This window comes from Gymnoscopelus microlampas (genome assembly GCF_963454915.1).
Source record: "Gymnoscopelus microlampas genome assembly, chromosome: 20".
In the NCBI taxonomy this organism is placed as follows: Eukaryota; Metazoa; Chordata; class Actinopteri; order Myctophiformes; family Myctophidae; genus Gymnoscopelus; species Gymnoscopelus microlampas.
Window position 1 is genome coordinate 46,991,325 of NC_139957.1, and position 54,727 is coordinate 47,046,051.

Consider the following 54,727-nt stretch of genomic DNA (forward strand, 5'->3'; position numbering starts at 1 on the left):
TTGCGGTTAATTGCGCGGATTGTGGACGTTTTTGGGCGTTTTTTTGTTACTTTATTTCGGGTTTAAGCTTAGGGTTAGGGTTAAGTTAGGCTTATGTTATTTAATTCTTATTTTTGCATGATTTTACCGATTTTTTTATCAAAAAATTAATTATAAAAAAATACATTTTCTTTTTTTTCTTCTCCCCAAAATAAACTGAGGGGGCACAATTTGAAACTGAGGGGGCCATGCCCCCTCAGGCCCCCCCGTGGCGCCGGGCCTGAACTGCTGCTAATATTAGCAGGATACACTGCTACTTATCGTGTCATTTAGTTACAAGACAGCAGTGTTGGGAAAGTTCACTTAAAATATGAACTAGTTCAAAGTTCAGTTCATAATTCAAAATTTTGAACTAAAGTTCATGGTTCAAAAAATGAACTAGTTCAGTTCTTTTTCGTTCTTTTTTTTCAATATATATTAGTGCGATTAATCGCATATTAATCGCATATTTTTTATTGGCTCAAACTTGAATGATGAACTGAAAAGCAGTGCATTGTATTGTATATGGAGCAGGATGCATCCAAATATATTATTTATTATTATTACTATACTTTTATTATGTATCCAATTCATTATAAAACCAATGTTATTTATTTAACTTTCTTATACATTATATCCTCTCTGGTGTACATACACAAAGCACCCTATATTTATTATTTCCTGTGGTGTAAAGTAACTAAGCACATTTATTCAAGTACTGTACTTTATTTGTAATTATTTCAAAACTTGAGTTACTAGTTACTTTGTAGATTTTACAAATACATGAATCACTTCAGCCCTATTTAAGTTTTGGCTATTGGAAAATAGCCGATCTACAAGCTCACAACAGGTCACGGTGCGACTCAGTGAGCTTGTAGATCTGCTATTTTCTAAAGATTTTCATTCATCTTGGGGGCGGGCTGGGGGCTTGTCAAAGTGAGTGTATGACACTGTTAACATCAAAAGCCAGGTGCAGAAGTCCACTTTTAATGGCAAAATAAAGTCGGGTCGGACGTCCAGACTACAATATTTACGTTCATTCAGAGGTTCGGGGGCCGGGGCTACCGTCCTAAAGTCGGCTGTTAGGCTACGGTGCTACGACGCATCAGCCACGTTGTTGTTGTGACATGATCCCAAACTCATTTTGCCGTTCCGCGGTGTTTACTTATAAATTCAGCCCAGCTTCAAGTTAATTTTGTCGGCAGTGAAGCCAAGGAAACAACACCGATACTTTGGAAGAGACACAAGTCAACTTCCAAATGCTTGTGGCCGGGAAATGAGCTTCGCAGAGCGGATAAGGTGTCAGCTCTTCGCCCTGGCCGAGTGGCCGTAACTGTCTGTGCTGCTCGGACTCCGCGCTGCGCATATGAATGTTAGACACAGCCTTGCTTTTCTCTTTTTTGGCTGATGGTGCGTTCAAGACGCCTCGGAAACACAGAATAGGATGAAATACAACATGACAAACCGATGTAACCATGGAAATTTGGGACACTCTTGAACGAAGTTGAACGAAGAGAGAACGCCGCTCACAAACGCCAGAATGAACGCGTTCACGATAACGTTCATCTATCGGATATACAGTACGTTCGGTTCACGTTCGCCCAAAATATGAACGAGTTCATGAACGATCGTTCATTGAACGCGTTCAGGCACAACACTGCAAGACAGGCGACTATGAGAGACACTCACCAGCTGTGCTGCTGTTGCCTGGATCGGAGGACAGGATCTTGCTCCACCTCTCCCTGTCCGTAGTGGTCGGAGCCCAGTAACTCCGCAGACTCCCCTTCGCATCGGTGGCCAGTCACAGACATAATCTCCCTACTCTCCAGACCAGCGTGAGAGAGACGTTGCACAGCTGTGCTCCTCAAGCTGTGATTTGTGTACTTCCTTGAAAGGCCGACTGCCTGGCTGATTTGGGGTAACATTTTCCCAAGGGAATTGTGCCCCATGGGCTCACGAGAGTACCACACTGCTTGACTGTTCAGTAGCTGTTGGTCTTTCTTTAGTGGGTGAAGGTAGAACGCTTTAGTGTCAGGAGGGCAAAGGGATACATACTTTTTAAAACTGACAACGGGGCAGTTAGGGTTATCAGGCTCTGCAAAGATACATCCCCTGTCATTTTCTTTACATGGATCTCTGGCATCTTTATGGTTCTTGGTCTCAGCGTTGTGAGCGAGAGAAATATACTCACAGCCATTCTCATCATGTTTTAGAATAAAGGAGTCTCTTGTCAAGTGTCTATTTCCCTCTCTGCCTCGCCTTGCCAGATGCAGTTGTACATCAAACCATACTTTACGGACCAGTCCGCTCGCTGTGTCCGCAGACAGCACCTCTGAGCGCCTGATGAGATGTACATCTGTGGCTGAGATAGGGGGGTGGTGTTGGCTCACGTCTTTACCAGTTTTTCGAATGTTTTTAATGGCAGATGAAAACACTCCGTTGCTGGATTTGAAGGTAACACAATTCATTATGTCAAGCTTTGAGAAGTGGCGACATATCCCAGATCTAAGTGCCATGTAACTGGCAACTGAGTAGGTTTTCTATTCATATCTATTTTGTACAGATGCATAAAACGAACGCAGCACCGGATTCAGGTTTTCAGCTCCATACGTGTCAAAGACATTTTCTTTTCCACTAACAGTCACTAAACACGCTCATAGCCCATTCCGTGCTTTTTTTTGTGTTTATTTCATGTCGGTCTTCTTCAATTTTGTTGATTTCTCTGTCGTTGAGTTGTCTGTGTCTTTTAGTGTCTCTGGTGTTGCCTGGCTTTGTGTGCGTTTTCTTCTCTTCTCGTTTTCTCTTCTTTACTGGTGACAGTTCATTCATTAACCACGACCCAAAAGTTAAATTTTCTCCATTATGTTAAAATTAGCATTAAACAAGTCGTCCATTGCTTGTTGTATGGAGAAGCGTAACGCTTTTTGCCACAGTGAAATATCTGATGTAAACAAACAAAGTTACCGGCCGGGACCTCTTGATGCGGAAGTGCGGAGTGATATGAGCCAGGTGCTCTGAGGCTTTGATTAAACAGCGGTCCGTTATACGTAGAGCTCATAGGTCATTATCCAGAAATAATGACCGATGACTGACCAATCAGAATCGAGCATTCAACCAAGCCGTGTAATAATGGTAAATAACTGTTGTTGTTAATGCAGAGTTTTTAGTTTTTAGCAGGAAAGTAACATTGCTTTATTTGCTCTATAGGTATGATGTAATGTTTTAAGTGTCATTTATTCTGCCATGTGACCAGGACGCTGTGTCTGGAATGGAATGACAATAAACTCCTTGAACCTTGTCGTTGAGCTTGTAGATCGGCTTTTTCCCCCCCGTCTAGAAATGTCCAAAACGACATTCCATTCAGCCTCACAGCCCTCATGGCTCTGCTCTCACCAGTGGTGGAAAGAGTACTCACATTTATTACTTAAGTAAAAGTATCAATCAACTGGCATTGCAGAAATACTTTAAGTTACAAGTAAAAGTCTGGAATTCAAATTTGACTTGAGTAAAAGTACAAAAGTATTGGTATTTGAAAATAGCAGATCTACAAGCTCACAACGCGTCCAGATGCGACGCGTTGTGAGCTTGTAGATCGGCTAAATTGTACTTGAGTAAATGTACTTAGTTACTTTACACCACTGGCCTCATTCCTGGCATTTCAGCCCCAGAGAACATACTGTAGACTCCATAGACTCCAGCTCAGCCCGCAACCTTTGACCTCCAGCCTTGGTGAGCATGCAGATGCACTTAGGGGCCGGACCACAATACCAGACCACGCCCACACCCTGAGGGTTTGTCTCTCTCACTCCATGTACTTAAAGTACCAAAAGTAAAAGTACTCATTATGCAGAATGTCCCATTTCAAGTTCTCAAATGTATACATTTCTTCATATAGCAGATATACAAGCTCACAATATACTGTAGCAGATCTACAAGCTCACAATGCGTGGCACAAAATTGTATGTCAGTACAGTACTTAAGTAAATGTACTTAGTTACTTTCCACTACTGTTACACACACACACACACACACACACACACACACACACACACACACACACACACACACACACACACACACACACACACACACCCCCAACCACCGTACATACATACACTCACTCACCCACTCACTCTCTCTCACACACACACACACACACACACACACACACACACACACACACACACACACACACACACACACACACACACACACACACACACACACACACACACACACACAGTTTTAAATGAATTCCTATCATTTCAGCTCCAGAAAACACAGAAAACCTGTTTTTAAATGTCAGGTGTTTGACAGGCAGCTCACTTTATGTTAATGACTTCCTTAAAGCTTAAGGCATAGATTTAGAGAGACAGCGCACCACTCTGGCCGCTCCGCCGGTCGGGTCAGGCCTCTCCAGCCAGGGACCCCCGGGGACCCCCCGGGGAGGCCTCGACCCGGCCCGTGGAGCCCCGAACCTGGGTACTCGCTCCGGTCCGGGGGACACCCGGCTCTCCAGGCGGTCCCGTGGACCCACTCTTAAGCACCCCTCCTGCATTGAGCCGTATAAGGATCACTTAGGATGTTTTTGAGCTGGATTTTAAAGTTCACATTTAGAGTGTAACTAGCTTGTGTTTGTTTACCATTGGCACTGAATTAATTTGTGTCTCCATTACTTTTACACTTTACAGATGCCTGTGTAGTTCAGTGGTGTAAAGTAACTAAGTACTTTTACTCCACAGCAATTATTTGAAAACTTTAGTTACTTTGTAGATTTTGATTATTATTACAAAACATACATTAACCCCTTCAGCCCTATATACATTTAGGCTATTTGAAAATAGCAGATCTACAAGCTCACAATGCGTCGCGATGCGACTCTGTTAAAGCCCATAGATTTAGAGAGATAGCGCACACTGCCACGTTTCAACACAATATGTATTGATGGTCGTTTAAATCAGGTGTGATTCAGACAGGATGACCTCATCACTAAATACATCTCAGACAGGTACAGACGTCCAATCAGAAACCAATATGTGATGATCAAAACGTCACGTGAAGCTCTAATCGTCATTGAGTCCATTGGGTGTCATAGTGTTGAGTGTGTATATCCACTGCATTTCTCTCTGGGACAGTTTCTTTAGAATATCTCCTCCTCTGATGGGCATTACAATTTTCTCATTCCCACAGAATTTTAATGAAGAGGGTGAACAATGATTTGCTTCAGCATAATGTTTTGCAATTGCATAATCCATATTTCCTGTACGGATTGCAGTTTTGTGCTCTGATATTCTTTGTTTGAGGGGTTGTTTAGTTTGTCCTACGTATGCTAGACCACAGGGACATAACAGCATGTAAATCACATGTGTCGATTTGCAGTTGATAAATTCACGGATAGGAATCTTCCTTCCAGTGTGGGGATGATTGAATGATTTCTTTCTTGTCACAGATACCACATCTATACATTCCAGTTGTTGTCAGCCATGTGGTCTTCTTTTGAACCATATTTTTGTACATGACTAACTTTGATTGTGGGTGCTCTCCTAAATGCAACAAGGGGTGGGGATTTGCAGAGGTCTTTCACAGATGGCTCTGTTTGGAGCACATGCCAGTGTCTGTTGAGTATCTTTTTGATTTGTGAAGCACAGTGGTTATATTCAGTACGGAAACAAGCCCGACTTGGATTTTTAGTTTTTGGTGCATTAGATAAGAGATCAGAGCGGGAGGTGTTATTGGTACATTGTATGGCTTTCTGAATAGAATTGGAAGAATAGCCCCCGTCCTTAAACCGAGTACGCATAACGGTTTGTTTGGAGTGAAAGTCATCAAGATCTGAACAGTTACGTTTAAGCCTCAAAAATGGACCTACTGGGATGTTGTCCTTTAGGTGTCCAGGATGGTTACTGGTGGTAGCATGCAAAATCGTATTGCGTTCCATGTCTTTTCTGAAAATAGATGTGTGAATCATTCCAGTTTCATCCTTGGATATAGTTAGATCCAAATAGTTAATCTTGTCAATGCTCTGTTCACAAGTGAATTTCAGGAAACTTGAGTTGTTGAGATATAATACAAAGTCCATTAGTCCATAATATAACATATATACAGTGTGTGATTAAATAGGCGTATTATATAATATAACATATATCCAGTGTGTGATTAAATAGGCGTATTATATAATATAACATATATACAGTGTGTGATTAAATAGGCGTAACCTACTCTCATCTAAAATCACAAGGATCCCCATCAACCCTCTGAAAGCATTCATTGATTAACGTTAAATAACTCTTTACTCTTTAACTTCATTAATAACTAAATGTTCATGCGACGTTGGTTGGTGGAGAATGACAACAGCAAAGCTTTAGAGGTTTGTGATATTTGTGGGGCGGCAGTGGCTCAGGGGTAGAGTGGCCTGGAAACCGCAAGGTTCCTAGTTCGATCCCGGGTTCCCCCAGAGTCAGTGTAGAAGTGTCTTTGAGCAAGACACTGAACCCTTAAATGTTCCTGATGAGCAGGTTGGTGCCTTGCATGGTTTCCTCCGCCATCGGTGTGTGAAGGCCGTCAGCTGACCATCTTCAACACCCAGGCCACGGTCAGCATCGGGGGCGGGGGGCAGTGACCGCAGTGACCGCTGTTGTAGTACAGACCGGACAGCTGGCCCGGTCTGTACTACAACGGCCTGAAGGTTCTCAACATGGCCCAGTGACTAACCCTAATCCCCACCCACCGTACAGGTACACACACACACACACACACACACACACACACACACACACACACACACACACACACACACACACACACACACACACACACACAGAGCGATGTATGCAGTTTGGTTTTAAAAGGAAACATGGTACCGATATGTGTATATATGCTTTGAAAGACATTTTAGCAAATTATAGAAGTCACAATTCCACCATGTTTTTGTGTTTTATAGATGCTTCTCGAGCATTTGACAGATTGAATCACTTCAAATTATTTGATAAGATGTGCCAAAGAGGGGTACCCATGTACATTATAAGGATACTTGCCTTTTGGTATGCTCATCAGACTATGCAGGTGAAGTGGGGTAATACTGTGTCTGAACATTTCTATGTAAATAATGGGGTGAAGCAAGGGGGGATTTTATCTCCCCTACTGTTTAATTTATACATGGACGATTTATCAAGGAATCTGAACCTGTGTAAAACTGGTTGTGTCATAGGGGACTCTGTTGTCAACCACCTTATGTATGCGGATGATTTAATTATCTTTTCTCCGTACAGTGCAGGCTTACAACAGCTTCTGAGGGTGTGTTCGCAGTATGGCATTGAATTCAATATTAAGTATAATGCCAAAAAGAGTAGCATCATGATTGTACGAAGTAAAGAGGATAGAAGGGCTGTATTCCCTAATTTTATTCTCAGTAGCAACATACTATCTGTGTGCAGGGAGATTAAGTACCTTGGTCACTATATCTCTGATGATCTTACAGATGACAAAGACATCAATAGACAAAGATCCAAATTATATGCTCAGGCAAATATACTAATGAGGAAATTTCACAAATGTTCTGTACATGTCAAGGTATCACTTTTTAAAGCTTTCTGTACACCTTTGTATACGGCTCACCTATGGAGTAATTACAAGGTTAGCAGCATGCAAAAACTCAAAGTAGCATATAATGATGCTCTACGGTTGCTGGTGAGGGTACCAAGATGGCACAGTGCCAGTCAGCTGTTTGTTAACTTGGGGGTACCTACCTGTCAAGCCCTACTAAGAAACTTAATGTACAAATTCATATGTCGTCTTGAAGAGTCTGACAATCATGTTATCAAGATTTTAATTAATCCTATCATGAGCTCCACTAGGTTCTCGTCCATGATATGGAAACATTGGCGAAACAGCCTCTACAGACTGTGAGCAGCTGTAGAAGGACTGTCTTATTGTTTTATATGTTTTATGTTTTGTTTTGTTTTATATCGTTGCTTTTATCTGAGTTTTAGCAAAGAGCAACTGTCATATGTATTGTTTTATGGACTCTGAGTCTGAAATAAAGATTGAATTGAAAAATGTAGGGTTCAGTGACTTGCCCAAGGACACTTCCACATGTGGTCAGGAGGAGGAGCCGGGATTCGAACCGCCGACCCATGGATCACTGGAGGACCTGCTCTACCTCCTGAGCCACAGCCGCCTCAGGTCTTAGTGACCTTTTATGGTTTTAAATCAAACGTCACATGAAAACAACTGCAGAGAAAACGTACCGTTTAGGACAGGGCTCTTCAACAGGGGGTCCGGGACCCGTAGGGGGGTCCTCAGAGTTACTACATCAACCACTTGAACCCTAGCATCCTTATTCTGATCGTGTAAAGTATAACTTCTACACTTATAGTACATAGAGTCATATTAAAGAATTTGACCAAAATAACTAATAACTACGTAAACGCCAAAATGAGGCTTAAAAACACTGGGAATGAGATGAGCTTCTACATGAATCCTTCTCTGAGTGATATATTGCCAGATATACATAATTTTAAAACTTTTAAAATGAATGATTATCTATAGATAGTATATTGTTAAAATGTTCATAAGACCAGAAATCAAGCCTCTAGTGGGGCTCGACTCATTAGTGTTTTAATGCTCCAAAAATACACTAATTACTCATGTTTTGGCTGGAAGCCCACAGTTGGATGTACTGTGTATAGAGCAGTGGCCCTCAGCATAATCATATGTGATCTGGGGCCCCCCCAACATAATCATATTTGAACTGCGGACCCCCCACCCTGACAAGCACTTGGAATTGTAGTGAGTTGACGCATTACATTTAGTCTGACTCGGTTCCACAGATACATATTGTGAAAATAGCAGATCTACAAACACCATGCTAGCAACATTATATAAGTTTATATAGTATAGTTGGTTGATTACTTTTGATGCTGTAATGCCCTTCTTTCTTTTATTTCTTTTTTTATAGGTATATTAGGTATTAAAAGTCTTTAAATTGTCACTTCATAACTTGTGTCTCCATAACTTTAACAGTTTACAGATGCACTGCAAAGTACTTTTACTCCACTACAATTATTTGAAAACTTCAGTTACTGTAGTTACTTTGTAGATTTTGATTATTATTACAAAACATACATTAACCACTTCAACCCTATATACATTTAGGCTATTTGAAAATAGCAGATCTACAAGCTCCCAATGCATCGCGATAAGACGCATTGGGAGCTTGTAGATCTGCTATTTTCAAAAGATGTTTACATTTGAAAACTTGTGAAATGGAACATTTTTTTGCATAATGAGTACTTTCTAATTTTGGTACTTTAAGTATATTTTGATACCAATACTTTTGTACTTTTACTCAAGTTAATTTTGAATTCCAGACTTTGGCTACTTGTAACAGAGTATTTCTACGTTGCAGTATTGATACTTTTACTCAAGTAAAACATTGGAGTACTTTTTTTCCACCACTGCTGTAGTTATTAAAGTAGACATCAGATGTTGGAAGTATTCTACATCACATTGTCCCTTGGGTCGGCTGTATAGCTTAGAGCCCCCCCCCCCCCCCCCCCCCGTCCTGTACATGTCAAAGTGTCAATGAGCAAGACACTTAACCCATAGGCTACTCCCCCCCCCCCCCCCCCCCAGTATTCATGATGCATGAGCAGGTATCAGCTGGGTGAAGCTGAAACTGAAGCCACTATTTCTAGTTTTTAAAACCCTGCCAAACGATGATGTTGCTAGGCAGGTTTCTGAAGTTTCCACAGCCCTCCTATGAAACACAGTGAGTAGCATTTTATCATTAGTGAGGACCAATTATATGAAGATAAGATATAATATTATATTATAATGAGCGTTAGTGAGGACCAATTATATGAAGATAAGATATAATATAATATTATAATGAGCGTTAGTGAGGACCAATTATATGAAGATAAGGTTGAAAAGTCGTCCTTTTAACTGGTTGAACCATTTCATCCACTGGAGTCCCCCAGGGGCCAATACTAGCCCTCCTCCTTTTTTCCTCCTTTTTTTTGTCACAATACAGCGTACTGCATTGTGACACGTTATGAACTTGCAGATCTAAAAGCTCACAGCGTGCTGCATTGTGACACATTGGCCACAGTTACATGGACACTCATGTATTCATTCAGAATGAATTCATTCCGAATGAACTCATTCTGAATAGAGGAATCTGATCCACTCACCTGTTTACATGGGACCTGAATAAAAGTATTCCTCGTTTACACGACCAAAGCATTCATTCAGAATATAACTTTTGACATGCGCAAAGTGGTTCCCGCCTACGCCCGGGCATGGACCAGGGGCCACTACCCGGAGCAGAGCTTCCCCTGGTGGGCATGGGAGGAGGCAATAGCCCCCTTGTGCCTCCGCGGCGGCGGAGGTCTATCGGTCGTAGGCAGGCCGGTAAGCAACGCACCGACTCCTGGCCAGGCAGCGTTGTATGCGGTGCAAGCCTGTGTTCCTTTGTCATCCCCCCCGGGGGAAACTCGGGGAAAAAATCTCGGGGGAAACAAGTTAACAACGCAACACTGACTACAAAACTGAAAAACGTTAATAAAAACAATATGCAAGTATAATCAATCAATCAATTATTCAGCAGTGGTTTCTTCATGTTGTAGTTTAATGGTTCAAGCTGCTCTCATACTCAGAGCCCCTTTTATGTCTGGTGAGTACAGGTGATGGCCCAGAGACCCCCACCCCTGGCACTCCTGGCACCCCATGAAGATAAAGGCAAACATTTGCATCACTATAGTATAGGCGACGTCGCTCTGCTGTTTGGATACGGTAGTGATTAGCTGCCTGCCCGCGTGAATGGACGAGGTCCGACGGCCACTATTCTCTTTGGATTTTTTTCACTGCCTGTTTTTCAGTCTTTTACTTTATTTTCTAGGGGAGGCTAGATTTTAGTTGGGCAGGCGGCCGCCTGCCCTGCCTCTATGGTGGGTACGCCACTGATGTAGGTACCGTACGATGATGTCATCGCGCATTCGCACATGGTCATTATAATAATAAATGGAGAGAGAGAGAGAGAGAGCGCAACACTACAGTCTATGATCAATGCGTTTCTGCGTTTACGTGTGGATAGGGATTTAAAAAAAAAATCTTTGTCATGTGGCCAGGGATTCTTTTTTAAAAGCTGAGGACTAAAATACCTGTTTAGAAAAAGATCCCAGCAATCCTCAGAGCGTCCGTTCTCCTGGACAAGTCTGGGCTTAACCATTACAGGCTTATTAAATGACGCTATTAGAATCATTAATTTTATCCCGCAGGAGCGAGCGCTTCTCAGCACCAACCGTGGCTGAATTAGAGATTTGATAGGTCATTTTTGGACAATTCTGACAGCCCTACTAAGCACAGACATGCGCAAAGGAATGCATGTATTCCAAACGGACAGGAGCGTTTGGAATAAAGTGTTTACATGGTCAATTCCGATTGATTTAACCCGATTCAAACGGTCTATACCACCCCTCCTATTCCGAATGAAAATGCATTCGGGTCAGACTGGAATGGAATATTCTATTCCAATTGGGGTGTTTACATGAGCAAATCTATTCGGAATGAATTCATCCATTCATCCATTCCGAATAGAAGTGTATTCATTCCGAATACAACTGTCCATGTAACTGTGGCCAGTGTGAGCTTGTAGATCTGTTATTTTCTCCAACCCTTGGTCCCAGAATAGGGCCACTGGGGTTCATTTGGTTCAAGGCTGTTGTTTGGTTTCATTAGTTTAGTCTTTACTGTCACACCTTAACCCTTTCAGACCTGAGGGCCATTCCACAAATACCTTCTAAATCAATTGTTCTCACTCTTTCAAAATGTTGCTAAAATATAGCAGATCTACAAGCTCACAGCGCGTCACGTTGTGCCACGCTGTGAGCTTGTACGTCTGCTGTTTTTGAATAGCCAACAATAAAATCTAAAATGGTAGCATTTCTTTCTACTCAGTCTGTGTCTCAGAGGATGGCTGTGGACACTTCAGAAACCCATCTACCACCAGTGACATCATCGATGGGGAATCCAATCTAATAGAAACTGCAGGCTTTCTATTCCTGGAAAGTTGCAATGCAATAAAATAAGCCATTGTTCTCGTGTTAATAAAAATCTAAATATAAAAATTGAAATCTTGTTGGGGAAAAAAATTCTCCCTAACGATGATGTCACTGGTAGACATGACTGTCCACAGCCCTCCTATGAGACACAGACCGAGTAGGAAAAAATGGTACTATTTTATCATAAGCATTAGTGAGGACCAATTATATGAAGATAGGTTGAAAATGGGTGAAGTCGTCCTTTAACGGCCCCCATGAAGGACGGGGCCACCACTGGCCACGGCCCACCCCTCCTCGCCCCAAGGAGGGGTTTTGACCTGTTAAACAGGTTATATGTGCATCATGTGATACCTGGCTGCTTTGGCCACACCTCACTGTTGTTTTAAACCAATCGCAATCTCAACTTAGTATATTGTATTTTATTGACAGCTACTGTGACCCTTTTGAGAGATACAATTTAAAGGACAGTTTCCACTTGTTAACTCCTAGACCATCCTGGAGCATCCTGGAGCATCCTGGACCATCCTACAGCATCCTACAGCATCCTACAGCATCCTACAGCAGAGCTTGAGCTACAACCCTCTTCAGACTGACTGCAGCCACAAACCAACAGGTAATTAACCCTTCATATCCTATATGGAGACAATGGAGGTTGTTGAGTTGGCTCTTTACTTATTGGGAAATATGTTCTGGACAGCAGTGGTGGAAAAAGTCCTCAAATGTTTTACTTAAGTAAAAGTATCAATACTGCAATTTAGAAATACTCTGTAACAAGTAAAAGTTCAGAATTCAAAATGTACTTGAGTAAAAGTACCAAAAACAGAAAGTACTCATTATGCAGAATGTCCCATTTCAATTCTCAAATGTATACAAATATTTTAAAAATAGCCGATCTACAAGCTCACAATGCGTCGCATTGCGACTCATTGTGAGCTTGTAGATCGGCTATTTTCAAATGGCTGAAATGTATATAGGGCTGAAGTGGTTAATGTATGTTTTGTAATAATAATCCAAATCTACAAAGTAACTAGTAACTAAAGTTTTCAAATAATTGTAGTGGAGTAAAAGTACACTATTTGCCTCTGAGATGTAGTGGAGTAGAAGTAAAAGTACTGAACATTAGAAATACTCAAGTAAAGTAAAAATACAAAACATGTTTACTCAAGTACAGTAGGCTACTTGAGTAAATGTACTTAGTTACTTTACACCACTGCTGGACAGTGATAGTTCCATTTTACTGTCCAATACACACTGAGACACACTCTGTGTGTGTGTGTGTGTGTGTGTGTGTGTGTGTGTGTGTGTGTGTGTGTGTGTGTGTGTGTGTGTGTGTTAGAGATTAGGGTTGTGTAGTTACCTTGTCATGATGTAACTCCAAAGGTGGACAAGAAATCAGAAATAATTGCTCCATTGATTAGAAATTGATAATTCTAAATATGCTCCTCATTGACTTACATTGTACGGTGAAACAGCTCTCAAAGTCACTCTTTTAGTATGTAAACGAATCAACTTTATTTGTGTTCGTTTATGTGCTGAAAGAGTGACTTTGAGATCTGTTTCACCGTACAATGTAAGTCAATGAGGAGCATATTTTGAATAAAACAATCCTAATCACTGGAGCAATTATTTTTTATTTCTTGTCCATCTTTGGAGTTACATCACGGCAAGGTAACTATACAACCCAAACCTCTACCAAAGTGGTCCAAAAATTCGAACTAACCCTTTAATCCAGGGGTCTTCAACAGGGGGTCCGGGACCCCTAGGGGGTCCTCAGAGCTACTTTAGGGGGTCCGCCAAATCTTTGTGTGATAGGATTTCGTTTTTTACATTAACCACTTGAACCCTAGAATTCCTTTTCTGAGGGGCGCAGCACGAGGCGTTGAGAGCTTGTAGATCGGCTATTTTTGGCAAAGAGGCTATAGGTGTAGAGGGAAAAAAGAGCAGACTAAGTAAGAAAAAATGTTTAATCTGAAACACAATTTTATACAATATAGAGTATGGGGTCCCTGCTTCATCTCTCTCTCAGCTAGGGGGTCCTTGGCCTGAAAACGTTGAAGACCCCTGCTTTAATCCACTAAATAACTGTAGCAATAGTTGACTAAGGATATAATTATTATGATATTTAACCCATTAAGACCGGGAGTGTCATTTTAGATTTTAGCTTTATATATATATATATATATATATATATATATATATATATATATATATATATATATATATATATATATATATATATATAATATATATATATATATATATATATATATATATATATATATATATAAATATGCCGCCCCCTCAGCCAAAAGTACTGAGGGGGTGGAGCCAAAAGTACACCGTGCGTATGTCACTGATCACATGACCTCAATCAATTACCCTTTTCTAGGCAACATAGAAGGGGGGGGGGGGGCTTTTTTCTTATTTCCACACAACAGCTCTAAGGTGTATTAAAGACATAGATCAATGTTGAAAATGAGTGGTCTTCCCCTTTAAATGTTGCAGCTGGTAAAAGTTAATTGGTTGATGTGTTGCTGGGTAGATTTAGATATAATAAAACATAATTGTTTATCACTTAAAGGAGCAGTACACTGATCTCTAATACCAACACTTTCATCTAGTTTACATTTGTTGACCAGATTGTCAATATAATCCTAACCCTAGTTTCTGTTTTATAGCTTAGTTTCTATTTGGTTTTCATCAACATTAACCAATTCATCAGTGAAAAAAACTACTAGACAAAAATTGTTATCACAGTTTTAGTCAATACAATTAACACAAGGGAGGGGAGGGGAGGGGAGAGGGGAGGGGTACAACACCCCAGGCTTATTTTGTAGTTTGTTTTCCAGTTCAGGTTAAAAACTACAGCAGATTAAAAACATGAGGTCAATCTCTAGCATCCTCAACTGACTATGTGTTTCCTTCTATGGACAGGTTGTGTGTCACTGTGAGAGCCATGAGGACCGTTCCATTCCTACTCTGAGACACTTCAGACGTCTTCTTAGAGCACAGCAACACAACACAGGTAAGTCTTTGGACCTGGATTTATAATTATATTAAACCTGGGTCGTTTATCGCTGAAAACTGTGGGTGAATTTGGGGAGTTGAGTGATTTTTAACTACTTATTGGAGGCTGAATGGTTAGAGAGCCCACCTGGGGAGCAGGAGTCTCCAGTTGTCCCAGGTTTGACTCCAGGCCTGGACAGCAGTGTGTCAAATATGATTGGTTGAAGTGTCCTTGAGCAAGTGTGATGCATGTCTGTTTTATTTAGTGACGTTGCATGTTAGCTGACTGTGGTCGAGGGAGACTAGTGATCATTTGACACAGGTCAGCCCTACTTTCCCACCGGGTCGTAGTGACACGCCCCCTTCTGTGACTCACAGAACAGCTTCTCCCTGACCGGCTGTTCTCTGTGGTGGAAAATAATGCTCTGTGCTGGCATTGCCTGGGCGGGGGGGGGGGGGGGGGGGGGGCATCATTTACCATTCTGTCCCTATCGGTACATAACTTGAAGGGAGAGTCGGTTCTGGAGGACTTCACAACGTTCCCCTAACGTCTCGCTCGGCGGTGCCTCTCGTTGCTCACGTCCGCCAGAAACGGCGCCTCCGACGTTGTGACAGTTTTTTGGCTTAATATGAGGGGCTGTTAGTCTGTTCTCACCTAATCTGAGTTCCCAGAAGTTTTCGCCAGCTCTGGCGAGGAACTTCTGGGCCACAGCCCTGGTATTTGTGGGCGGGATGTACGTCACGCTCTGAATCTGAGCGGACACGCCTCTTACCGGTCTGAGAGCTGTGCAACTCGTCTAAAAAGTCCGACGAGAGGCAAACAGCAGTACACAACAATGGCGGCCGAAATTTCTCAAGGGGAAATTGCTTCCCGTCGATCCTATTTAGATGCATCACCCACTGCATGTGGATCCCGCCCCCTTTTCTTCATTGGCTGTTGATTTGAATCACAACGCAGTGGCCGCGCCCCTGCTGTCCAAGCTCCGACGCTAACCCTCCCAGACTAGTTCTCACCAAACAGGCCGAGTGGTCCGCCTTGCTGGGGGCGACACAAACTTAACCTTAACTTAACCTTAACGTTAATCCTAACAAAATAATTATTGTATGAAAAATAAGCACAAAGCAGCGTGAAGGATTAGATCCTGAGGCACATGGATTGATAAGCTAATGCTTAACGTTGATGCCACAGCGCCATCTAGTGTTCCAGGGGTTTTGGGAGTCATTTAAAGCGGTCCGCCCATGTGAGAGACACTTCTGTGTGCGTCACTTAAGGGGGCGTCGCCAAGTCACTGATTGAATTGATTGAATATTTTATTAGGCAAACAGTTTAAACATCACAATTACATTTATAATACTTTGTCTAAAAGGTCCGTCCAAAAAAGTCCTTGCGGTCTTGTTTCCATTGGGGTCCTTGGTATTCAATTCATAGACATGAATTAGCAACAGAATAGTTCAAATATTAAAACAGAAATACAGAGAAATTAACTATATTATATGTACAAACAAAACAACAATGAGTTTTTAAAGCCGTTTTAAATGAGCCCACTACTATGACCTGGTGGCAAAGGCTGGTGCGCGTTCCTCCCACCCCCCTAAAGCAAAGCAAAGTTTGTTGTTTACCCAGGGTGTCGGACTAAGCACGAAGCTTGTTTCCAGCCGGACCCTGCATGGAAGCCTTGCTCAAGGGCTATTCAGCGGTGATTCATGATCGATGTGATGAATTGGGGAATCGAACTAGGGACCTTCCCGTATCAAGGCCGCCCCTCTAACCACTAGGCCACCGCTGCCTCTGCCCTCTGTGTCTGTGTGGTGTGTGTGTGTGTGTGTGTGTGTGTGTGTGTGTGTGTGTGTGTGTGTGTGTGTGTGTGTGTGTGTGTGTGTGTGTGTGTGTGTGTGTGTGTGTGTGTGTGTGTGTGTGTGTGTGTGTGTGTGTGTGTGTGTGTGTGTGTGTGTGTGTGTGTGTGTGTGTGTGTGTACACACACACAGCATACCTATACTCTAGAGCCCTGCAGGCTAAACTACAATTATTTGAACACTTTAGTTACTTTGTAGATTTTGATTATTATTACAAAACATACACTAACCACTTCAGCCCTATATACATTTCGGCCATTTGAAAATAGCAGATCTACAAGATCACAATGTGAGCCTGTAGATCGGCTATTTTCTAAAGATTATTGTTTGTAGCTGCCCCAGGTCCTACAAATGTCCACGCCTCATACAGATGTCCTTTCTGGTATTTATTCCATCAAAACTCTCCAAACTCCTCCAAACAGACACCGTGAAAACTATAAAGGAAATAAACATACATTTGTTCAGTTGAGTTCATAATCAGATAAACAGAGTCCTCTGATTAGTGAGGCCACACAGGTGCATCCAATTAGTGACATTTTACATTAAAAAGTCTTCCAAACAAAGTTTAACTTGTAAATTACAACACACACAACAATACATCACAGATCAATGAAAGGCACATATAATAAGCATTTACCGTGTGCGTCTCTTGAACCTTGTGCACAACTTTGGCAATATTATTATTATGTCTCTGTGACTGTCTTAAACCCATTAAGACCTGGAACCCATCTGTGTCACTTTTTCATTTGAGCTAGAAAGCATTATTTTACACTTTGGCTATTCAAAAATAGCAGATATACAAGCTCATAGCGCGGCACCAAGTGCCGCGCTATGAGCTTGTATATCTGCTATTTTTGAAAAATCGTGACAGTCTGAATATACATATATTATATATATATTGTTTTAAAGCAAACATTAACTCAAATCTTTGCTTCTGGGGGTCCCTGGAACAACATATTTTGAGATGGGGGTCGGAGGCCAAATACATATCATTTTTGGGGTCCTTGATATGAAAAAGTTTGAGCACCATTGATATAGAAACATACGTTTTTTTTTTAAACAGTTGTGATTTAGAAGACATTTGTAGAATGGGCTTCAGGTCTTAATGGGTTAAACTTGACTCTGGATCAACTCAGCTTGCTTCTGACTTGATTGACAGCTTCACTCTGACCATGTGACTCTCTGCCCAATTTACCGTAAACCCTCTAAGCAACGGGCACAGCATTTTGACCTTAAATCTTGTACTATATAAACCTCTTTAATATATTTATTGTAACTTTTAGTACTATTTATTCATAATGAAATGAATCTTTTAACCCAGTGTGTACATGAACTTTACATAAACAAAAAATTGTTATGTTAATAACTACCTAATAGTTTCATAAAACTACAACTCAAGTACTTTTTAGTGATGTTTGTGTTGTTGACTTCTTGTGGGTTTGCTTTTATCAGAGCACAGCTGAGAGTGCAGCTGCTGCGCACACCAGTGAAAGAGCACGCTCAAATCTAGTTCATTAATAATAATAATAAATACATAAAAAGGTGTCAGGCTTCAGGCTGGCCTCGAGCTGTTAAATTGCGTCACCTATGGGGCCAGGGGCCGAGCTATAGGTTATAACGGGTTTGTATAGGAAAGGGGCGTGTCAGATAAAATGAATGTCAAATATCTAAATACTGAATCAAGACACTTAAAAACTGTCTGAGGTGAAACACAAAAGCCTGAGTAGACGTTAAAATGACTCCAAACATCACCCTATAGCTATACAAGCAGATCTACAAGCTCACAACGCCTCGCACTGCAAGGCGTTGTGAGCTTGTAGATCTGCTATTTTTGGCTAATGTTCCCCATCACACAAAGATATGGTGGACCCCTTGTAGTAACTCTGAGGACCCCCTAGGGGTCCCGAACCCCCATATAGGGAGGGCCGCCACTGGGCGGAGCACAATGGTCATAGTTGGTGGAGTGAAGAGAAGCTTAAAGGGATATTTCACTTTTTAACATGTTTGGGGTCATTGGAGGCTAGAAGGTTTACCTTATTAATATAATGGGGTCTGTGAGCCCGGCCCTGGGCCCCATGATCAAATACAGAGTGTGTGTGTGTGTGTGTGTGTGTGTGTGTGTGTGTGTGTGTGTGTGTGTGTGTGTGTGTGTGTGTGTGTGTGTGTGTGTGTGTGTGTGTGTGTGTGTGTGTGTGTGTGTGTGTGTGTGTGTCTGTGTCTGTGTGTGTGTGTGTGTGTGTGCATGATTGATTATGGAGCTGTCGGTGCCAACCATTTTGTACACATTTCCACTAAAATATGTAGTTTTACATTGCATGATAACTATTATATATATTTTTTTTAATACTTTATTGCAGGTTCGTACATTACATTACATGTTATTGATTTCATTTATCTTAACTCTTTAAGTTCTTTACTTGTTTAATTCACCCTGCATCATTTTTTTTTAAATTACATATACCAACAAAGATGTATACAATAACTATCATATTTCAGTATAATATTTAATATTTCTGTGCATTAAGAACCCTGCTCACCATTCAGCCTGACTAGTCCTTAAAGGATCAGCCTGTGATGTCACTGTTTCATAGACAGTTCATCCATTGGTTAATAGTTCCATGCTGTATGTGTGTGGTGACTTCATTCACTCTACCTTCATGGTGTGTGAGAACATAGTAATAATATAATATAACAAATATGATGTAATCAAATCAACCTTACCGTTTGTATTCACCGCTCGCAGTGGTGTAAAGTAACTGAGTACATGTACTCAAGTACTATACTTAAGCACAATTTTGAGGTACTTTACTTTACTGGAGTATGATTGTCTATTTACTTTTACTTCTACTCCACTACATCTCAGAGGCAAATATTGTACTTTTACTCCACTACAATTATTTGAAAACTGTAGTTACTAGTTACTTGCAGATATAAATTATTACATAATAAAACATACATTAACCACTTTAGCCCTATTTTATACATAGGTTATTTGAAAATAGCCGATCTACAAGCTTACATAGATCTGCTATTTCAAAACATTTTAGTACTTCCTCTTTTGGTACTTCAAGTACATTTTGATACCAATACTTTTATACTTTTTTACTCAAGACAATTTTGAATTCCTGACTTGTACTCGTAACTTCTACATTGCAGTATTGATACTTTTAAACATTTGAGTACTTTTTCCACCACTGACCGCTTGCTATCTTTGACTGCGGTGTGTCGTGGTACCCCCCCCCCCCCCCCCGCCCCCCCCCCCCCCCCCCACGTCAGGGTTCCATGTGGATGTGCCCTTACAGGTCTGTAACTCTGAGAGTGTTCAAATGGAACCAAATGGACCCGTACGGGTCCATTTGGTTCCATTTGAACACTCTCAGAGTCATTTGAACACTCTCAGAGTTATGGAGCAGCTTGAAATGAAACAGAACAGTGTGAGAACTGATACAGACAGTATATGATATATAATTCCTGATATATACATCTATAAAATCGCTCTATATTCACTGTAACCATACATGTGTTTGGATGTTTGTTTACAGTTCTTTCTATTTGTTTTTATCTTCTTTCTTTTAGGAAGAAAAGAGGAACAGTAAAGCTGCAGAGATGGCCTCACATTCAGGTTAACCAGTCAATGATTGATGAGATAATATGATCCTGAATATTTACCATTTTAAATTAATTTGAGATAATTAATGAATATTCATCTTGTATTTCCAGGCCCCAGTAAAACACCCTCAGAGATGAGAATTACACTTCTGGGATATAAATATTCAGGGAAGAGTTCCTCAGGAAACACCATCCTGGGTTTAGAGCAGCTTAGTTTAGAGAGAACAGGTCAGTGTGAGAAGAGACAGGGAGACGTAGGAGGGAGACAGGTCACTGTGGTCGACACTCCAGGATGGTTTTATAATCAGTCTCTAAAGCAAACATCTGAGCTGATCAAACAGGAGATAGTTCTCAGTGCATCTCTGTGTCCTCCAGGACCAGATGCTCTCCTCCTGGTTATAAGACCAGACGAACCACGTACAGCTGATGAGTATAAAAACATGGAGGAACATGTTCAGCTTCTCAGTCAGACAGTGTGGAGTCACACTATGATACTGTTCACCAGGGGAGACCGTCTAGGAGGTAAATCGATTGAGCAGCACATTAAGAGTGAAGGTGTGGGCCTACAGAGGCTTGTAGAGTTATGTGGGAACAGATACCATGTCTTCAACAATAAGAACAGGGATGATGACACTCAGGTCACACAGCTGTTGGACAAGATACAGGAGGTGGCAGGAGAAAAGGGAGGCTGTTTTGAGATAGACAGAAGAGTGTTAGAGGAGACTGTGGAGAAAAGGAGAACACAGGATGAGGGAGCAGCACGACGACAGATGAAGGTGAAGGAACAACGAGAGAGCATCAGGTCAAAGATGGGTATGTAATTATTTACATATAAATCACATCTGTCACTAACACACTTCTCAGGTACGCAGACACAGCTTTTAACCCCTTAAGACCTGGAACGCATCTGTGTCACTTTAGATTTCTTTGGCTATTCAAAAATAGCAGATCTGCAAGCTCATAGCGCGGCACCGAGTGCCGCGCTACGAGCTTGTAGATCTGCTATTTTTGAAGGGTTAACCCATTAAGACCGGGAACGCATCTGTGTAACCACTTAAACCATTATTATATACTTTGGGCTATTCAAAAATAGCAGATATACAAGTTCATAGCGCGGCACCGAGTGCCATGAGCTTGTAGATCTGCTTCTTTTTTTTTTAATCGTGGGAAATTTGTGCAAATCTTTGAATGTATTTATTTCTAAAGCGAACATTTGTAAATCTTTGCTTCTGCTGGGGGTCCCTGGAACAAATTATTTTCAGATGGGGGTCCGCAGCCAAATACATATTATTTTGGGAGGTCCTTGACATGAACAAGTTTGATAACATTTAGAAGACATTTGTAGAATCCCCCAGAAGCAAATATTTGAATTTAAAAAAGCGGCACTCGGTGCCGCGCTATGAGCTTGTAGATCTGCTATTTTTGAATATAGCCCAAAGAAATCTAAAATGACACAGATGCGTTCCCGGATTCAATGGGTTAACCCCTTAAGACCTGGAACCGAGTGCCGCGATACGAGCTTGTAGATCTGCTATTTATGAAAAATCGCCATTATTTTTTGCAAATCTTTGAATATATATATATATTTTTAAGCAAACATTTGTAAAACAAATCTGTGCTTCTGGGGGGTCCCTGGAACCAAATATTTTGAGATGGGGGTCCGCGGCCAAATACATATCATCTTGGGGGTCCTTGACATGAAAAAGTGTGAGAACCACTGCTGTAGCAACATAGGTTTTTTCTAAAAATTGATTTAGAAGACATTTTGTAGAATCGGCCTCAGGTCTTAATGAGTTAACCCATTAAAACTGGAAAGCATTTGTGTCATTTTAGATTTTAGATATATAAAGCAACAAATCATTTTAACCCCTTTATCCATATTAATTAACCCATTAAGACCGGGGACGCATCTTTACATTTCTTTGGCTATTCAAAAATAACAGATATACAAGCTGGTTGCGCGGCACCGAGTGCCGCGCTACAAGCTTGTAGATCTGCTATTTCTTTGGAAAATCGTGAAAATATGTGCAAACCTTTAAATATATATTCTTTAAAGCGAATATTTGTAAAATATTTTGTTCCAGGGACCCCCTATAGCAAAGATTTGAGTTACAAATGTTCGCTTTAAAATATATACCTATATTCAAAGATTTTCACGAAGCTCATAGTGTGGCAATGAGTGCCGCGCTATGAGCATGTATATCTGCTATTTTAGATATACAAGCTCATGAGCTTGTAGATCTGCTATTTTTGAATAACCAAAGAAAAATAGCAGAAATGCAAGCTCATACAAGCTCATAGCGCGGCACCGAGTGCCGCGCTATGAGCTTGTAGATCTGCTATTTTTGAATAGCCAAAGACATCTAAAATGACAGAGATGCATCCCCGGATTGAATGGGTTAAAAGTAGTTAAATTACACAGGTGTGGTTGATAAGGATATCTGTCTAATTGTTCCCTGTTCACACAGACACACACTGACCACTAACCAATCAAAGACATCCATCCATAATAAATGTAAATAAATAATGATAACAATTAAATAAAAAATTAATGAATAACAAAAATAAAAAACACAATATTCAAAATAACAGAAGGAAGGCATAGTATAATAGTTATCACTGCTGGCGGACGTCCAAATCCGTTCCTTTGTTATTATCATTTTAAAAACATTTTAAAATTGTGAAAATATCCGATCTACAAGCACACAACGTGTTGAATTGCAACATGTTTTGAGCTTGTAGATCTGCTATTTTCACTACTTTTGTTTGACAGTCTTGTATGAGAAGTAGGGCGTTCATTTAGAAAAAAAACTGGATATTGAAACATGGAGATAGAAGGTTTCTGCCTGACAACATGATATACAATGTGTTTTATTTATTAAGGGAAGAAGTGCATTATGAATTAAATGCTTGAGCCCTATTTCAAATATAGTGGAAAAAACTGATCTATAAGCTCAAACGTGCCGTTATGTGGCACATTGTGAACTTGTAGATCTGTTTTTTTGTTTTGTCTTTTGAAATGTAAACATTTGAAAACAGCAACAGAAACATGCATTGATATTAAAGACACTGCATTTAAAAATGTATCAATGAATTTGTACATCTGAACTATGAGTGAGAGACAACTCTGTTATTACTGTAGTTTACTGTAAGTCACTGCTTCATGTCAAGGACCCCCATACTGATATGGATTTGACCACAGACCCCCAATTGAAAACATGTTTTGCCAGGGACCCCCTTAAGAGAAGATTTGTCATGATTTTTCTAAAACAGCAGATCTACAAGCTCACAATGTGTCGCATCGTGACACACTGTGAGCTTGTAGATCGGCTATTTTGAATACGTTTAAAATAACGGCTTAAGTGTTTAAACTGTTCCTCATTTTGCTGGGGACCTCTTGGACCCCCCTGAAGGACCCCTGGGGGTCCCCAGACCCCACTTTGAGAAGCACAGCAGTAAGTGATATACTGTAGGTCTATTGGGTGAATACACACTCAACAGGAATGGAATGGTTCTCAAAACACACAATGGTTTTATTTGTATCATTTTCATTTAACCCCTCTATACTTTGTCTCATGACACATAGTGAAAATAACTGATCTACACGTTGTGAGCTTGTAGATCTGCTTTTTTTCCAGCATATTTGAAATAGGGCTTAAGTATTTAAAGGAGTAATTCACCCAAAACAATGACTTATTTTCTATCAATTACAATTACACCCCATGAAGCCTTGAGTTCATGCGATGTTTACGTTTTTGTCTCATTCCTGAGACAATAATGTGATGATCGGTGCAGTCTCGGGTAGGCAGTGGTGTAAAGTAACTAAGTACATTTACTAAAGTACTGTACTTAAGTACATTTTGAGGTATGTTTTACTTTACTGGAGGATTTCCAATTATCTATACTTTTACTTCTACTCCACTACATCTCAGAGGCAAATATTGTACTTTTACTCCACTACAATTATTTTTGAAACTTTAGTTACTTTGCACATATAAATTATTACATTATAAAACATACATTAACCACTTTAACCCTATTTTATACATAGGCTATTTGAAAATAGCAGATCTACAAGCTCTCAATGCGTTCCATTGCGACGCGTTGTGAGCTTGTAGATCTGCTATTTTCAAACATTTTAGTACTTTTACTTTTGGAATTTTTAAGTACATTTGGATACCAATACTTTTGTACTTTTACTCAAGTAAATGTTGAATTCTGGACTTTTACTTGTAACAGAGTACTTCTACAATGCAGTATTGATCCTTTTACTTAAGTAAAAACTTTACAATTGCCGGTAGGAGACTTAATTGACCTGTATTTGAGACTCTGCCGGTCATCAAATTGTCTCAGGAATGAGACAAAAATATAAAGATCTCCATGAATTCCAGGCTTCATGGGGTGTGTAATTGATTGAAAATTAAGTCATTTTTTCGGTGAACTATTCCTTTAATTCATAATGTAACTTTTCCCTTCCTAGAAATGTAGTGGAGTCAAAAGTACAATATTTGTCTTTGAAATGTAGTGGAGTAAAATTCATAAGTATCCAAAACATGTTAATACTCAAGTTAAGTACAGATACAATTATATTGTTTTACTTAAGTACAGTACTTTACTCAGTAATTGTACTTTGTTACTGTCAATCATGTACACGCACACACACGCACACACACACACACACACACACACACACACACACACACACACACACACACACACACACACACACACACACACACACACACACACACACACACACACACACACACACAGATACACAGATACATGTTTAACCCCATTAAGACCTGAAGCCGATTCTACAAAATGTCTTCTAAATCCCAACAGTTTTCTGAAAAACGTATGTTTCTATATCAGTGGTGCTCAAACGTTTTCACATCAAGGACCCCAACAATTATATGTATTTGGCCTCAGACCCCTATCTCAAAATCTCAAGAGTTAAAAATGTTTGCTTGAAAACAATACATATTCAAAGATTTTTCACATATTTTCACGATTTTTCGAAAATAGCAGATCTACAAGCTCATAGCGCGGCACTCGGTGCCGCGCTATGAGCTTGTAGATCTGCTATTTTTTAATAGCCAAAGTGTAAAATAATGCTTTTTTAGCTCAAATCAAAACGTGACACACATGCGTTCCAGGTCTTAAAGGGTTAATGTGTTCTTTCTTATATTTCAGGTGATGACCTCCATCTGTCAGAGATGAGAATTATACTTCTGGGATATAAAGTGTCAGGGAAGAGTTTATCAGGAAACACCATCCTGGGTTCAGAGCAGTTTAGTTTAGAGAGAACAGGTCAGTGTGAGAAGAGACAGGGAGACGTAGGAGGACGACAGGTCACTGTGGTCAACACTCCAGGATGGTGGAAGGTACACCCTCTAAATGAAACACCTGAGCCCATCAAACAGCAGATAGCTCTCAGTGCATCTCTGTGTCCTCCTGGACCAGATGCTCTCCTCCTGGTTATGAGAGCAGACGAGTCATATACAGCTGATCAGTGTAAAAACATAGAGGAACACATGCAGGTTCTCAGTCAGAGAGTGTGGAGTCACACTATGATAGTGTTCACACATGGAGACTGTCTAGATGGTAAATCCATTGAGCATTGGATTGAGTGTGTAGGAGAGGGCCTACAGAGGCTTGTAGAGTTATGTGGGAACAGATACCATGTCTTCAACAATATGAACAGGGGTGATGACACTCAGGTCACAGAGCTGTTGTTGAAGATAGAGGAGATGGAACACTATGGAACAGGACGTCCAGCAACACCTGACAGTGAGTATTTAACTGTTTGTCTTCTATTGAACATAATGCTAACATGCTAACGATTGTATGGGTTAAAATTCAGGCCACATGATGTAGAAGCCACTAGTGGACAAAGTACTCAACTGCAGTATACTTGAGTCAAAGTAAATATACTCCTGGTCAAATATTACACTACAAGTGAAAGTTGCTCTGTCAAATTTGTACTTTCCCCCCAAAAGAAATACCAGAAATCTTCAAAAAATGTAAAAAATATTGAAAATAGCAGATTTACAAGCTTGTAGATCTGCTATTTTCACTATATTTGACATTTGGCTTAAAGGAGTAGTTCAGTAATTCTATCAACCACTCACCCCATGAAGCCTTGAATTCATGGACTTTATTTGTTGTCACATTCCTGAGACAATCATTAGATTACTGTCTCCTACCGGCTAATGTATCCGGTAGGAGACACAAAGGAGACTCTTTGTACCACATATACACACGGTCATCAAATGATTGTCTCAGGAATGAGACAAAAACTAAAAAATCTCCATGAATTCAAGGCTTATGGGGTGAGTTAATTGATAGAAAACCAGTCATTTTCTGGGTGAACTACTCCTTTAAGTTGATATTTCATAACGCACTTCTTCCCTTCCTAGAAATGAAATCAGATCCGTAGACCGACCCGTCACCCGTGATTATATCAAAATACAAACCAGACCCGCCCCCCCTGTCAAATAATGGACCCGTTGTCCGCTCCGTTACTCGCTCGTATTCACCGCTCGCAGTGGTGTAACTAACAGTTACTCAAGTACTGTACTTAAGTACAATTTTGAGGTATATTTACTTTACTGGAGTATTTTCAATTGTCTATATACTTTTACTTCTATTCCACTACATCTCAGAGGAAAATGTTGTACTTTTACTCCACTACAATTATTTGAAAACTTTAGTTACTAGTAACTTTGCAGTTATGAATTATTACATTATTAAATATGCATTAACCACTTTAGTCCTATTTTATACCTAGCTATTACCTAGCCTCTACCTACACTGTATAGCCGATCTACAAGCTCACATACTGTAGATCTTCACTTTTCAAACATTTTAGAACTTTTACTTTTGGTACTTGAAGTACATTTTGATACCAATACTTTTGTATGTTTTAATGAAACATCTCTTAAAGGCACAGTACTGGTAATGTTTTTAGCATTGCAACCATTGCTTTACCTTAGCAACCACCAATTTGACCTTAGCAACCTTAGATGTTCCCATAGTAACCACATATCTGACCCTAGCAACTTTCTATAGACCATAACAAACCGACTATTAGACAACAGCAATCTACTATTAGCAACAGTCATACCCCAGCAACTACTTGTTTAACAGAGAAGTGTGGAGTCCTCAACGTCACCAAAATCACAGAAAATGGAAAGAAAGTCAAGAAGAACTGGACGACGTCCTTGACCTTTCTGCACGGCTCTTCTCTGCTCTTCGCAAAGGGCCAGGAGACTGGAACCAGATGGAAGTTTGGCCGTAACCAGTCCAAGCCACTGTGGACCTGCGAGTTCACTGTGGACCTGCGAGGAGGATCCGTGGACTGGGCCTCCAAGGACAAGTCTAGCAAGAAACATGTCATCGAGCTGAAGACCCGTCAGGGGACAGAGCTGTTAATCCAGTCAGAGTTCGACAGCGCGGTGAACGACTGGTACCGAGCCCTGACAGAGACCATCAGCCCACATGCCAGGGAGTCAGATGAGGCCATCGAGGAGGACCTGCCTGGGTCACCAGGGGCCGAGAAACAGGACAAGGAGAAGAGCATGATTGGAGGCAAGTAGACATTTATTGGCGTGGGACACACCAGACTCAGACATAATGTATTTTAAAAAGGTCTCGAAAAGGGGTGTGGCCTAATGGCTTAATACCTACAAAATGTCAAAGTTGAAGCCCCACCATACAGTTTCACCCACATGTTTAAAAAATGTGTACGCACCTGTATCATGTCCTGACTTACAAAAAAAGTATCTTGGAGCCATGACCTAAACCCCAACAGGAAGTCAGTTTTGTGGGGTCTTAGTGTATTTTATGCCATTTTCACAGGTTACACTTCTCCTAGGAGAACAAGAGACAAGAATAATGATATTTCTATTTCCTTCAAGACTACAATATTGCAGTGAATACATTTGAAAGAGAGATAAGAAAATATATGACTAATTGAGGATATTAAAATGTCTGTGGTTCATCTTAACTTACATACTGTTCTATTCATATGTTCTATAAAAGAGACATCACTGTTCCTGGGTGTGACACCAACAACCACCATCAAAGACAGCAAGGATCAAGACCAGAAAGTGACCCAGGACCAGCAGGACCAGAGCGACCAAGTAGAGAAACTCACAGCTCTACTGAAGGAGAGAGAGAGCGAACTGCAGAACACCATCACAGCGATGGAGGACAGCAAGAGAGAGCAACTAAAACTGACCCAGGAACAGAGGGACCAAGCAGAGAAGCTCACAGTTCAAATGAAAGAAAGAGAAGCCACCATCAAAGAGATGAAGGACAGTAAGAGCCAGGAACAGAAACGGATCCAGGAACAGCAGAGCCTGAGCAACCAAGTGCAGAAGCTCACAGATCAAATGAAAGAAAAAGAAGACACCATCAAAGAGATGGAGGACAGCAAGAGAGAGCAACTAAAACTGACCCAGGAACAGAGGGACCAAGCAGAGAAGCTCTCAGTTCAAATGAAAGAAAAAGAAGACACCATCAAAGAGATGAAGGACAGTAAGACCCGGGAACAGAAACTGATCCAGGAACAACAGGACCAGAGGGACCACGCAGAGAAGCTCACAGTTCAAATGGAAGAAATGAAGAGTGAACTGGAGAAGCTCAGCCAGAGACAGATGGAGGCAGATGAGAAACGTGAGTGAAAACATGTTACTCTTTCAAACGTGTGATCACGATACTACTTCTATTAATTATGATGATGAATTCAGTTACTCTGTTGCTCTGTTGATTATAAATTGATAATCCAGCAATAGTGTCCTCGTTGACTTACATTTTACGATAAAACAGGGCTCTCAAAGTCACTATTTTAACACTTAAAGGATGGCAAATAAAACAGATTCTGCCAATGTATAACGTCACAAAACCCAGTATGTTTTTAGTTTTAGTTTAGTTTTTCAGAAAAAAATCAACTTCATGTTGATTTAGCTATTTATATTAGGAAGGAAGACCCGGACCTTTCTTGTCAACAGGAAGTTGACATTTTAAAAAAAGTTAAGGGTTTTTGATGCTATATATTGGCAGAATATGCCTGGTTGGCCTTGCTTTATGTGCTAAAAATAAAAGTGACTTTGAGAGCTGTTTCACTGTACAATGTTAGTCAATGAGGAGACTATTTTTGGATGATCAATTTCAAAACAGAGATATCTCACCAGTTGGACTAGTTCCATCATGACAATGTGACTATACAACCCAAAGCTCTACCAAAGTATCATTGCGCTTTAATATATTATCTTGGTTATTTTATAATTACACCACTAATGATGAAACAAATCCCCTTCAAGGTGCTTCTGCAACTCCACAACATCTGACCCAGATCGTCACAGGAGCAGAGCAAATGCTGAAGTCTGCTAGGATGAAGTTCATTCAAAGAATCTCAGAGCCCGTCCTGAATGAGCTGCTGGACGAACTTCTGGATAAAGACATCATCACTGATGAAGAATCGGATACAGCCATGGGGAAACATCTCAGGCAAGACAAAGCACGGCAAGTCATCGACATGGTGCGGAGAAAGGGAGACAAGGCCAGTTCATTCATGATTGACGTGATTTATAAGCTGGATCGTAACCTTAGTGATGCGCTGCAGCTGAGGCAGCCACCTACAGCTTAGCCTGACATGCTAACTGTGTGGAAACAATGATGTTTCCAGAGCTTTCACACTTATGCAACTATTTTCAGTGATGAGGTGAGAGCAGAGAAGGTTAAATAGACCATCGAAGATAGATAGACAACACTGTTATAAGCCTGTAAGAAAACAGAAATGGGAACAAATCCACAGTGAAGTAAAGCATTTGAATGATATGTAACATGAAAATATTGTAAAAGCTACTATAATGTAATGTAACCTTAATGTATTATCAGGGATTTGAACCGTGGTTTCCTGCACAAGTGCAGATTATTATTTTATGTTATTTTAACTGAGCCAATAGAGCCTGCCTGCTTGCTCAGGGGAGTCCTCAGAGTTACTCCCATAAGGGTCCATTTGGAACCCCCTCAGGGACCCCCCCGAGGGTCCCAGGACCCCACTTTGAGAACCACTGCCCTACACTCTTAGAATCAGGAACACAGACCATTGTTCATGATGATTCTCTTCATGGATTCACTCTGTTTGACACCATGAAACTCAGGGAGTTTGTTTTGTTTTGTAGATCTTTTATTATTCCGTTTTTTAAACAGTAAATGATACGATGCAGTGATCTGATGCTGTTGTTGGATTCTTAATGTGTTTATTTGTATCTTATATGATTTACTTTGTGTTTCTTTACCTGGAAGTGAAGCATGTCACTGCAGAATCTATTTCAAAATACTACTGTTGGTTTATAAAGTTTTAAATGGTTTAAATACTACTGTTGGTTTATAAAGTTTTGAGGCCTAAATACATTGTGATCTTGTGTGATATCATGAACCATCCAGAGCTCTCAGGTCATCTAAAGATCTGCTTTTTGTCACTAGAATCACAGCTAAACGTAGAGAAGCAGCATTTAGTTTGTATGCTTCACATATCTGGAACAAACTGCCAGAAAACTGTAGGTTCTGCTGACACTCCTAGTTATTCTAAATCACAGATAAAAACCTTTCTGTTTGATGCTAGCCTGGGACCACACCAATCTGCCAGTGCAACAAAAAAAAAGCCCTCTGTGATTTGGGTCTAGCCCCGCTCCGTTGTGAATCCATTTCCTGCTCCCGAAGTCTGGGGTGACCAATCAGGGCCCAGTATTCAAATATGGGAGACTGTAATTGGCAGTTGGTTGTAGGTCTAACCAATTGTGTTCAGAGCCATTATTTTGATCCCGCCTCTTGGAAATGAAACATCCTCATAGAAGCACCAGACTCGTATCCATGCAGTGATATAGTCTGGTCACGCAAGGCTAGTTTGATGCTGCCTTTGATTGAGGTGTTTTCTCTCTCTTCTGCACTGTATACTTTTATTATGTCATAATGTCCTTTAATAATGTGTTTCTTTGCTTGATGTTTGTGAAAATGTGTGTTACAAATAAAAAGGCCTTTCCAAGCTCTTGTAATGTTGTGGGTTTATGTGAATAGACTTTATATGACATACAGTAACAGTAACAGTGCATTTTTATTAGAGCTTTCTAGAATGTCTGCTTTAACTTTATTTAGTTTACAAATAAAGGAAGATAACTTGATTGGTTGAATATTTTATTAGGCAGAAAATGTAAACGGCACAATTACATTTATAATACTTTGTCTAAAAGGTCCGTCCAAAAAAAGTCCTTGCGGTCTTAATTGTTTCCATTGGGAAATGGAATCCTAACAGTATGTTTCAAGGGACGGTCGGTGACTTTAGCTTGAACTTCCTGTTGTGTTGGGCTGCCATCAGTGTTGGGCAGTAGCAGCTACTTTAACTTGAACCAAGTAGCGTTTTCTGTAGTGTAGCTATTTTTAGACCCAAGTAGTTGATGTAGCATTCAACAAACGCTACATGTATAAAATGTACTGCTAAATAAAGATTTGTGAAGAAAAAAAAATCCCCGGAGAAAATCCATGATGATTGGTTGGATTATATGATGACGACTCACGATTGGTAAGGTTAGGGGGCAAAACATTACGGGTAGGCCAATCAGAGGCAGGATAGGGCGGGTCATGCCGCTCCAAACCATGATGAACAATCTAAACACAGACCACATGCAGTTAGCAGTCCGTCCTCTAGATATGTTATAACTCTATGGAAGTGACACGACTAGCAGACGAGGAGGGGAGAACACTCTAAGAATGGCAGAGGGATTCACTGCCAAAGATGTTTCCAGTGATGAAGATGACGACCAGGAAGTCAAAAATAATGATGCGTCTCCATGGGCGTATCTGGACAAAGATGCTTTTAACAGATAGATAAATCCTATGTGTTTAGGTGTTTACTGTGTAATCCTAAAACCAAGCTGCTCTCAACTTCCCAGACGTCTAACACACATGTAAGAACACACATTCATGTGAGCTGATGAAAAGCTTTACATAACTATTGTCAACTGTTCCCAAACAGCTCATAACGCCCCATTGAGAGGCATTGGATATTTTATAAATAAATACATATTTTCCTAGGCACAGGAAAATGGTCAAACTGTTAGTCTTGACTGATTGACTGAATACTTTATTGACAGTTTTTCAGAACAAAAGCACAGGAAAGTACAGTTCAATACATGGTCTGTAAGAGGATTTTAAACCCAAGAAGCCTATGGCTTGTTTCCATTGGGGTCCTTAATTTGCACTCAATTCATCCAAATATGTAATGACACACACACACACACACACACACACACACACACACACACACACACACACACACACACACACACGTGGTGGTGAGGAGCGTTGAGAGCAGTGAGAGTGAAATTCAGAAGGATACAAGAGCAAATGAAAATAAAAGGAAAAATCAAGTCAAGTGATGGAAATCTTTACATTTTTATCCCTCGATTTTGTAACCCTTTTTTTCACCCGGTGCCAATTTGCTAAGTGATCCTGGGCACTACACTCCCCCCACCAGCCTAGGGAGGCCAGGGCCGAGCTCATGCCTCCTTCAATGCATGAGAGCCAACTGACGTTATTTCAACCAGTTCCTTTCCCCTCCATCAGGCGCCCCGGCTGACCAGGGGGAGGCAGTATAGAGACCAGAATTACTACATGTTTTTTGGTGAGGGTATTAACTACCTTAGGAGACACGGGGAGAACACGCAAACTCCACACAGAAAGGTCCTTCTTTCGCCAACCCCACCTAGGGTATGGGCGCTGGTGACGCGGAGGAGAAGACACACCCCCCAGCGCCCACAGCGTCCCGGGCGGGAATCGAACCCAGGACCTTATTGCTGTGAGGCGACAGCGCTACCGACTGCTCCACCGTGCCCCAACTGTGTGGAGTGAGTGATGGAAATCTAGTATGAATGTATGCAGTAGGAATGAAAATAGGACGAGATCAACACAGTGTGGGAAGGTTTTTTGTATTAATGACCAGAGAGGTTAAATGGACCAGGATTACTAGAATCAGTGTCATTGTAGTTATTGAATGTAGATCAGAGAGTCACATGTTAAACGCTGTGTTGAACATTATGAAGTATGACGTTCACAGGGTGGAATGTTTTACAGGGCAGGTTAATATCAGAATACTGATATATTATTGATTCCAAACATGCAAACATGACCCGCTTTAATTACTCCAGTCTATATTAGTAGCTTAATGACTAGTATTAACATTCTATTGTCTTTTTTATGTGCAATGTTTTTGTATTTAAGTTCATAAAGTTAACATAAGTATAACTAAATGCATTTGAAATAAAAAATAATTAAAAAAAACTTTTCAGGATTCCATTTCAAAAGTAGCAACAAAAAAAAACTGCGACGCGCTTAGAGCTTGTAGATCGGCTATTTTTGTTATTTTTGTGTGACAGAATGGCCCCACAGTATCTGTAATGTGTTCCTCTGGAGTGAGTGTGTAAATATAGTGGCCTCTACAGTACATCATCAAAGTTGCATCACCTCTGATGTAAGGGCATCAAAGTGTCCTAGAAGGATAAAGGAAGACAATGTGAAGAGAATGAGAGAAAACAAGGGAGTGTCATACAGGATGTAGAAGAAGTGAAGAGAATGAGAGAAAACAAGGGAGTGTCATACAGGATGTAGAAGAAGTGAAGAGAATGAGAGAAAACAAGGGAGTGTCATACAGGATGTAGAAGAAGTGAAGAGAATGAGAGAAAACAAGGGAGTGTCATACAGGATGTAGAAGAAGTGAAGAGAATGAGAGAAAACAAGGGAGTGTCATACAGGATGTAGAAGAAGTGAAGAGAATGAGAGAAAACAAGGGAGTGTCATACAGGATGTAGAAGAAGTGAAGAGAATGAGAGAAAACAAGGGAGTGTCATACAGGATGTAGAAGAAGTGAAGAGAATGAGAGAAAACAAGGGAGTGTCATACAGGATGTAGAAGAAGTGAAGAGAATGAGAGAAAACAAGGGAGTGTCATACAGGATGTAGAAGAAGTGAAGAGAATGCAGGGAAACAATGAAAGGGCAACAAAACACAAAATGGAGGAAAAAGCAAATTGAGAAGAAGGGCAAAACGTATGTATGGACAAAAGAACGTTCCTGGTGTTGATCGCCATGGCGATTAACTGTGCTGTTGAGATGCAAGGACAATCCTAAAGGATTGAGATGGTGATGGACGCGGCCAGGAGACTTCTGGACATAGAGCAGTGGTTCATGTCAAGGACCCCCAAAATGATGTGTATTTGACCGCAGACCCCCATCTCAAATATTTTGTTCCAGGGACCCCCAGAAGCGAAGATTTCAGTTACAAATGTTCACTTAAAAATATATATATATTCAAAGGTTTGCACACATTTTCAAGATTTTTCAGAAATAGCAGATCTACAAGCTCATAGTGCCGCGCTATGAGCTTGTAGATCTGCTATTTTTGAATAGCCAAAGTAGAAAAGGTTAAAATGATTGTGATGCTATATTAACACATTTTGCCGGGGACCCCCTGGAACCCCCCCAAGGACCCCTGGGGGTCCCCGGACCCCACTTTGAGAACCAATGACATAGAGGACATACATGGAGAGGACCTTGATTGGTTTGCACCAATCAGAACACTGGGTCTGGGTAGAATGACTATATCAGGAGGAGGGGATTACTTTGTGTGTTTTTGTGTTAATAGTCTGATATATAATACTACAGCAGGGATAATTTGTACAGCAGGTGGCGGTATACACCCTCGAGGCAGTAATCCGCCATGAAACTAAGAGAAGAAGATGAAGAAGGTCACATGTCCTCTGCTCTACCAATCGGATTCAGGTGTGTCAGTAATCCCGCCCCCCTTTCCTCCTTTTAAAAATGTTTGTGTGGAAAACAGCATCAGAGTCTCTGTGAGTAGAGTTAAGATCATTCACTCATTCATTTACATGTACTTAATGCACTCAGTAGTAAACAGCATCAGAGTCTCTGTGAGTAGAGTTAAGATCATTCACTCATTCATTCACATGTACTTAATGCACTCAGTAGTAAACAGCATCAGAGTCTCTGTGAGTAGAGTTAAGATCATTCACTCATTCATTTACATGTACTTAATGCACTCAGTAGTAAACAGCAGCTACTAGAGATTACATACAATCATCTATTATAATGAATGTAATGTAACGTCACACATTTCAATGTCTTTAATGAACATTGTTCATACACTTCAGTCTGTCATGTCACCAGTGGTGGAAAAAGTACTCATATCCTTTACTTAGGTAAAAGTACCAATACTGCAATGTAAAAAATACTCTGTTACAAGTAAAGGTCCAGAATAAAAACAATACTTGAGTAAAAGTACAAAAGTATTGGCATCAAAATAGTACCAAAAGTACCAAAAGTAAAAGTACTAAATATTTGAAAATAGCAGATCTACAAGCTCGCGACGCGTTGTGAGCTTGTAGATCTGCTATTTTCAAATAGCCTAGGTATAAAATAGGGCAGATAGTGGTTAATGTAGGTTTCGTTATATCATAGTTTATATCTGAAAAGTAACTAGTAACTAAAGTTTTCAAGTCAATGTATTCGAGTCAAAGTGCAATATTTGCCTCTGAGATGTAGCGGAGTAGAAGTAAAAGTACTGGAAATTAGAAATACTCAAGTAAAGTACAAACACCTCAAAATTGTACTCAAGTACGGTACTTAAGTAAATGTACTTAGTTACTTTCCATCACTGTCATGTCACCAACACCTGAGACACAGTATGGCTCCACAGGAAGCACCTTCTCCTCCAAATAGATCCACTGGCTATCATGGAGGAGATAGAGCAGTATTTATCAAGCTGCTGTGTCTTATATTACATTTGAACAACCAGACAATTCTCTGACCACCAGCCTGTGTGAACATCATGGCCCCCAAGCTGCCACTCATAATGAGCTGACACACGTATAGAGCCTACAATGGCTTGCTCTAATGGCTGCTGTTTCACTGCTTTAGTAAGGAAAGCTTCCTTTGAACTTTACAACACACACACACACACACACACACACACACACACACACACACACACACACACACACACACACACACACACACACACACACACACACACACACACATTTTAATCATTTATTTATGTCCACATAAGAGAGATACAATACAAGGACACAAATATTACAAGGTGCTGTCAAAAACGTACAGTCAGCAAATCATGGACAAATACCCCCACACCTTTCAGGGGTACAAATAACGGCGTCTTCGCCATATTTGGCGGCTACCGATAGTAGAACAGATTCCACAGAATTTTGCAAGCCGTTTAGCTGCTTTTTTTTGGCATCCCAAGATTGTTGGAAGCCTCTTACAACCAACCTATGTACATGTCCACTTCCTATTTCACCTGTTTAATCTGTATCCTGATTGAGTTCTCTATCCTGATTGGATAAAATTGGAAATTAAACTGAAACTGAAACAAAAACGCATTTTCTGTTTAATAAAGAGCTGGAGAGACAAGGAGACTCCTTTTACTGAACAAACACTCTCACAATATAGAGCTATTTAACACTTATTTTAACCAAAGAAAATCACTTACCCTACCTTTAATGTATGTTTCACTGCCGCTGTGCAGGTTATATGTTTATGATTCATTAATTTAACACTGCAGTTTATATGTTTATGATTAATATATGTTTCACTGCCGCTGTGCAGGTTATATGTTTATGATTAATGTATGTTTCACTGCCGCTGTGCAGGTTATATGTTTATGATTAATGTATGTTTCACTGCCGCTGTGCAGGTTATATGTTTATGATTAATGTATGTTTCACTGCCTCTGTGCAGGTTATATGTTTATGATTAATGTATGTTTCACTGCCGCTGTGCAGTTATAAAGTCTACTATTTGGAACAGGAGCCTAACAAGTTAGTTTAGTTGTGAAACTGTCGCTGTGCAGTTTATATGTTATGATCAATGTATCAGTTTATATGTTATGATCAATGTATCAGTTTATATGTTATGATCAATGTATCAGTTTATATGTTATGATCAATGTATCAGTTTATCAGTTATGATCAATGTATCAGTTTATATGTTATGATCAATGTATCAGTTTATCAGTTATGATCAATGTATCAGTTTATATGTTATGATCAATGTATCAGTTTATCAGTCATTATGTCTATTAATGCAGGAGTTACAACAGTAGCTGGTTTGGTTCGTAATAGAACATGTTTGTCTGGAATCTGCTTATTGTTTATTGTTTTGCATGTGTAGGCGGGTGCAGTTATGGTTTGACCCAAAACTAATTGCAACAAAAGGTTTTTCAATGGATTAATGTAGTATTAGGTGTACTTAATAACATATCAAAAGTTTACCAAAATCGGACCACTAGAAAGGTAAGATTGTCAAGATGGCCGCCGCCAGTTCCTTAAAAAGACCATTACTCCTTCATTATTCATCCTAGACAAGTAATGTTGGTGCCTAAACCCTTGTTTTGGTAATCTTGAAATGTAATTAGCATATATAAATTATAGTCCAATTATTACAAGTTCAATTATAAAGGAATTGGTTATAAGCATGGTTATAAGCACATATATATATATATATATATATAACAATGTAATTGGACATGTCTCCCTTTTCTACATAATGCCCAGGATTGGTGAATTGGTAATTCACATTCTGTTGAAGCTTTCAGGAGATTTCTTTTCATACCAAAAAGGAATCAATTCATTATTACTGGGTGGTACTGTGACATTTGTAAAAAAATAAATAAAAAAAACATGGCTGTAAGTGATGTTACACAAATCTTGGAAGAAATTCCTTACCGAGAAGTTTCTTCACTATTTTGTTTGTAAAGGTGAAATTAAATAATAATCCTGGTCCAATAGGGCAGTGGTTCCCAAACTCTCACTCAACAGTAAACAAACCAACATACAGTATAAGTGTACAGGGTATCTGCACCTTTCTAAAGTTACAATTTAACGACTCTTAAGACCTTTTTAATAGCAAATTGGCCACATTCTCAAATATTACAGTGGAGAAATGGCCCATATGGGCCTGGAGAGGATGTGCAAGTCAGCACAGAGCTATCACAACATTTAGTGTCTACTGTCTTGGGTAGGGGTGGTAGAGGAGTGTGGCCGGATAGGGTTCAGATTTGCTTGTCACAGACATCTTATTCCTGAGATTGTAGTAGTTGTGTGGGGTTTTAGTGCAAAATTAATTTCACATGTCTTTTATTTTGTGATTGGTACTGCTGGCAATAACCTTGAACTTTGATCTTTTTTTCTGGATCATTTTAACTTTAAAATTTGATTTGAGGGGAGAGGACGCTCTGAGCCATAATGATAAGTCACTGGGGGCCCCTTAGTGGTTCATGTTGTGGTTTATGGGTTCATGGTTTGGTGTGTTTACATTTGTTTGCACTGATTATTGTTATATTCAATACAAACATGAGATTTATTGTAATCAATATAATATCAATAATATAGATGTATTAACCTGAAACTAATCAATATAATATCAATAGAAACATGCAGGGAGATCAGAGTGGTGGTGTAGTTTTACAGTGGGTCCACTAGATGGCGCACGGTGACCACATTAAACAGTGATGATGTCTTTATGTAGTCTAGCTCAGGGGTCCTCAATGTGTTTCAGGCCAGGGACCCCTTAGCTGAGACAGACATGGAGCAGGGACCCCCACTACATATTGTATAAAATGTTGTTGCAGATTAAACTTTTCCATAGATTTCATAGATAGATTCATAGACTTGTTTGACAGACACTGTCATCAGTGTTGGATTCATGTTAATGTGTGTTTTCAAACCACTTAAACTTAGTCAATTTGACCTTTCACTCTGTACTTGGTCTGCTCTTTGTTCCCTCTACACCAAACCTAGCCGCAAGCAACTCTAAATTTGATATTAAACTACGTTAAACTCACCAACATGGCAGCTGTACAGAAAGCTTGAATTATCCTCTTAGATCTGCAACGTTTCCGTTTGATAAAAATCCACTGTCATGTTATGAGCTACTTTCTGTCAATACATTCACCATACACTATAGAGACATAGAGACATGTTATGAGCTACTTTCTGTCAATACATTCACCATACACTATAGAGACATAGAGACATGTTATGAGCTACTTTCTGTCAATACATTCACCATACACTATAGAGACATAGAGACATGTTATGAGCTACTTTCTGTCAATACATTCACCATACACTATAGAGACATAGAGACATGTCATGAGCTACTTTCTGTCAATACATTCACCATACACTATAGAGACATAGAGACATGTTATGAGCTACTTTCTGTCAATACATTCACCATACACTATAGAGACATAGAGACATGTTATGAGCTACTTTCTGTCAATACATTCTGTTCAGGTGATTGTTTTTAAGTGATGGAGTTTGGAAGCGCTCGTTTTCAATAACTCAACGTCCTGCCGCCTCCTGCATCATGTGACATTTAGAAACAGGAGGTATACGCAGGACCGCTGAGTGAGATTGGAGAAACAGTGTTCCTGTGGCCCCCGGGGGATTCTGACGTGGCCCCTGGGGGACACAGGTGGCCCCTGATGTGACTGTGAGATTGTCATGGCAGACCCCTGAACAGTTCTTCAGGCCGTGAGTCGTGACCACCCCGAAAAAAATCATATTTGACCTGAATTTTAAGTGGGGATCCCCCCCCCCCCCCCCCCCCTCACCCTGATAAGCACTTTGAATCGTAAGAGTTGAGGCATTACATTTAGTTAACTCGGTTCCACAGATAAATATTGTGAAAATAGCTGATCTTGTAGATCAGCTATTTTCAAACGTTTCTCATATTATTTGACAATTTGTCCAGTTTTTATAGTTTAGTTTTTCACGCGTAGTTTATTACTTTTGATGCAGTAATGCTCTTTTTCTTCTATTTTTCCCTTCTTTTTTGGGGTATTAAGAAGGTCTTAAAAGTCCTTAAATTGTCACTTTAATGTCATCTGGAGACCCCCCAAAAATCATGTGGGGACCCCGTTAGCTGAGAGAGAGATGAAGCAGGGACCCCTTAAGCTTAGAGAGATGAAGCAGGGACCCCTTATAGCAAAAACAGATCTACGAACTCAAAAGCTTGTAGCTCAAGTTTTGAGCATGTAGATCTGCTATTTTGAGCTTGTGGATCGGTTATTTTCGGATAACGTTCCCCTCAGAATAGGGATGCGAGGGTTCGAGTGGTTAATGTAAATATTTACAAAAAAAAGTAGTAACTCTTAGGACCCCCTAGGGGTCCCGGACCCCCTGTTGAAGACCCACCCTCTAGTCAGTTTTAATACAGGACAGATGGTCATCTATGTTCTACACAGTCACTGGTGACGACCTGCCACCTAGTGGTCAGATCCAGGCATTACCACAGATCAATGAGTCTGTCTGGATGCTAGGGTCAGTAGAGGTCAGTCAGTAGAGGTCAGCGTTTGTGGATCCAACTGTCTGAGAGAGAGAGAGAGAGAGAGAGAGAGAGAGAGAGAGAGAGAGAGAGAGAGAGAGAGAGAGAGAGAGAGAGAGAGAGAGAGAGAGAGAGAGAGAGAGAGAGAGAGAGAGAGAGAGAGAGAGAGAGAGAGAGAGAGAGAGAGAGAGAGAGAGAGAGAGAGAGAGAGAGAGAGAGGGGGATTGGTCAACATGGTCAGCATGGCTTTACTCTGTGACCTGTCTGACCCTTCATGTTTACCTGTCTGTCTGACCCTTCATGTTTACCTGTCTGTCTGGACTGACTGACCATTGACTGGTTAAACACACACAGGACAGCTGCCTGTGTGTGTGTGTGTGTGTGTGTGTGTGTGTGTGTGTGTGTGTGTGTGTGTGTGTGTGTGTGTGTGTGTGTGTGTGTGTGTGTGTGTGTGTGTGTGTGTGTGTGTGTGTGTGTGTGTGTGTGTGTGTGTGTGTGTAACAGGGACCATTGAGAGCTCAGAATGGGGTAAGTTAGGACAGGGTGAAATGGGGTGGGGGGGGGGGGGGTGTGGGGGTCCCTTTATGATTCCGTACAGATCCTGTTTACGATCAGCCACTTGGAAAAGAGAGACACACACACACACACACACACACACACACACACACACACACACACACACACACACACACACACACACACACACACACACACACACACACACACACACACACACAGAGTTTCTAGCATAAACCTGTACAGTTAATGAGTACCCCCCCCCCCCCCCCCCCCTGTCATGCTTCCCAATCTTTTTCTTTTTTCCCTTCTTTCTGGTGAAGTTACAAGATGGTGGGGTTAGGGGAGGGGCTTGTTGTGCTCCATTCAGGGTTTTTTAGGGGGGGGGGGGCTCTGTCCTGCCCTGCTTTCCACTTGATTCCACTAAAAGAATCACAATACGTACTGTTTACAACGGAGGCATTTATCAGACGCTCTTTATTCAGAGCGATAAGCAACACATAGGCCGATCTACAAGCTCATAGCGCGGCACCGAGTGCCACGATATGAGCTTGTAGATCTGCTATTTTTGGAAAATTGTGAAAATCTTGGAATATATATATATATATATATATATATATATATATATATATATATATATATATATATATATATATATATATATATATTCTTCCTCTTTTTTTAAGCGAACATTTTTAACTCAAATCTTTGCTTCTGGGGGGTCCCTGCAAACATATTTGGTGATGGGGGTCTGTGACCAAATACATATCATCTGGGGGTCCTTGACATAAAAAAAGATTGAGAACCACCAACGTACAGTACACATGTTCTGCTATGCTCACACACACCTTTATATCTTACCTAGCATGTTGTAAATAGTACCACTGTATTCCTCATCCTTGAAAATGTAGGATTAGTCACCAGAATCAAGATCCTAGGTGGTCTAGCACCTGAGTTATTGGTAAAATAACAACAGATAGAGGCCATTTTGGAAAATGGCTGCCATGGTTACCACAGGACAAATCTGCGATGGCCCTATAGCCAAAAATGTTCCTTATGGCATGCCCTAGCTGTGTGCCAAATGTTATCATAAAGTGCACAATTTTTGCCCGAAACGCCCGGACTATTCATGATTTGCGGCATTTTGTTGAAAACGGGCCACTCCTACAAACTTTAGATGTCAATCTTAGCCAATCAGGATGGAATATGAAAAATCAAAGCGATCCTTTTTGATCACATGACTATAGACATCGTGTGTACCGATTTGCATGACATTTGGATAAAATCTGAAGGCTTAATATAAAAAAGCTCAGGGGTCAGCTAAGGCCTCCAATGCAAAGTGTCACGGAAAAAAGCACGCCGTGTTCATGATTTGAGCCATTTTGTTCAAAACGGAGCACTCCTGCACACTTTGGAAGCCAGTCTTAGCCAATCAGGATGGAATATGAAAAATCGGAAAGACCTGTTTTGTTTAACCCATTAAGACCTGAGGCGGTTCTTACAAATGTTTTCTAAATCCTAACAGTTTTTTGAAAAAAACAATAATAATAATAATAATTTTCAAGATTTTTCAAAAATAGCAGATCTACAAGCTCATAGCGCGGCACTCGGTGCCGCGCTATGAGCTTGTATATCTGCTATTTTTGAAAAATCTACACACCAATACCAATTTGCGTGACATTTGGACAACATATGTAGGAGTACTGACAATAATACAATAGTTGACAATAGAACTATGCACCAAAACTACATTTGACCCACTTTTTGACTTTCTGTAAACGCGTGATGTGACAATAAAGCTGATTATTTTTAAAATGATGGTTTAAAGGGATAGTTCACCCAGAAAATGGGTCAATCTATTAGTCACACCATGGATTCACTTGAATTCATGGATATTTTTGTGTTTTCGTCTCATTCCTATAAGACAGTAATGTGATGACCAGTGGACCGGTATAGGCAGCGGTTCCGGTAGGAGACACAAAGGAGACTCTTTGTGTCTCCTACCGGAACCGCTGCTGCTCATTGTCTCCGCCAGGCCGAAAGGCATGGCGAGAGAGTATGTTTTACCCTCTGTCCGTCCGTACGTCCGTCCGTCCTGTCCGTCCGTTAGCAGCTAATCTCTGGCACCGTTGGCCCGGCCGCTGCGAAACTGTGCACACACACTCCCTGGATGCCAATTCAGAACCTCTGGCCCATTTTTTTCAGATTGGCCCGTTATAGCGCCACCAGGAGGCCGATATGTGCAAAACACATTTATTGATACAGATTTTGTCCAAACATCACACAAATCGGTACACAGTATCTCTATAGTCATGTGATCAACACAGAGTTATCCAATTTCCCATATTCTATCCTGATTGCCTAAGGTTGGCTTCCAAAGTTTGCAGGAGTGCTCCGTTTTGAACAAAATGCCTCAAATCATGAACACAGCTTGCAATTTCCGTGAAATGTTGCACGCACATTCCCATTAGGCCGAGGAAGAACTACCATTTGATTTTTTTCAAATCAGCCTCATGGTGGCGCTATAACAGGCCGATTTGTGTTTTTAATTATAACTGCACCGATCTGTGTAAAACTTTGTATGCACAATCCCTAGAGGTCAAGGAAAAACCTTTGCCCTGCATTTTTCACATCTGCTTTTTATAGCGCCACCAGGAGGCCGACTTATGTAAAACATGTTTTTTTATACTACTCCTTCCAATTTTATCCACATTTCACGCATAGCGGTACACATGATCTCTACTCTATAGTCATGTGATCAAGACGGATGTGTTAGATTTTTCATATTCCATACTGATTGGCTAAGATTTACATCTAAAGTTTGCAGTAGTGGCTTGTTTTGAAGAAAATGCCGCAAATCATGAACGCAGCATCCGATTGCAGACAAACTTTGCACACACATTCAAAAAAATGCCTCAAATCATGAATGCAGTGTCCCATTGCCGTGCAAGGCCTAGGAAGAAATGGCACCCTTTTCACATTGACCTATTATAGCGCCACCAGGAGGCCACAATAATCTACCTGACCTGGCGGAGACCTGTGCTCCGAGGAGCACTTTTTCTAGTTAAAGTATTGAAATGCATATAAACATATATGGAGGATGTGGATATATACATGTTAGGAGGATAAAACAGACATATAGCTGGGAGGCGTATGATTCAGCGCAGGGTGGTGCTCTACATGGAGAGAGAGGAGAGGAAGTCATAAATAAACATCAAAGTGAGGAGAAAACACACAACTCACTGTTACACCATAACACACACACACACACACACACACACACACACACACACACACACACACACACACACACACACACACACACACACACACACACACACACACACACACACACACACACACACACACATCATCTTCATTCTTTCCTCTCTCTCTTTCCCCTCCCTCTCTCTCTCTCCCCCTCTCTGTGTGTGTCTCTCTCCCCTCCTCTCTCTCTCTCTCTCTCTGTCTCTCTCTCTCTCTCTCTCTGTCTCTCTCTCTCTCCCCCCCCCCAGTAAGCTGTACAGTGATTGGTTGACTGCAGCAGTACATTCAGTCAGGGAACCTGTACAAACTCCATGACCTCCTGGCGTCTTCCTCTCTGCACAAGTTGTAACGCGCCACACACACACACACACACACACACACACACACACACACACACACACACACACACACACACACACACACACACACACACACACACACACACACACACACACACACACACACACACACACAGCTTCCTCTCTGAATGATAGTTACTTTGCAGATGTATAGTATTATTACAAAACATTACATTTACCAAGTATGCTCCATTTTATACTCAGTCTGTTTGAACATAGCTGATGTACAAGCTCACGATGTATCATGAGCGAGCTTGTAGATCGGCTTTTTTCAAATGATTCTGACACATTATGAAAAATGTATAATAATAACTTGTGAAATGGGTCATTCTGCAAAACTAGTGCATTTATACTTTATAGGCTACTTTAAGTATTATTGTTGACGTTAATATTCACTCTTCTATTCTGTTTGCTCAAGTAAGATTTTGAATACCGTCCTTTTACAATTTATAATGTATTCATTTATCGCTTCATCAACAGTGACTTAGAGTAAACACATACATAGAATACACAGAGACAGTGTAGTGTCTCAGTAAACTATAGGATCATAGAATACAGAGACAGTGCAGTGTCTCAGTAAACTATAGGATCATAGAATACAGAGACAGTGTAGTGTCTCAGTAAACTATAGGATCATAGAATACAGAGACAGTGTAGTGTCTCAGTAAACTATAGGATCATAGAATACAGAGACAGTGTAGTGTCTCAGTAAACTATATGATCATAGAATACAGAGACAGTGTAGTGTCTCAGTAAACTATAGGATCATAGAATACAGAGACAGTGTAGTGTCTCAGTAAACTATAGGATCATAGAATACAGAGATAGTGTAGTGTCTCAGTAAACTATAGGATACAATCTTTGAATATATATATATATATATATATATATATATATATATATATATATATATATTTTTTTTTTTTTTTTTTTTTTTAAATTAAAGCGAACATTTGTAACTAAAGTCTTTGCTTCTGGGGGGTCCTTGGAACAAAATATTTTGAGATGGGGGGGTCCGCGGCCAAATACATATCAATTTGGGGGGTCCTTGGCACAACAAAGTTTGAGAACCACCGGTCTAAACAATATGATATCAAACATAATAATCTGTATATTGAAACCATAGGATACCAGGTGAACAATGAACTCTGTTTAAATCTGTTTAACGTCTACATGTTTAACTTTGTGGTCAAAGAAAAGCTAAGCCTCAGTAAACTGCTATCAGAGTATTTCTGCTTTTAAATGCCAGCATTCCATCAACGAGACAAACTCCAGACATCAGTCATATGGTCAGCAGCAAACGTTCACCTTTATTTATCTATGTTTTTCCTTTTATATTATCATTTCTGCCCAAAGCAACAGATGCAGTCATTTAAAAACACAACAGATAAACTAAACAAAAAAAACATGTTAAAAGGAAGTTACTGAGACACAGGGGACAGGTGTGATGATGGCTCCGCCCCCACCAGGTGTGACCAGGTGTGTTTTTTTTTCATCCAACCAGAGACAGAGTTTTGTTGACACTCTTTGGTCCAAGGTTTTCATCCAGACACCTGCGTCACCATGGAGACCAGACAGCATCACCGTTCTGTCCGCTTAATCCAACTCCTCCATTTAACCCATTATTTAGAAATAATGATAATAATAATAATAACAATCGAAAATCAATAATTTAATACAATAGTCAATTAATAATGGACCCCTATTTTTTTTGGACATGGCATTACAGGTGAAAATATTAAGTTAAAAAAGAAGTAAAAAACAAAAAAAAACAATAGTGAAAACAGCAGACATACGAGCTTGTAGATCTGCTATTTTCACATTTTTTTTGCACAGCACTGTTGTGTGAAAACCCCCTTTACACTCTCAGCCACCTTGACCCCCCCCCCCCCCCCCCTCCCCCAGAACCCAGTGACCCCCCCCCCTCCCCCTCTTGACACATTACACACACCCAGCTACACACCGTGTGTGTGTGTGTGTGTGTGTGTGTGTGTGTGTGTGTGTGTGTGTGTGTGTGTGTGTGTGTGTGTGTGTGTGTGTGTGTGTGTGTGTGTGTGTGTGTGTGTGTGTGTGTGTGTGTGTGTGTGTGTGTGTGTGTGTGTGTGTGTGTGTGTGTGTGTGTGTGTGTGTGTGTGTCATGCAGCAGTAAGTTAATCCTGAGATATCCTGACTAGATAGAACCTGTCAGCCAACCACTTATACAACCACTTATACAATCATTTATATCAGGGGGTCTTCAATGTGTTTTTCAGGCCATGGACCCCTCAGCTGAGAGAGAGAGGAAGCAGGGACCCCCCCCCCCCCCCCCCACACTAAATATTGTATACAATTATGTTGCAAGTGGTTAATTAAAAAAATACATTATATCACACAAAGATTTGCCGGCCCCCCCCTGTAGTAACTCTGAGGATCCCCTAGGGGTCCCGTTGAAGACCTCCTGATTCATGCAGAGAAGAGGTTCTCAACATAGGGTCTGGAGGACCCCCTGGGAGTCCTTGGTAGGTGGTCCAGGGGGGGGGGTCCTATGGATTAGTCCTCCCATGGAGACTTCAATTCATGGATATTATTTTAGTTTTCTCATTTTTTTGTTTTCTATTGTCTCATTCCTAAGACAATAATGTGATGACCAAGCGGACCGGTAGGCAGCGGTTCCGGTAGGAGACACAAAGGAGAGTCTTTTGTGTCTCCTACCGGAACCGCTGCCGCTCATCAAATTATTGTCTTATGAATGAGACAAAAACGAAATAATATCCGTGAATTCAAGTCTCCATGGGGTGAGTAATTGATAGAAAAAAAAGTAATTTCCCTTTAAGGACGTTATTTGCGGTGCGTCGGGGCCACTGCGGTCAACATGGCTGCAGACACTCGCCACAGACGCACAGAGGAGGAGGGGCTTAATGTTTTTGATCACTTCAACGTAGGCTAAGTGATATTGTTGTTAAAAGGTTAAAGCGCTGGAGAGACATGGAGACTCCCTGTTACTGAACACACAACCTATAGCAATGATTACTGAATATATCAGAGCATGTATGTTTAACACTCATTTCAACAGAGGAATATCACTTATCCTTAAACATCAAAGAGCGTGTGATTCTGCTGACAAACACAATATTACCACTGTGCAAAAAAAAAAAAAAAAACTCCAATACAAAATAAATTCATATATGTATGATGTACATACTGTATTGGCTTATGCTTTCTTCTCTGTTGTTCAGTCATTTGGTTTTCTATTATAAAACGGGTTCTTAAAGCAGCACTATGTAGTTTGGGGTATCAGTCATAGATACCTCATTGGCCTCTGCAGTTCTGCAGAGACCTGTTTCGTATGGTGGCCGCCATATTTCCGGGGGGAACGGGCACTGGCCAATCACAGCGCGTCTTTTCCAGGACTTGTCAGAATCTAGTTGTCCCGCCCCCACCTGCTTCTGATTGGCCTACTGAAACCCCCCCCTTCTGTGACGCACGAGGAAATTTCCATACAGACGCTTCAGAGCCAGAGGAGGCGTCTACCTTTATATGTCTATGGTATCAGTGGCCACTTTGGACACAAACAACATGGCAGCCAACGTCTTTGACTTCATTACCCAAGAGTCTCTGCTAGCATGTCCGGCGAGGACGCGCTGTGATTGGCCAGTCTTCTCTTTGACTGGCAGTTCTGCCTTGATAGCTTGGCACAATGCCAGGATGAAACTCATTGTCCCCCCCCTATATATTGTGGGACATAGTATGCTGTATAGTTGTTAAAAAGTGACATAGTGCTGCTTTAATGCCAATCATATAAAGTGGAATGAGAAAAGACACATTATAGCAAAAGGGGGGCTGCAGTTATCTCCATAAAGCATTATAATAATAACAATAATAACAATAATAATACACAGTTCATGTTTGCGCCAATCAACTTGCTGCCATGTGTTAATGTCGGGCATCATCAGTGCATTTGTGTCGTTAAGTAAAAAGTGTAAATACAACAATGTGGAGCCTTGGAGACGGACCTCTTTCCACACAGTCCTCTTTCCACACAGTCTTTTTCCACACAGTTTTTTTCCACACAGTCTTTTTCCACACAGTCCTCTTTCCACACAGTCTTTTTCCACACAGTCCTCTTTCCACACAGTCCTCTTTCCACACAGTCTTTTTCCACACAGTCCTCTTTCCACACAGTCCTCTTTCCACACAGTCTTTTTCCACAGCAGTCTGGCACCAAGTGCTGCATGCTTTGCTTTGCTTTGCTTTGCTTTGCTTTGCTTTGCTTTGCTTTGCTAAACCTTCTGAAGGGCACGGTCAAACCGCACTTTTATATTACCTACAGTATAGGGCGGAATCTGCCAATGCTTTGTCAATGCATATATGTAGCCTATATCTATATATATATATATATATATATATATATATATATATATATATATATATATACCATACTGCTGTTGACACACAACCTGAGTTTAACAGCGTTTGCCGTGCCCGAAAGCACCTTTTCTGAAAGTGTCTTTTCCTTTTTCCGTTTTATACAAAAATAGAACTTTCTCTGCCTCTTTCCTAACGTGGAAAAGAATCTAAATAAAATACGACACGATAAAGAGTCCCCCCCCCCCCCCTTCGGTCCACGTGGGTGTCCCTTAGCGCTTGCCGTAGCCGTGTTCCAGCCACTGCCTCACCTCCCTCAGGTTGTAGAAGAACGGCCCCTTGCCGCTCATGTAGGCGATCTTCCGCCGCTGCACGACGCACACCCGCTCGTTGGAGACGCCGTAGGCGGCGTTGGCGTCGTTGTCCATGCAGTCGGCCACCAGGTGGCACTGCGGCGGCAGGGCGAAGTGCTCGGTGAGCCGGCGCGCCGCCGCCACCCGCTCGTCCAGCGTGCGGTGCTTGCGCACGCTGAAGGAGCACGGCGGCCCCCCGGCGCCCCCCGCCCCCACCCCTCCCGCTGCGGCGCCGTCGGACGGGTGCGCCACCCAGCCGTCGGACGGGTGCGCCTCGTCGATGTACACCAGCAGGAAGTCGGCGGCGTGGCTGAAGTCCTCCACCAGCCGGCGGAAGGCCGGCAGGTGGCTGATGAACGGGGGTCAGCTGGCCGAGCCGAAGTTCACCACCAGGGGGCGGTCCGAGGACTCGAAGTCAAGGAGGCGGCACTCGCCGGCAGCGCTGGCAGGAGCGGCGCTGGCAGGAGCAGCGCTGGCGCTGCTGCTGCCTCGCCGGGCGCCACTGCTGGGCACTCTGACCACTTTGGAGTTGGGTGCCTCGCCACCCAGTTTCACCTGACGACACAGAGAGAGAGAGAGAGAGAGAGAGAGAGAGGCAGACAGAGAGACATTTAACAACCCTTTAAGACCTGAAGACGCATCTGTGGCACTTCTTAATTGATTTGAGCTAAAAAGTATTATTTTACACATTGGCTATTCAAAAATAGCAGATCTACAAGCTCATAGCGCGGCATTCACCGAGTGCCGCGCTATGAGCTTGTAGATCTGCTATTTTTGAGAAATCGTAAAAATGTGTGCAAATCTTTGAATATTTGGAATATTTGGAACTCAAATCTTTGCTTCTTGGCCTTCTTGGGTCCTTGGCCAAATACATGTCATTTTGGGGGTCGAAATCGTAAAAATGTGTGCAAATCTTTGAATATATATTTTTTTCAAGCGAACATTTGGAATTCGAATCTTTGCTTCTGGGGGGTCCCTGGAACAAAATATTTTGAGATGGGGGGGTCCTTGGCCAAATACATGTCATTTTGGGGGTCTGTGACATGATAAAAAGAACCACTGATATTATGGCAACATAAGTTTAAAAAAAAACAACTGTTGAATCCCCCAGAGGAAAAGATTTGAGTTACAAATGTTCGCTTTTGTAACTAAAATCTCAAGATTTGCAAAAAAAAATAAAGATTTTTCAAAAATAGCAGATCTACAAACTCGTAGATCTGCTATTTTTGAATAGCCCAAAGTGTAAAATAATGCTTTTTTAGCTCAAATGAAAAAAAAAAGACACGGATGCGTTCCAGGGCTTAAAGGGTAAAACTGGTTGCAGGAGATACAGTGTTAGTTCTACGTCTCAGAAGGAAAAGGAGAAGAAGAGAGAGAGGAGGCTTCGCCGCTCACTTCTAAAATGCTGCGGTTTGTTTGACTCGCTGCTGTGAAGGAAACGGGAGCGTTTATTTTTTTTTTAAAGCGAGACCCATTCCCCTTCTCTCTGGTTTTGTCATGATTGTTGCTGTTTGTTTTGTCTCTTTTTGCCGTTTTGGCTCTGCAGCAAAAAGACGGAGGATTGCCGCGCGTTGTTTAAAGGACGACTTCACCACTTTTCAACATACCTTCATGTAATAGGTCCTCACTAATGCTCATGATAAAATGATTAAAAAAAAATCTACTTGGTCTCTGTCTCATAGGAGGGCTGTGGACAGTCCAGAAACCCGTCTACCAGTGACATCATCGTTAGGCAGGATTTTTTCCCCAAAAAATATTACAATTTGTTTATTCAGATTTTTATTAAGGCGAGAACAATGGCTTCTATTATTGCATTGCAACTTTCCAGGAATAAAAAGCCTGCGGTTTCTATTAGCTTGGATTCCCCATCGATGATGTCACTGGTAGACGGGTTTCTGAACTGTCTACAGCCCTCCTCTGAGACACAGACTGATTAGAAAAAATGGTACCATTTTATCATGAGCATTAGTGAGGACCTATTATATGAAAATATGTTGAAAAGTGGTGAAGTCGTCCTTTAAGTCTTTAAAACCGTTCTGCATGTCGTTCTGTCACCGAACAGGATATTCTACCGTTCGGTCGTACAGTCAGTACTGTGTGTACCGTGACTGGAAGAGCAAACAGACGCTGCCGGGGGTTTGGCCTGGACTGTGGACCCAACGGCGGGACAGGAGATGTCTTTACTTAAGTAAAAGTACCAATACTGCAATGTAAAAATGCTCTGTTACAAGTAAAAGTCCAGAATAAAAAAAATACTTGAGTAAAAGTACAAAAGTATTGGCATCAAAATGTAGTTAAAGTACCAAAAGTAAAAGTACTAAAATATTTGAAAATAGCAGATCTACAAGCTCACGACGCGTCGCGATGCGACGCGTCGTGAGCTTGTCGTGAGCTTGTCGTGAGCTTGTAGATCTGCTATTTTCAAATAGCCTAGGCGTGAAATAGGGCAGATAGTGGTTAATGTAGGTTTCGTTATGTCATAGTTTATATCTGAAAAGTAACTAGTAACTAAAAGTTTTCAAGTAAATGTAGTGGAGTCAAAGTACAATATTTGCCTCTGAGATGTAGTGGAGTAGAAGTAAAAGTACTGGCAATTAGAAATACTCAAGTAAAGTACAAACACCTCAAAATTTTACTTAAGTACAGTACTTAAGAGAGAGCAGAACATTAAAATCACCCACTTTTTTCCCATAAACACATTTTGGGTTATTTGTTTAAATATTTCTTTTTGCGATGGATCTTTCATCCATTGTGTAAAACGTTGTTCACACTGAGCACTATAACTGTACAAATGTAGTTTTACAAATGTCAAGTGGATGGCAGGGAGTTCACTATTAAAACTATTACAAAAATACAATGGTGGACGATATAGTTATAGTTACAGTGATCAGTGTGAATGCCCCTTAAATGTTCCCCCGGCTATCATCATCTGACACCATAGTCATGTCACTTCCACTCATTCTGCGTGTGTGTGTGTGTGTGTGTGTGTGTGTGTGTGTGTGTGTGTGTGTGTGTGTGTGTGTGTGTGTGTGTGTGTGTGTGTGTGTGTGTGTGTGTGTGTGTGTGTGTGTGTGTGTGTGTGTGTGTGTGTAGTGGTTCGTTCTGTATGTGTCTAACAGTTTTGCCAGCAGTTGTCTCTTTGTAAGTTGGTCTGTGCATTTTTCCTGCTAAGTCTCATTGGGTACACACTACAGTATATGTAGGCTGGGAAAACGTGAGGCTAACCCTCAGATGTTTGGCACGTTTCTCGTGGCGAGGCCGTTTTGGAGAACAGCACACCTAAGCCTCCACAAGCACTTGAATTGGCCAGCCGATCAGAGCAGTCAGTGTGTGAGACGTGTGACAGGCTCTTTAGAAGATGATTACACACAGAATGCAGGAAACAACCACAGAAACACTGATGGCAACGAAGACTGGAGAAAGTGAACAGGAACACTATAGAACCATGCATTAGTATCATCTAATTATGTCATAATAATCTACTACTTCTGCTACTACTACTACTAATAATAATAATAACAGTGTGTTTGGGAGGAAGGAGTTTTGCTGCTTTGCAACTTTCTAAACGTGACTAAACTAGACATCATCATTTGACTAATTAACCAGTTCAACCACAAAAATACATCTAAATTTCATTAGAAAATAGCCGATCTACAAGCTCTCAAGGCATCGCGCTGCGATGCCTTGAGAGCTTGTAGATCAGCTATTTTTGAAAACTTTCAAATTGTTATTATTTCTTTTTTTCCCACCTATGACGTGCACCCCCCCGGGATGCCAGGGGGGTCCGGGGACCCCCAGGGGCCATTGAGGGGGATCCCCGGGGGTCCCCAGCAAAATGGGGGTGTAGGCTATATAGTTTGAGTTATCACACGACAATGTACCTTCCTATAAGAGTGATGTGGGCTTCTAGACCAGTGGTTCTCAAACTATTTCATGTCAAGGACCCCCAAATTGACACTTATAAGCCCGCGGACCCCCATTTGAAAAGATATGCCAGGGACCCCCATAAGAGAAGATTTTTACGGCTCTAGCAGTGATTCTCAACCATTTTAATTTCAAGGACCCCCAACTTGACATGCATTAGGGCTACAGACCCCCATTTAATGGCATTTATACCTCTGGGACCCCAATTCATATTGTAAAATCTCTGAGAGTGTACAAATGGAACCAAATGGACCCGTTAGGGTCCATTTGGTTCCATTTGTACACTCTCAGAGTTACAGACCCATAAGGGTCCATTTGGTTCCTATCCATCATTTAGCTGGGGACCCCCTGGAACCCCCTCAAGGACCCCTGGGGGTCCCCGGACCCCACTTTGAGAACCAATGTTCTAGACCACTGTGTCATTCTATGTGGAAATATGTCAAGTGTCATGTCAGATAACATCATAATATGACTTTATTAAAGGACAACTTTGGTTTTTTACAACCAAGGTTTATATTTTAGCTTGTAATTAAAGTAAATTAAAGATGAGTGTCATTTTTTTTTCATTTACTGCTTTCTATAGTTTTGGCAATTTTCGTGATATTTTTTACAGTGGGCGGGGGCATTCTGTCCGGTGGCTAAATATGCCTTTTTTACACAATAAAAAAGGTCCTGTGGTCTTTGATGGCCAGATGTGAGTTATTGGGGGCTAGAAGAGCTACTGTAAATAATAATAAAGAAAACACCGGGTTATTGTGTAAAAAAAGACATATTTAGCCACTGGACAGAATGCCCCCGCCCACTGTAAAAAAGATCGCAAAAATTGCTAAAACTATAGAAAGCAGTAAATTTAAAAAAATGTACACTCATATTTTATTTACTTTAATTACAATCTCAAATATAAACCTTGGTTGTAAAAAACTAAAGTTGTCCTTTAAGTATAGGCTATGATATAAAAAAAAATGGCATAAAAGTGCATAGGC

At 40.9% G+C, this 54,727-nt stretch overlaps 2 protein-coding genes across 3 annotated transcripts in view; one reads left to right on the top strand and one right to left on the bottom strand.

Annotated features, from left to right (window-relative positions):
• Nucleotides 1–15,009: 15,009 nt before the first annotated feature.
• LOC311036178 (uncharacterized protein) lies at nucleotides 15,010–30,902 on the top strand. Its single transcript, XM_084044710.1, has 7 exons — nucleotides 15,010–15,105; nucleotides 20,518–20,563; nucleotides 20,662–21,363; nucleotides 25,747–26,343; nucleotides 27,703–28,143; nucleotides 28,597–29,232; nucleotides 29,880–30,902. Exons 2-7 carry the CDS (start codon nucleotides 20,548–20,550, stop codon nucleotides 30,203–30,205), a joined length of 2,718 nt encoding a protein of 905 aa, XP_083900836.1. The 5' UTR covers nucleotides 15,010–15,105; nucleotides 20,518–20,547; the 3' UTR covers nucleotides 30,206–30,902.
• An 18,837-nt stretch (nucleotides 30,903–49,739) lies between these two features.
• dio2 (iodothyronine deiodinase 2) overlaps nucleotides 49,740–54,727 on the bottom strand; it is a gene marked incomplete at both ends in the record, with an annotated part of 6,180 nt that continues 1,192 nt past the window's right edge. For both annotated transcript variants that reach the window (XM_084044155.1, XM_084044154.1), the window contains one exon: nucleotides 49,740–50,375. In XM_084044155.1, the coding sequence (XP_083900281.1) occupies nucleotides 49,740–50,375 (636 nt within the window). The remainder of the gene's footprint in view (nucleotides 50,376–54,727) is intronic.

Excerpts from the sequence above, each read along its gene's own strand:
- LOC311036178 (XM_084044710.1), top strand. Across the intron at positions 21,364-25,746 it reads GAGCATCAGGTCAAAGATGG|GTGATGACCTCCATCTGTCA; the intron begins GTATGTAATTAT and ends CTTATATTTCAG. Across the intron at positions 28,144-28,596 it reads GGAGAAGAGCATGATTGGAG|AGACATCACTGTTCCTGGGT; the intron begins GCAAGTAGACAT and ends GTTCTATAAAAG.